Source organism: Aristolochia californica, unplaced genomic scaffold (assembly GCF_029961685.1).
Source record: "Aristolochia californica isolate CCGP_79_NKW_82.1479 unplaced genomic scaffold, dmAriCali1.0.hap1 SCAF_6, whole genome shotgun sequence".
NCBI lineage: Eukaryota > Viridiplantae > Streptophyta > Magnoliopsida > Piperales > Aristolochiaceae > Aristolochia > Aristolochia californica.
The window spans coordinates 39,877,488-39,944,316 of NW_027182257.1; the positions used below are offsets into that span (position 1 = coordinate 39,877,488).

General features: G+C 38.2%; 8 protein-coding genes across 13 annotated transcripts in view; 5 read left to right on the forward strand and 3 right to left on the reverse strand.

Annotated features, from left to right (window-relative positions):
* LOC137934583 (1-aminocyclopropane-1-carboxylate synthase-like) overlaps positions 1–1,794 on the forward strand; it is a 2,256-nt gene extending 462 nt beyond the window's left edge. The window contains exons 3-4 of the mRNA XM_068779011.1: positions 265–425; positions 528–1,794. Of these exons, the coding sequence (XP_068635112.1) occupies positions 265–425; positions 528–1,512 (1,146 nt within the window). The 3' untranslated portion in view covers positions 1,513–1,794. The remainder of the gene's footprint in view (positions 1–264; positions 426–527) is intronic.
* Positions 1,795–6,399: 4,605 nt separating this feature from the next.
* Positions 6,400–12,901, reverse strand: LOC137935065 (GTPase LSG1-2). Its single transcript, XM_068779705.1, has 7 exons — positions 12,601–12,901; positions 12,383–12,484; positions 12,155–12,241; positions 11,780–11,873; positions 8,059–8,115; positions 7,879–7,958; positions 6,400–7,768 (listed from the first exon to the last, which is right to left on the reverse strand). The coding sequence occupies exons 1-7, from the start codon at positions 12,822–12,824 to the stop codon at positions 6,634–6,636; spliced, it is 1,779 nt and encodes a 592-aa protein (XP_068635806.1). The 5' UTR covers positions 12,825–12,901; the 3' UTR covers positions 6,400–6,633.
* Positions 12,902–14,928: 2,027 nt separating this feature from the next.
* On the forward strand, positions 14,929–30,086 carry LOC137934392 (tryptophan synthase alpha chain-like). 2 transcript variants are annotated; one of them, XM_068778681.1, is made up of 9 exons: positions 14,929–15,367; positions 16,533–16,679; positions 17,281–17,346; positions 17,680–17,788; positions 18,552–18,628; positions 28,531–28,608; positions 29,082–29,159; positions 29,592–29,651; positions 29,746–30,086. In XM_068778681.1, exons 1-9 carry the CDS (start codon positions 15,185–15,187, stop codon positions 29,878–29,880), a joined length of 933 nt encoding a protein of 310 aa, XP_068634782.1. In that variant the 5' UTR covers positions 14,929–15,184; the 3' UTR covers positions 29,881–30,086. The 2 variants fall into 2 exon arrangements, with proteins under 2 accessions (XP_068634782.1, XP_068634783.1); XM_068778682.1 differs by lacking the exon at positions 17,680–17,788 and having other exon boundaries at positions 18,536–18,628.
* A 1,351-nt stretch (positions 30,087–31,437) lies between these two features.
* Positions 31,438–34,457, reverse strand: LOC137935398 (DUF21 domain-containing protein At2g14520-like). Its single transcript, XM_068780053.1, has 13 exons — positions 34,277–34,457; positions 34,129–34,205; positions 33,941–34,024; positions 33,712–33,825; positions 33,490–33,576; positions 33,212–33,351; positions 33,042–33,129; positions 32,855–32,928; positions 32,519–32,703; positions 32,141–32,391; positions 31,958–32,004; positions 31,601–31,850; positions 31,438–31,485 (listed from the first exon to the last, which is right to left on the reverse strand). The coding sequence occupies exons 1-13, from the start codon at positions 34,455–34,457 to the stop codon at positions 31,438–31,440; spliced, it is 1,626 nt and encodes a 541-aa protein (XP_068636154.1).
* Positions 34,458–35,241: 784 nt separating this feature from the next.
* On the forward strand, positions 35,242–43,913 carry LOC137934515 (uncharacterized). Of its 5 annotated transcripts, none has more exons than XM_068778902.1 (15): positions 35,242–35,437; positions 36,229–36,398; positions 36,992–37,048; positions 37,956–38,125; positions 38,229–38,375; positions 38,504–38,561; positions 38,755–38,929; positions 39,066–39,148; positions 39,596–39,808; positions 39,901–40,017; positions 40,312–40,468; positions 40,899–41,006; positions 41,994–42,059; positions 42,144–42,388; positions 43,828–43,913. In XM_068778902.1, the coding sequence occupies exons 1-15, from the start codon at positions 35,368–35,370 to the stop codon at positions 43,900–43,902; spliced, it is 1,911 nt and encodes a 636-aa protein (XP_068635003.1). In that variant the 5' UTR covers positions 35,242–35,367; the 3' UTR covers positions 43,903–43,913. The 5 variants fall into 5 exon arrangements, with proteins under 5 accessions (XP_068635003.1, XP_068635004.1, XP_068635005.1 ...); XM_068778903.1 differs by having other exon boundaries at positions 38,510–38,561; XM_068778904.1 differs by lacking the exon at positions 43,828–43,913 and adding an exon at positions 42,519–42,579.
* A 15-nt stretch (positions 43,914–43,928) lies between these two features.
* Positions 43,929–45,599, forward strand: LOC137934516 (uncharacterized). Its single transcript, XM_068778908.1, has 2 exons — positions 43,929–44,913; positions 45,275–45,599. The coding sequence occupies exons 1-2, from the start codon at positions 44,240–44,242 to the stop codon at positions 45,351–45,353; spliced, it is 753 nt and encodes a 250-aa protein (XP_068635009.1). The 5' UTR covers positions 43,929–44,239; the 3' UTR covers positions 45,354–45,599.
* A 563-nt stretch (positions 45,600–46,162) lies between these two features.
* LOC137933999 (2-C-methyl-D-erythritol 2,4-cyclodiphosphate synthase, chloroplastic) lies at positions 46,163–48,495 on the forward strand. Its single transcript, XM_068778170.1, has 3 exons — positions 46,163–46,567; positions 46,635–46,765; positions 48,068–48,495. The coding sequence occupies exons 1-3, from the start codon at positions 46,231–46,233 to the stop codon at positions 48,299–48,301; spliced, it is 702 nt and encodes a 233-aa protein (XP_068634271.1). The 5' UTR covers positions 46,163–46,230; the 3' UTR covers positions 48,302–48,495.
* Positions 48,496–48,532: 37 nt separating this feature from the next.
* LOC137933998 (glutaminyl-peptide cyclotransferase-like) lies at positions 48,533–60,580 on the reverse strand. Its single transcript, XM_068778169.1, has 11 exons — positions 60,076–60,580; positions 59,811–59,867; positions 57,426–57,461; positions 57,225–57,289; positions 56,834–56,897; positions 56,563–56,680; positions 56,380–56,477; positions 55,645–55,715; positions 55,498–55,525; positions 50,237–50,291; positions 48,533–48,908 (listed from the first exon to the last, which is right to left on the reverse strand). The coding sequence occupies exons 1-11, from the start codon at positions 60,340–60,342 to the stop codon at positions 48,802–48,804; spliced, it is 966 nt and encodes a 321-aa protein (XP_068634270.1). The 5' UTR covers positions 60,343–60,580; the 3' UTR covers positions 48,533–48,801.
* Positions 60,581–66,829: the final 6,249 nt, after the last annotated feature.

Sequence of the window (66,829 nt, forward strand, 5' to 3'; positions counted from 1 at the left end):
CTGTTTCTATTTTTCTGGCGACAACTAGTGCCTGACAGATCACTAAACAATAGAAAAAATTCAATTTTGGGAAAACAGTTGAGGGTTAGTGCACCACACAGTGGCTGCTCATCTGCTAGCATTTATTAATTTTTCTCCAGACGAGGCTTGACGACGATGCTTGCTCCAAATTGAATATTTGTCATTAGCTTATTATAATACTTTTTATCTCTGTGATATTTATATGAGATGGCTCACCATTAATAATGGCATGTTGATGAACAGGCTGTAGCCAAATTTATGGAGAGAGTCAGGGGAGATAAAGTCAAGTTCGATCCTGACCGGATTGTTATGAGCGGTGGAGCCACAGGGGCCCATGAGATGGTTGCCTTCTGTTTGGCAGACCCTGGAGATGCTTTCCTCGTCCCTTCCCCTTATTACCCAGGGTACATTCTCTTCTCTTGTTTAAGCACCAATACGTATAGGCCGATCCTTGCAATTCTCCCAGCCACAACTTAATAAAATAGGCTTTTATCTTTCATTTTCAGGTTTGATCGAGACCTGAGGTGGCGAACCGGAGTGCAGCTACTTCCAATTGTTTGCGAGAGCTCTAACAATTTCAAGATCACCATAGATGCCCTGGAAGCTGCTTATGAGAAGGCCCAAGAGGAGAACATAAGAGTGAAAGGGGTTCTGATAACAAACCCATCAAACCCACTCGGAACTCTTCTCGACAGACAAACATTAAGGAGCATCGTCACCTTCATCAATGAGAAGAACATCCACCTGGTGTGCGACGAAATCTATGCCGCCACCGTCTTCAGCCAGCCTGACTTTATCAGCATCTCCGAGATAATAGAGGAAGGGATCGAGTGCAACAGAGATCTCATCCATATTGTGTATAGTCTGTCCAAGGATCTGGGTTTTCCGGGCTTCAGGGTGGGTATTGTCTACTCTTACAACGACATTGTGGTGAATTGTGGTCGTAAAATGTCTAGCTTCGGACTGGTGTCCACGCAAACCCAGCATCTGATAGCCGCCATGCTTTCGGACGACGAATTCGTGGACAAGTTCTTGGCAGAGAGTGCAAGAAAACTGGGGATGAGATACAAGCAATTCACACGGGGGCTCTCCCCGGTGGGGATAAGTTGTTTGAAAAGCAACGCCGGGCTCTTCTGCTGGATGGACTTGAGAAAACTCCTTAAAGAACCGACAGTGGAGGCTGAGATGGCTCTGTGGCGAACCATAATACACAACGTGAAGCTCAACGTATCTCCCGGTTCGTCTTTCCACTGCACAGAGCCCGGATGGTTCAGGGTTTGCTTCGCCAACATGGACGATGACACCATGAAAATCTCGCTTCTTAGGATCAGGAAATTCATGTTCCAAGCTCGTGACGTGCCAGTTCCGGCGAAGAACAAAAGGTTTGAGGCCAATCTCCGCCTCAGCTTCTCCTCCCTGCGAAGATTCGACGACGTGATGTCCCCACATGCAATGTCTCCTCACTCGCCGCTCGTCCGTGCCACCACCTGAGACCCCCAAGCATCGGGCAGCTCAAATGAAGAGAATTCAAATGCTGAAATCAGAAGTACATTAGGGATTTGTTTGCATGCATCAGCTTGCTACGTAATAGTTTTAACAGCATGGTTTGCAGTATCAGTGTCGGATAAAGCATCAGATGCCATGAAATGGCCACTGATGCATATCTGCGACACCATGCTAGCTTACAGAGCCGTATTTTCAGTCCGGCGTCCAATTTCAATAATATGAGTGGAGAGAATTCCCTCGTTTTTATTTTTATTTTTTTTGAATCTGTTGTTGCCTTTTCTGAAGGGTGTAAGCTCATTTTTTAAGGCAATGAAAGTATCTGTGTGACAAAGCCCTCTGATCTCTGATCTCTGCTCCTCACTGTGTCCGATTCCCTCACCAGCGTACACAGACAGACCGCACGAACAGGACGATAAGCCGTCTCCGGGAGGCGGCGCATACATAACCATGGACCAGGTTAAATGCATTTCTGCATCAATAGTGAAAAGAGTGGAGATGTGGTCCAAGCCATTCAGTATTATTGGTCACTTGCAGTCTTGAACTAGACGGGGCAGTTGGGATTATTGAATACATGGATGGAAATGACTGGGTCCGAATTTCTGGTGTTAAACCTAATGGATCCCCACTATAATGATGCCCTTAATGTTATGCTCTTTATTAGTATTTTTATATTAATATCTTTATTAAATAATTCAATGTGAAATAATTTTTTGTAAGTTACCTAAATAACGATTCAAGTTACATAAATATATTAATTAATTAAGCCAAATACTTTATTTCATATTAAATAAATGTATATATTATAGGAAATAAAATTAGGTTTAACGTTGCATGCAGGGGATACATGTGTGTAGGCCTACACATGTGTCTGGGCACATGAACCTATATGTGTCAGTGGTCTCAGATATTTTTGTTTGAGTTTGAAGTTGGTTGCAGATGAAACCTTCCCCCCAATGGTAAAGGTAAATTTGTTACTCATTCTTATTTATCTTGCTTCTAATTTCAAGCGATCATTTCATCAATTGGATTGAAGAATGATTTTCTTAAATGTGATTTTATTGAAGAAGTATATATGGACCAATCTCCTGGTTTTGTGGTTGAGGGGGAGTAGGTATGAAAGCATAAAGAATTTGTATGGTTGAAACAATCACAACCTTGAGCCTAGTTTGAAAATTTTTAAATAGTTTTTATTTTATTTGGTTTTTAATGTTGTGTGGTTGACTATTTTGTATTTGTGAAATAACTAATGGGGGTATAATTATTATGACAGTCTATGTGGCTGATATTATCTTAACAGAAAGTGATTTAAATGGCATTCAACGAGTGAAGAAGAGATTATGCAAAGAATTCCAAACCATGGATCTTGAGCTGCAGAAATTTTTTTCTTGGGATTAAGGTTCTACAAATCTAGGTATGACATTGTTTTGTCACAATTAAAGTATGTGATAGACTTATTAAAAGAGATATGTATACTTAGGTGTTGATTAGTGGATTCCACTATGAATCCTAATGTAAAATTGTGTGTTACCTTAGGTCAATGATGTAGAAGTTGGTAAGTTCCAAAAGATGGTGTGCAAGTTAATATATCCTGTTAGGAGTAGACCAAACATTTCTTTTGTTGTAATTGTCATCAACCATTATATGCATAGGTAAGGGCGGCAGCAAGCCAAGCCTGCTTGCATGTAGCTTGGACTCAACGCTATATTTGCTCAATTCGGCTTGTTTTTTATCAAACTCAAGCTCAAGATAAGCTTGAGCGAAGAGTGAGGCTCATTATTTTCAATGAACCAAGCTCGAGTTTTACCGAGTTCAGCTCATTGACTCGCAAGCTGGCTTAGTTTATTTTTTACTTATTAATTTGGCCTTTGTGTAAATCGATGAAGAGTGGTTTAAATATTTTTTATTGTTGCATAATGTTAGGATAGATGTTCTCATTCTTTGTGTTGAACACTACAACAATACTCTTTTTCCTCTCCCTTCTTTTCTATTATTCTCCTTTATCCTCAATTTCTCTTTTCTTCTCTCCTTCTCATTGCTCTTCCTTCCTTTCTACCTTTTTGACTCTTTCCATTCTCTCCTAATTCCTCTCTTTGTTCCTCTTCATCATTTTTCTTCTTTCTTCATCATCTTTTCTCCTTCTCATACTTGTTGAAGCCCTAATTTCTACCTCCTCTCCTAGTCATTCAACTCTAGCAATAGAATGGTTTCAAATTTCCAAGGTTGTGTATTCCTCATCTCCTTTCACCTTTGTGCATCAACATCACCGCACTATTGCCCCTAAGAAACATTCTAAAAAATTGTCAATCTATCAATCACCTAACCCTTTCTTTATTTTTCTTTCCTTTTTGTTTTCTTCTTTCATGATAAGCCAGAAAGGAAGGAGAAACTCTTTCATGAGTAGCCAGAAGTTGTAGAAGAAACTCTAATTAGAAGCCTCTGTGTGGATTCAATGAAGCAGTTTGCTTTTTTTTTTTTATTTGCATCTTTACTGTTTGGTTATCTGATAGGCTTCTTCTTCATTGTTGAGCCAAGCTGAAGTGCAAAAAAAAAAATTTAAACCAAGCCCGAGCTTGTACTTAGGCTCAAGCCCGAGCTTGAGCTTTGTAGTCATTGTTCGATCAAGGCCCGAGCATACCAATGTTCAAGCTTGGCACATCTCAACTCATCTCAGCTCTTTACCACCTCTTTGCATAAGCCCTAGACTTCTCATTGGCAAGCTTTGGACAAAATTCTTCACTATTTTAAAAGATCATTGGGTTAAAGATTCTTTATAAATATCATGGTCATGTTATAATTGAGGATTTTACATATGCAAACTAGGTTTGATCACCAAATGATAGGAAACCTACATCATGCAATTGTACCCTAATTTGTGGAAATCATGTCTCTTAGAGGAGCAAGATGCAAAATTGTTGCTTGATTGAGTGTAGAGGTTGAAAATTGAACAATGACATATGAAATGAGTGAGTTTTTGTGAGTGAGATCCTTATTATCTAAGATGGGGTTTCCTATGACTAGCCCTATGTAATTACATTGTGATAATCAAGTAGTTGTTCATGTTGTTTCAAATACAATTTTTCATGAAAAGATTAAAAACAAATTGAAATTGATTCTTGTTGTGTCCATGAGAAGTTACAAGTAGGAATTATACCCATGGAATATGTCTCATCTTAAAATCAAGTTGTTGACATCTTAAGGAAGGTGGTTTCTATGGGTCCTCTTAAAGTCACTTGTTCCAAGTTAGGTATTTATGATGTTTATGCACTACCTTGAAGAGGAGTCCAAGTTCAAAAAATATATATACATAATTTTTTTACTGTCATGAGACTCTAGAATTTAACAACCATGAAATATAATATTAATAGATCAATAAATAGATATAAAGCACGATTAATTGTGAAGAGATATATAGAGACATATGGTGTAGATTACGTGGAGACTTTTTCCTAATGGCTTGCCTTGATTTGATGGGAATTCTAATTTTAGTGGTCGTTTCAAAGTTCGTCTTTGTTCCAATTGGATATCAAAAATTGTTTCCTTTATAGTGATCTTCTTAAGGAAGCTTACATTGAGCAACTACTTGGCTATGTTGCTCAGGCAAAGATAAGTAAGATATTTAGATTTCTAAAAGTTATTTGTGACCTCAAGTTGCTCTCAAAAGCTTCATTTTAGAAGTTCAATATAATTGTTATACATTTTAGCTTTCTAGAAGTCATTGCAATTGTTCATTTTTTTCTTCTAAAAATGAAAAGAGGTATTGTTGTTTTAATTGTATAGGGGATGATATTATATTGACATGGAGTGTTGCGCAAAGTATAGGAGAAGTGAATTGATAATTGTAATCTCGTTTTTAGATAAAGATTTTTGGAGCTTTGAAGTACTTTCTTGGAATTCAGGTTGCCCTAAGTTAGTAAAGAATATCTTTGTCCTAACAAAAAAATTATGTTACTGAGCTCTTACAGGAAACTAAGTTGTTAGGTATTAAACTTGTGGAGACTACAACTAAAGGTGGACTTGACTTATATGACGAGACTAGTCCAGTAGTGGCAGAAAAGACTCTTAAGCACAAATTGATAGGTAAAGAGTTGTACATTAGAATAACAAAGTATAATATCTCATTTACAATGTGTGATAAGTCATTTTTATGAAGTCACCGTAAGTTGATTATCGTGATATATAAGATTTTGAGATACAATCTAAAAAATAGTATTATTATATATGTCTCATGGGAGTATTGAAATTAAAAGGTTTTTATATGCAAATCATATTGGAGTCTAAGGTAGGTAAGTCTATTAGTGGATTTTGTACATTTATGGGAGGAAATCTGATAACTTGGCATACTAGGAAACAAATTGTGGTGGTTATATCCAGCATAGAAGTTGAGAATAGGGCAATAGCCCACACAACATGCAACTTGTATGGTGAAGTAATTGATGGAAATTTTTATTTGGTTTTCTGATTAAAGTTTAATTGAGAGGGGTTGTGACAATCAAATCACATTTTTTAAATCAAACAATCCAATAAATTTTGAAAGAATAAAACACATTAAAGTTAATTATGATGTTATTAGAGAAATTTCTACTCTATGTGTAAATTTATCTGCTTGACCTTGTAACATTTTACCTCTTTATGTAACAAATTGGGACTCTTAACATGTAACGTCCAACTTGAGGCAGAATCTTGACATAAGTGGTCTAAAGGTATTAAAGTCATTATACTGTGTTGAGCATATTTGCAACTTTCGTGTGTTTGTGTAGCCCAGTGATAAATAAAAAGGGAAATTGACCCCTTTAACTGCACGTCCAGCCATCTTTCCCCTAGGTTTTCAGATGATCGTTGTCAGCTTAATTATCTTTAAGTTGTACATGTCTATCAATGACAAGCAGTGCTTTTGGATTCTTTTCTCGTTCTACCGGAAATTTCGATTCACCTATATATACAGAACTTAAAATACAGAAGAGTGAGCATAATCTGTAAATAATAGACAAAGTCCATTGGATGCTGCTGTAGGTAAACATTGGAGCCTCCCGTGAAGTCACTACTAAACCCAGTTGCAACACGACGGTGTCCTAAAGTGTCAACCATGTCCTCATGCTTAAGTTGTTTTTAAGAGGCCGTTTTTAGAGCTTCTAAATTGACTGGTGGCTTCTGAAACACCCTCACAACAGGCATCCCATCCCCATTATCATTTTGAACCCTCCAGGAACGGTCTTTCTTTCTCTGCGGCTTCTTGTGATGCTTATGTGAAGTGGTATTGTTGGTTGAACCCTTCTTCTTAGCGGCAGAGGATGAATCCGCATTGACACTGTCGAATGACTCCAGGTCATTTAACATAGCATCGGGTTCAATACTAGGATCACCTGCAGTGCACATTAAAGGGTCATCAACATCAACCTCAGAATGATCCGATTGATCTCCATCAAGATCTCCTTGATCAGCAATGCCTCCATTACCATCTGGAGACAATCCTGGAGGCATTTCGTAGTGAGGCAACTTTCCATCAATATAGTCTTTCAAAATCTGCCGAGCTGCCCTGGTTTCATCAGGAAGTCCACTCGAACCAACATACCCACGTGATGAGCAGTAAGCTCTCAAGACTTCTGAAGCCAGAGGAGGTCTTGTCTGAGGTTCGTAGGGTTTAGGCTTTGGCAAGGTGATGTTGTAGATGCTCTCAAGGACATCACGGGGCAGCCGGTTGGCCACAACCTGTACTGCCTCTCTATGTTCAGTTATCCGATCAATCGGTAATACTCCACAAGCAATCATTTCATACCTAGAGCTGGAAAAGGAAGGGAAAACTAAACCAGGGCAATCGCAGAGAACCAGCTCGTCAGATATGCTTAATGTCTGGAAGTGCTTAGTCTTCCCAGGAGTTGAAGTGACTCCAGTCCGCTTCTTGCCAACGAGTGCATTAATTGTTGAACTTTTTCCAACATTAGGGTAGCCAACAAATCCCACTGTGGCATGCTTAGATGGGAGAATGCCTGCACCAGAGTGAGGTAATCTACTGCTACCATCTGAGCCTAATTGTTTCCTGTGTGAGGCAATAGCTTCTGCTTCAGTTTGCAGGCGAGCCAAAAGTTCATCTCTACCATAAATTTTAGTGTCTGCATCCACATAGTTTTCCTCCCCCACTGGATTCAGGGGATTTTTCTTGCTTTCAAGACTGGCAGAAGCAACTTTGGCAGACCAAAATACAAAAAGGATGCTATGCAGGCTGAAATACTCAGCCCATTTTTGTCTGCAAAATGCCCAGGTTGGAAAATTATCAGCCTTTTTTTTCTTTTAAATGTAAAATTATCAGCCTTCAAAATAGAAGTATTTTTGGCGAATGAGAAATCAAGTTCTCACCTGACAGTAACAGGTAAAAGGTCAGCTTTGTTCACAAGCAGCAGCATCCTTTTGTGCTCATCAATCTCCCGAGCATATGCCTAACATTTTAAAGGAAAACTCTCAACAATGGCATCAAGTGAACAGTTCCAGGATCTATGTTTGCAAGGAGGAAAAAGTCTTTATATTACTACTGTATACCTCAAGATCAGGGCATCGGTAGAACAATGGATCCCGTGCATCAACAACCATTACAACCTACAACAAACACAGCATCATTTTCATCAACGTAACCATGAGGTTCAATTTGTACTCAGAAAATATAAGTTGTGAAAGGAAAATTCCAACAATATCCAGAGAACCCAAACCAACAAAAAAAAAAAAAAAAACTAAGCTCAAGAACGTCATGTTGTAATAACTGCAGGCCTCTTGCATGTGAAATTTAACTGCAGCACTAAGTTTGAGGGCAACCCAATCCTTCCATTGGCAAATTTCAACATTAAGAAACATTTGCAATGACTGAAGTTTATCCCAGTTAGTCAACCTAATGTGACCCTCTTTCTTCAGACAGGCAGATTGTAGGATAAACTCCACACTAGTCAAATTTATTTTGTTAGAAAGCGTTGGAGGATCCAATTAACTCGTAGTTCTTTAACCTCTAGAAGAAGAAGAAAGTATTGATAAATGCTTATGTGGTAAAGGAAGCTAGCCATATACAGAAAATTTATACAGTAATTATTCCCAAATGAGGACTCTCTTGAAGGTGACATACAAATAGCTCTTAAGGGCTCACTTCAAGATCTTAAATTTGAAAACAATGATGATAGTATTAATATAAGTAAAATCTTTTGTTTAGTTCGACCGCAACTCGCTATCGGCAGCTCATTCCATTATGACTCTTTTCTGTTCTCTGTTGTTCTGTTCCGTGTTAGCCTTGGTCTTTATGTGTCATCTCTTGTACCTTTGCTCTTTTGAGCCCCCTTAATGAATTTTTTTTAATTGATCTCAAAGAAAAAAAAAATTGCTTAGTTGATTAGGAGTTTTATTCTGAGTACAAGCATGACATAGAATACATGTCACTCAAGTTCACGGTTTCCTCCAACCCCTAACTGCCATGGTTGCACAAAAACGTTCTTCATTAGGGCAATCATCATAAAAAAAAACCATAATTTGTAGCTCATCCTTTAGGGTGTTTAGTTGGCAGTTGTTCAGCAGACTTTTCAATGCCTTCTTTAGTTGCTGGATTAGTCCCAATCCTCTTTAACCGCTTTGATCACTCTACTTATAGTGAGGTCCTAGAGTAACTTTTTTCTTTACAAAAATTTTGACATGATTACAAATGCTATGGAAAAAGAGCTTTAAACCAATCCACCATGGAATGATAATTAACCGTAGTTTCCAAGTTTTTAAATAGTTCTAAAGCTTTTGTCAGACACTCATTTTGGAAGGCAATTCAAGAATGGTTGAGTTCTCCTGGATCATCTCCCCAGCAGCATTGTTGATAATTTGGGGAAGTCATAGGCATTAGCAACTTCCATCTATTTGCTGGATGTATGTTTCATGTTTAGTCAACTACAGCATAGACTTTAGTCATAGATGAAACATTCTAGGTTACTTTCCCTCTCATTTCCTGCCCGCATTGGATCCACCGAGTCTTACTGACGCTCTTGCATATTTTTTACTTTAACAATATTTCAGCATTCTTTTTCTAAACAACGAACAACTCTCTAAATGAAGGAGAAGATACACACTACTACTATCTACACAAGAAGTGTCAGTGGCGGATGGATACATCAAGAACTAGGAAAGGAGGGACAAACCACAGCAAAGCATTGGTAGCCAGTTACTTCCTCTTGATATGGCATTTGAATATGATTGTAAGAAGACAAAATATACCGCCAAGTAATGGATATAGAGGTGATATCATGGACATCTTCGTAGAAATGTTACATATGTCACTGAGGTCAATCATAACATAAACTAGGCAGTAATATCATAAAATCCCCTTCAACTTCTAAAGACAAGAACCACATCAGCCAAAAGAATTTTTTACCATTACAGAAGTGCCAATTGGCACAGGTTTTATGGAGCTAGATATGTCCAAGGAAATGAGCAGGTTATGAAAACTTGTCTTCCTTGTCCCCAAATGCTCCTCCACAATCATTAGGGCTTGGGTTACTCGTAATGCTGTTATTGAAACTGAGTTCTAATTGCCCTCCAGAGGAGGAAGCTGAAGAGATGGATCAATGAGCAACTAGCTTGAAATTTCACCAGATTCTTGCAGTAACAATATTACCAATGTTCTCAACTCTGAACGTTATAGCATGATGAATCAGTTTCTCATTCATTAGGACTTGGGTCAGTTGTAGAGCTCATATCAAACTTGAGTCTAATTGTCCTCCAGACGAGGAAGCCAAAGACATGGGCTAAAGTCCCTCAAAGCAGATGAATGAGCAAGTAGCTTCAAATTTCACCAGATCCTAGCAATAAATAATCACCAAAGTTCTCAACTCCACACACTATAGTATGATAACTGATTTTCTCAGTGACTTCCCAGATAGAGTTAGATTTATGAGATAATAGGAGATCTGTTATTTCCAGAAGCACCTAGGACGACTACAAGGGCAATTTTCCATAATGGTTCTACCAATATTGGGAAAGGGATGCACTGCCTTAGAGGTCCTTATTCGTGACAAGAAAACAAATAACCATTCCAAACTTCCCAAAAAGACTTCCCCAATTCACAGAAGTGAAAGGACAATGGAGAGACGTATGGTCAACCATCTCATCTGTTATACTAAGAATTGCCAAAGTAGCTAGCATTATGCACTCTGCCTTCTCAACCAATCAGCTATTAGAATTTATGTTTTGCTATCATCAATTAAAGAATAGAACTTTATAAACCTAAAAATTTCATGTAATGAATGTGTATGCATTAAAATTTCTTTTTAAACAAATTTGAGATCTCCTCATTCTTAATTTTCTTTTCTTGGTTACTGTATAGTGTACCTTCTTGTGTTAGAAATTGTCCCATTTATTTTATTCAACAAGGGGAGTGTTTTAACTAGTAGAGAGAAGGTCGTTGGTACAGAAAGGTATAGAAGGGCCAGATGAACTACTGTGGGCATCACCAGGAAGTTGTAGAAACCACCCCATTACATGCTCTGACATTCATCCTTTAACGAGAATCTTGGCTGATCTCTTGCAATGGATGGTACCCACCACCAATGCCTTGTTGTGATTCATCCTTTACCATTGTAACTTATCATGGACATTTTACCTATTTTCTGGTTCTATATTTCGCTGTCATTGCTCTTCACAGGTAGATGGTCCCCTCTAGCTCTACTATCTTTAGTTAAATATTAATCATTCAATAAAAAGTAATGGGGACACTAACGCATAATATAATGAAGAAAAGATGGGAAGATTGGCAGCTTACTAGATATTCTTCAGCTGGTATCTAACAAAGACTTATGTATTTGTCAAAATTTGTGTCAAGAGCAAAGTAATAAACTAGCAAAAAAATTGTTGTTAAGTTTTTTCCCTTTTGGGATTACATTAGACTGTTACCTAATGTCACAGTTCCTCGTGGAGGAAATCTCCAACAATAAGATGCACAGAAAAGGAAGTGAAAATGCTCCTAAAATTCTGGATAAACAACTCCTGAAAGTTCAGTTTCACAAAACTATAGAGTAAGGTCAATGACACCACAGATTCAGTTATAGCTCGCCCACCCATGTTTAGAACAACTTCCTATCTACACCAGGAACAGCATAAAAATATCCAGAACTTGTACATAAAGATGTTCCAAATGTAAATACTTTAGACAAGTATTATATGTCACCGACCAAAAAAGTGGTTGCTGCAATAACAAATGGAATTGATTACTGAGAAAAGTAAAAAACAAAATTTACAAAAATACCAGGTCACTGCGTTCAAGCACCCGCCACAGCTGCCTCCATATATCAAGATTCTTCTCGAACGGAGTAAGAACAAGCTTCTCGTTTTCCTCAAGTCTGAAGTAAAATTGACATTATTTTTTTGAAAGACTAAATTTGACATCAATAAAATGCACCGCAAGCAACAAATGATAAACAGGAATATGTCACATATAGAGGAGCTCAGACCAAATAGTATGATCTGAACCATTCATCAGAGAAAAAAACATACGCCAAATCAGGAAAGCTTAAGAGGTCATGATGTCCCTCTTGCATATTTTTTTCTCATCAAAATATAATTCTACCATTCGAAAAGAAAAGAAAAGAAAAGAAAACTTTCATGATCTTCAAAATCTGACCTAGCAAGATTTCTACGCCAAATGAGGAAAGCTTGTCTTTCATTAGAATCAAGTTCTTCCGCAGACATATTTGAACTCCAAGGAGGCCTGAAAGCATCGCGTTGGTCAAATGTTAACCATAAGAAAAAAAAACAACAGAATGAAATAACCAGTTTCAGGAGGAGCCCGTAAAAGGGCAAAACATCTAGAAGTACGAAAGTGAAATCCCTAACAGATAAGATTGCATACCTGCGTGGAACTCGAAGACTGCTCGTATGCAAAGACTCCTCCTCTTTCTGTAGTTTTCTTCTTTCCTCTGGCGGAACTACACTCATTTGAGAGTTTCTATCTCTATGAAATAAAGAAAGATCAAGGCATCAGAATAGGGCATTAACATGACAGAAATAAAACCAGAAAAATGAATTCTAAGGTACAAGTATGTGAAGCCAGAATCCACTAGCACTCACGTGTCGATGAGGAGATTTGGAATGGGATTGTCGAGGGAGTAAACGCGTTCTGCCTCCTCCGCCTGCTCAATGACAGCTTCGATGTCTCCTATGTCGGTAATGGATTCAAGCACTCCGCGCTGGCTTCGACTGATTGCACGGCCTTTCTCTTTAGATTGCTGGATCAACTGGTTGTGATGCTTCACCAGAGCCCGGCCTAAACTAGTTTTCTCGTTCTTCCCCATGTCGACTCCGAGACCAAAAACCCTAGGAACGCAATAACCCTCAGACGGCTTCTCTTTTGTATCTCGCCTTGACGGTGGCTTCTACCTCAACAAATATCGCAGAGCTGAGACTTTTTGTGGTGAAATAAAAACAATTTGTGCGAGAAAATTATCTTAATAAAGTAATTTTACCTATTTATTGTCTATTCTTTATGAAATAGAACATATCCCGTTACTGATTGTTATTGAACTCTAACAGTATAAAAATTATGTTTATAATATAAAATCATAACTTAGAAGATCTTATTATATTTTTTAAAAAAAATTAAGATACTTCTTATAAATTTTTAAAGACGATGTAATTTTTAGATATTACTAATTGGGAAATTTCATTATAGAAATATCACCAAATATACTGGGTAAATTTCACAAGGGAAGTGCCCTATAAAATTTGAATTTTCTAAAACTCACAACAAAATTACAATAATGAATAAGAAATATTCAATTCACCCAGTAAAGTTACTTTTAAGTGTTAGAGATAGGTGGTTTTAGTCCACCTGGGTTAGGTGTAGAAAACACAGCAATATTTTCTCAGGAACATCTAAACAACAATCAAGAAGAAAGCCAACACTGATCTTATTGAAATACAATATGGTTTCGTCCCACCACACGCTCTTAGAAGAGCTTCGATGGCTTTTGGATTGAACAAAAATACAAGAAGAAACTATAAACAGAATAGCAAGGAACAGCTATAATTTTGGGGATTGCCCGATGCTGCTGAAGAACACCTCTATTATAAGTGTGTTGCAGCATGCAATGGCAGTTGGCAGACAACTACCAAATCATGTTGGTAGGCTACAAAAATGACCTTCATGAAGCTTCCTTCGTTCACACTTGGGTGATGCAATCGTGACAAGGGCATACCGTCGGCCCGAGTCCTACCAGCAGTCCCCGGGCCTCCATCGGGGCTGACGGCTCGAACCCCCGTCTTCCTTATTCATTTTATAGTTTCTTCACAAATAACCATTGCGGTCACAATTTGACCTCATCAGCGTCTAAGTCGGTACCGCTAACTAATTTACTCACTATCGATATTGGCGTTCCTCATAATTGGGGACCAGTAAATATATTACATTAACGGTAACTTGTGAGAGGTGGGCATTGACACACTAACATTAGGTTCCGTCTGCCCCTGGTCCACATGGGTTAGGTACTTGGCTTTCCGCACCTAATAGACTGGTTTGTTGAGTTGTATTAGCTAGGCAAAAAGAGTTCCAACCTACATTCCGCAACTAACTCCATTAGCCAAAAAGCCCTCAGAGGAAAAAGGTACCTACAAGTATCTCGCATTCCCTAGTTTTCTCTAGGCCTCAAAGACAATTATTCTACCATCGTCATTGGAGTAACTTCATTAGCAGTTGAAATAAAACTCTTAACCTACTCCAAGCACATAGAAACTTTCTTTCTCATACTACAATATGTATGACTGCACTCTAAAATTCATCAACCATAAAATAATGCACCAAATTATTGGTACCAACAATAAATGATTCAATTTCACAAGGAGCAAAAACAATATATCCAACTTCAACTAATTGTTTATACCAAAATGGTTGCAACCAATAATGTCGTTGATTGTTAAAGTGGCCCCCAAAACCCATTAGTGCATATTGTAAGCGGCGAGAGAAACTGAATTACCTAGGTATTTCACTTTTGCTTGTTTAAGTGAAAAATAATTTTGCTATTGGAGGGAAACTACCTTAAATGTAACTTTATTTTATTTTAGTTTAAATTATTTCATTCATTCTTTTTTATTTTATCTATACCTTATAATTGTTTTTTGCTCAATCTATTTCCTTTTTATTTTTTTTATTTTAAATTTTCTTTATCTAATTACTTGATTTATTTATTATTAATTATTAATTTTATGTTTTATTTTTAAATCATTGTTTTCGTTAATTTCTTGTTGGGCTTCAGGTTTGGGAGTCAAAAAATGGATATTTGAAAACTTACTTCAAACAAGGCAAGAACATAGTTGAGAGAAAGGGAATTTCTAACTTTGATGTTTTTCGGGGTTGATGTAGACATCAGGTTTGGAGTCTGGTTCGGGGTTTTGATTGAGAGTAGGGTGTAGGAAAAGGAAAATAAGGCGGGTAGGGGTTAATTGAAACGGCATTGATTTGTGAACGATTTGATTGTTTCCCGACAGATAACGAAAATTACCAAAAACAAAACCAAAGGAAGGGAAGTGGACCGACCAGTCATATGGGACCATTTTCACGAACCAGTGTATCGGATAGTTGGAATCTTTTAAGCCGGGGACGTTTGTAGTGAAGCGAACGGGAAATCTGCATCTTTTCGCCGTTATTTTCTCTCCACTCATGGCTGTTTCTGTCAGAAGTGGCTGCTTTGTATTCTCTGGACACTCTCATATACGTGTACTTCCTCGTCGTTCTCCCACATTAATAGTCTGTTCTAAGTCTTTCAATGCGATGGCTTCCGTTAGCGTTGTTCAGAATGCTGGAATCTCAGAAACCTTTTTCAAGTTGAAACAAAAAGGCAAAGTGAGTTTGTTATTTTTAATTTTTCAAAGTTTATTTCCGTTATTATTTATGCATTTGGTTCCATTTCAAGTTGGGTATTGTGTTTTTCGCCACTGAAGTTTTTTGGTTGCCCTCTTTTTGCTGTTTTGAAACTTTAAAGGATCCTCTTGAAACTTCCGAATCTGTTGTTGAACTTTTGCAATGTGTATTATTGTTAGCTTTTCTAATGTGCATTTCACTTCGAGTCTCTTAGGTTAAGGTAAGCTGTGTTTATTTAATCTGTTGATGACTGTGGAGCGGAAACGCAACATCATTCTGAGAGTTAAACAACTAAGCCATGTGATCTCATTCAAAAATTCGATGTTATTTGGGAAACCTGGCAACTCTTTAGAATGACCTATTAACTCGCATGTATTTAATTATTTCATAGTTTTGCTCATGCATCTTGGGTGAAATGGTACCTGCTGAAGTGGCCCTAGCTGTAAACGGGAGAAATATATTCATGTTACTTCATATCCAATAAAACTTGAATATGCAGAAGATTGGTATTGGCAGCAGTGGTGGTGGGAGAAGCTAGAATCAGGTCCAGGGCTGCTCTGAAGAATGAACTTATCTTTGGTAATGTACAAGGCCAGGGTTGTTTTGGTGTTTTAAATCTTATAAATGATGGTCCTTTATACTTGATACTTTCTTTTTTCTGAAAATTTACTTGATACTTTCTTTAATAATAATTTCGTGGGACTCCTTGTTTTGAGAGTTTCAATGCTTCCCTTATCATAGAGGGAGATTCTGTTGTGGATATTGTGGGCCTCAGAGAGTAAGCCCCCTCCAGGGCGCTTCTTGGAGGCATTAGATCCAGGCGCATTCGCTAGCAGCATGTCCTTAGGGTTGCCAATGGAGTGGTAGACTACTTGGCCAGTGAGGGGGTTCAGCAACATGCTTTCAGCACTTCCCTTGCTTAATGATTTACTGATTTTCTTTTGTATCTTCTGATGTGTTAGTGGCTTTGTGTTTTTTGCTTTTTGTAATCTCCTCATCTTGTATATTTTTTGCGCTTTTGGGCGTGCATTATGAATTCTCCCTTCTCACTGTTCTGAAAAAAAAAAAAAGGTTCTTCTCACTAGCATTTCTTCTTTTTCTTCCTCTATTTATCAGTTCTTTTAACAACAGTATCTGGATTATGTAGGTAGCATTTATACCTTATATTACAGCCGGTGATCCTGATCTGGCGACAACTGCTGAAGCTTTAAAAATACTTGATAGTGGCGGTGCAGACATAATTGAACTTGGTATACCTTACTCTGATCCTCTGGCAGATGGTCCAGTAATTCAGGTTTGTGCATGCATTGTGGTAGGGACGCCAGTATGCCCGTTGAGCCCCAGTGGATCTACCATTTATGGTTAACATTATTTTTATTTTATCTTTCCTGATTTTACTGGATTTGATCAAATAGTGATCTTATCTATTTTGAATTTTAAATTTCAATTCGAATTTTAGTTTATCTTTTCTGATTTTACTGGATTTGTCAGATAGAGATCTTATCTATTTCAAATTTTAAACTTTAGTTTTAGTTATTTAAAGGCCGTAGCAGGATGTTGAATTCACTTTTGATAATGAATTTTTGAAATCTCCCTGTTTTCGGTCTCTCCCTCTCTCCCTCCCATTTTTTCTTCTTTTTCCCCTTCTTTTTCTCCCTTCTCTATTCTTCTTCTTCTAAATTATTCTTCTCTATTCTCCTATTTCTCATTCCCAATTACCAATATCTGATACATCAATTAAAATTCGCGTCACGTCACATATTCGTCCCGCATTAGAATTAAAATTCACATTTTGTCACGTATTCGTCCCACATCTCATTGAATGTTTTGATTTTTTTTCCTTAAATGTTGGTCTAATTTAGTTTGTTCTTAAACTACTGTTCTGTCTTTTCCAGGCTGCTGCTACACGTGCACTAGCTAGAGGAACCAACTTTGATGCCATTATATCCATGTTAAAGCAGGTGGTATCCTTCTGCATAACCTGATTATGTTTTTAAGGCTGTTAATGTGTGTGTTTGCAAACACACCTTTAATTTTACATAAATAGTGAACAGTCGAAGTATCCACTTGGACTTGAAACTTAAGGCTGGAATGGAGGTCACTAGCATGAATCGGCGGTTTATCTATTGGTCTACAAATTAAGCTGCCCATATGTGTAACTTTTTTTTTTTAAATAAGTGTTAATTTCTTTTGAATTGCAGGCATGATTTTCTGTCACTATTTTCAAACTAGGTGCATTGAGTTGAATTGCTTCTTTCAAAGATTTATGTGCAATTTCAACATTACCTTAATAGGTGGTCCCGCAAGTATCATGTCCAATCGCATTGTTTTCGTACTACAATCCAATCCTTAAGCGGGGGATCGAAAAGTTTATGCATACCATAAATGATGTTGGTATACACGGTAATATCCATTTTAATTGAGATATAGACATTGATGTGATTGTCTCTTTTTTTTTTTTTTTTAAGCTATCGGAATGGCTGTCTTATAAGATCTGTCTATGTATTCTATTACGTCAAATATGATAAGAATAAATTATTATATAGCCATTTTGCTGGTAACTATTGAAATGGTTGTCTTATATGGATTGGCTATGTATTCTATGAAGCCACAAATATGATGAATAATCAATTATTATATCATTTTTCTGACACATGCTTTATTTTCGACATTATTTTTCTAAAATCAACCTGTATTTTTTATGTGAGATGACCCATTATCTAATGTTAATGGATGATTTTAATATTTTAATACTTACCATAGATTGCATGTAGAATTCTTTGAAATCTAATGATTTGAAAGTGTTGCTTATGGGTTGAGACTTTCTTACCACGTTCTTGTTTTCCTGAGTTTGTCTCATTTTAGTATATGATAGCTGCGTTAATGAGGTTGTGGCTGTTAATTTCCCTAATTGGACTCGATCAGAATCCCAAAGTTGATGCATATGTTGTGGCAACTCTTTTCAATTGTATTGAAATGACATACTGGCTGAAATTTCCTCTCTTGTGATCTTCCTCTGTTTCTACTAAAATCTTGTTATGTGATAAACAAAAGCTTATTTTTTTTCTATTCCGTGAAGTTCCTGTAAGGTTTGATGATTCATATCTTCTGAAATTGGCCAAATGGATTCAAATGAGTTTGAAACTACAGTGTCAACATGTTGCAGGACTTGTGGTGCCAGATGTTCCACTGGAGGAAACTGAAATATTGCGGCAAGAAGCTGCTAAAAATAATATTGAACTAGTATGTTTTCTCTTTCTCTTGTTATCTTGGTATACTTTTGACTTGCAATGAAGATAATGGACTCAAACTAGGGAGGCTGTGATTTAATCTACAAATAGAACTTCAATCTGATAATCAACAGATTTAGTTGTGGTGAATAAAAGGTTAACGTAAGCAGCTCAAGTAGTGCTTGTGAGAGATCAAACAGAAAATAACTATAGATGCTAACTGTAAGTGCAAAATCTTAATACTGAAAGTCAACAGAAAATCTTGTGAAATGACATCCTTAATATGTTTATTGAGTATCAATTAATGTCTCAAATGCTTGGTGTGTGGGTGCCCCTTTTATAACCTTATTTCCAAAAAAAAGAGGGGGCTTAAACATCATTTGATTATAGACCCATTAGCTTTGTATCCAATTCATACAAATTCATAGCTGAAGTGCGACCGACAAGGCTAAAGAGAGCATTACGATTTCTTATCAGCAAGCACCAATTTGCCTTCCATGCCTGTCTTAGTGGAAGGCAAATTATAGATTCAGCTCTCATTGCTCTGTAAATGATTGACTGGTTTAATTGAAATAAGAGACGAGAGGGTCGCATTGAAACTTGATACAGAGAAGGCATTTGATCTGGTCAACTGGGACTTCCTCTTATTTGTTATGAACAAAATGAGGTTTGGTAGTAGATGAATGAGATGGATTCCCAACTGCATTTCTCTGGCTTCTTACCTGATTCTTATAAATGTCAAAGCAAAAGGATACTTCACATGTTTTAGAGGCTGAAGACAGGGACCAACTCTCCCCCCTCTTATTTCTTATAGTAGGAGAAGCACTTTGCTCAATGTTTCTTGCAAGCCAGCAATATAGTTGTATCTTGGGCTATTTATCTTCGCCATCTCCAACACGATTGTTGCTCTCCTTGAACTTCCTTTTCTGCGAAGGAAATTGAAAAAGCCACGCTCGGTTTGCCTACTAATTGTGCTCTGGGACCCAGTGGCTTCAATGGTGACTTCTTTAAACCCTGCTGGCCCACCCTCAAAGGAGACATCGCCAACGTGGTTTACTCCTATCATCAAGGGATCATCTTCAAAAGCTTAGGCGCCACCTTCATCACTCTCATTCCCCAGAAGGCCACTGCTGAACACCCCCGAAATTATCGCCCCATCAACCTAGTTACCAACAACTACAAGATTATTGCCTGCATTCTCTCTTATTGCCTTAAAGCTGCTCTCCCTTCGGTCCTCAACCCGGGCCTATGTGCATTTATTAGAGGTCACTCGATCCTTGATGCGGCAATGGCATCTCATAAGCTTCTCCATCATTTCAAAACTGATCGCTAACCCTGATTCACTCTCAAAATTGATTTGGAGAAGGCTTTTGATTGTGTGAATTGGCTTTTTCTTGACGATCTTCTCCACCAAACGGGTTTCGGTAAAAGATGGCGTTTCTGGATCAGAAGTTACATCACCTCCCCCTCTTTCTCCTTGAATTTCGATGGCACAACTTGTGGATACTTCAAAAGCTCCCGTGGGCTAAGACAAGGAGACCCCCTCTCCTCTCTACCCTTCAACATTATGACAGAATTCCTCTTGGCTATGGTTCACTATGTGTGGCAAGTTGGATGGCTCCAACCCGTATCCCATCTACAAGCATTCAACATTCTTCTCCTTCAATTCATTGATGACACTATTTTATTTGGTGTGGGAATGTTGGAGGAAGTCAATAACCTCAAGGGTCTCATTGGCCTGTTTAAAATTACCACTGGACAAAAGGTTAATTGACACAAATCTACTCTCATTGGATATCACATTGCTCCGCATACTCTCCAATCCATGGCGGATTCTTTGGGCTATGAAATCACTACCTTGCCGGCCTCGTACCTGGGTCTACCGCTATTTGATAGTCGGCCCCACAAGAGCCTTTGGACACTCCTCAATTCTTGCCTCTCCAGTATACTGAATTATTTCCTCTCCTTCCTTCACTGCCCAATGGCGATTTGCAAGAAGATTGATGCCCTTAAATGCCGCTTCCTTTGGAGAGGAGCCTCTGATGGTTTCAAATACCATCTTGTTAAATGGAGCGACCTTTGCATGCCAAAGCCCATGGGTGGTCTCGGTATCCGACTAACCAAAGACATGAATCATGTCTCCGCTCTCAAATGGTTTTGGAAGTTTAATGCTGAGCCAAAATCCATTTGGCGTCCAATGCTTGTTGCTAACCTTCATTGGTACTTCCCTTGGTGGACTTCTGGTGACCGGCGTCACAAGCGTTCTCCCCTATGGCGTGCCTTCTTTCCCCTCCTCACTACTTTCAGGAAAGGAGTCTGATTTATTGCTTGCAACGGATACACTTTGATGTTTTGGTTGGACTAGTGGTGCGGCCGAGAACAGTTTGATTTTGCCTATCCTACTCTCATTGCTGTATGCACTCGGTCTCTTGCCTCTGTTGCTGATCTTTGGTCCCCTCCAGATGGCTAGAATTTTCACTTCCGCAGAGGCCTCAATGACATGGAAGCAACTTTGCTCTCTTCTTTGCATGCCAACCTCCAACAAGTTCAAATCAGGCCTCACCTTAAGGATAAGGTCATCTTGCATTTCGAAGACAATGGCATATTCTCTGTTTCTTCAGCATACGTGCTCATCAGAGGGTGGTCCTCATCCTCCCCTCATGATCTCTCTTCCCTCTAGTAATTGGCCGCCCCTCTCAAGGTTCATTTCTTTCTCTGGTGTGCTGCCCAAGACAAGATTCTCACTGCTACTAACCTTCATAAGCGTGGCAACACTTCACCTGACACCCATTGCCTTTTTTTGCAACATTGCCGAGGAAACTACCTGCCATCTTCTATTACATTGCCGCTTCGCATGGTTAGTTTGGACCAGCGTCCTCCACCGTCTCGGACTTCAAATTTGCCTGCCCAGAAAAGAATTCACTCCCATCGGCTCCCTCCTTAGCATCAAATGGAGAGAGATCGCCAGCCTTCACCTTTGCAGACGTCCCCACATATTGTGACCTAGTCCCCTCCTCCTTTGGTCACTCTCAAGTTGAATTTTGATGGGAGTGTTTGTGGATGTCCTGGAATCACTGCTTATGGGTGAGTATTCCGGAATGCTGAAAGCCACATCCTCATCACTTACTCTGGCCCTTTGGGCATTGCTAATTCCATAGAAGCCGAGCTCTCCTCATCATCATTGAGGGCGATTTTCAAGTGATTATCTCATGGTGCTCCTCCGCCTCCTCCCCTCCTTGGAGGCACTGGAATGTAATAAATAAAATATTTGATATATTGCCTCTTTTGGAATGTTTATGGATTCATGTTCCGAGATCGGTCAATTCCTTGGCTGACTCGCTAGCTAAAGATGGAGCTTCCTTCCAATCTTTTGTTGTAAAGGGAGCGCTCCTTAACTAGGTTTGTTGTTCTTTCCCCTCTGAATAAATGTGCATTTCACTAAAAAAAATTAAGATCTGAGGTCGTGGGCATAATAGTAGAGGTTGTGGTAGGGACTCCTGTACTCGAGGCCGTGGACGTAGTGATAGAGGGGAATCTGTTGTAACTTGAAATCAACTTTGAAAATAAATAGAAATTATCTTTTCATTGCTGGAGCACCATTCTTTTTCTTTATTTTTTTCTGAAAATAATTTCTTAGTGGAATTTTCTCTTGTGCTAACTACTGGTAGTTACAAAACAAAACCTATAAATTCAAATTGTTGCTTGGAACTTGAAACTGGGAATTTCCTAGAGTTGAGAAGATAGAGGTTGGGCTACTCATATTCCAGCCTTGTCAATAAACTTTATTTTTGTAATCTGTGGCATTAATTAGTCAGGTGGGAGCAAGTTTGCAAAAGAAAAACTGATGGAGTATTGAGCATAATGCGAATCAAGGCCATAAACTCGGCCTTATTGGCCAAATGGCATTAGTGGTATGCTGTAGGGAAGGATATGTTGTGGAGGAAAGTTGTGTCTAGCAAATACAATATGGAACACAGCAGCTGGATCTTTCCTTGATGAGCACCTAGTAAAGAATTAACGATATAGAAAGCCATTTTGAAAGAGAAGTGGAACTTTGTCCAGAACATAAGATATCATAATTGTAGATTCTATCCTCTTGGCTTAGGAGCTTGCCCATTGTTTTACGAAAAGGCAGGAGCCTAAGGTGATCCTCAAACTTGACTTAGAAAAGCCTTGGGCCTTTCTTGATTAGGTGACTCAAAGCATGGGGTTCGGGCAAAAATGGCGAACTTGGATCAATAGTTGCATCTCTTCAGCGAAGTTCTCGGTTTTGGTGAACGGAGCTGCCAAGAGGTTCTTTGGTGCTACTCAAGGCATCCATCATGGAAACCCCATTTCCTCCCTATTACTTAGCATGGTAGCTGAAGTCCTCAACTGATGTTCGTTCATGCTTCTCAGAAAGGATGGTTTTCTGAATCGGTGACCAGTACTCCTCTTGACACGCCCTTGCTTCAATACTCAGATGATGCCATATGTTTTTGCAATGACAATCTTGATAAGCTCCTTGTGCAGGCTTTTCTTACTCTCTACAAGCGTCAGTTTGGGCTGCAGGTTAATTGGGAGAAATCCTCTCTGATCAACATAAATATCCTGGTTGAAATAACCAGAAATATGGCTAAGGTTATGGGTTGCAAGGTTGATAGATTCCCTATCTCCTATTTGGGTTTCTCACTTTGTGGGGGAAGGATATCTCCATCCCACTGGAATCCGGTTGTCACGCGGTTAGATTTAGGCTAAGTCCGTCTAGCCTTGCGGAATATCTACCCCGTGCGGCCTAGTCCTTCCAAAGAACTAGTCAGCCTCCTTGAGCCTTGGATCCTCCAACCAATACTTCACACAAGAAGTTGCAAGCCAAATGGGACAATGAAAAGACCAAGATATAGCAGAGAAAAGCCTACTTTGTATTAAGAATACAAGATTACAAAGGATGGCCAAACACTCTTGAAGGCCAAGGCTAAAAACTCTCTCTATACACTTGAAAAGTAAAGAATACTAAGGATTTTCGACCCCTTTACAATGGGAGAGGCCCCTCTATTTATAACCTCTTCTTTGGCTTTAGAAATCTCTAAAAACGCCAAGAAATCCGCCAGAATCCAAAAAATCCGAATTCTGGCATCAGGGGCGCCCTGGGCGCCCAGGCGTCTGGAGTCCTGCTGGCGTTGGAGTCCTGGAAACCCCATTTCGCCTCGCCAGGACTCTGTTGGCGCGCGCCTGGCGCCTGGCGCCTAGAGTCCTGCTAGCGCCGGACTCCTGGAAACCCCATTTCGCCCCGCCAGAACTCTGTTGGCGCCAGCAACCCCATTTCGCCCCGCCAGGACTCTGTTGGCGCGCGCCTGGCGCCTGGAGTCCTGCTGGCGCCGGACTCCTGGAAACCCCATTTCGCCCCGCCAGGACTCTGTTGGCGCCAGCAACCCCATTTCGCCCCGCCAGGACTGTCTGTTGGCGTGCTGCCTTGTGTCTGGACTGGCTGCTGGGGTTGTTGTGCACCTTGTTGCTTGGCCATCCGTTTGGCAAGCTCAAGTGTGTCTTCCTTTGCTGCAGCTGATGCCGGGCCAGCCATATGTGTGTGCCCCTCTGGGCCGTGCCTTTGCACTTGGCCTTGGCCGTTGCTGCCATTGCTGTGCACTGGACTTGCACAGTCATTTGCCTTGGTGTCTGGCCACACCATGGCTTCATCCTCCGTCTCACCGGTGCTCAAACAATTCAAGAGTAGGTTCACCTCTTGGAAAGGGAAATACTGTACCTTGGCTTACCACTCTTATAAAATCTTCTTTAGTTGGGATTCCTAACTTCTTTCTTTCTGTTTTGCGTGTCCGGCTAGTGTCATCTAGAAAATTGAGGCAACCTAAAGCAACTTCCCGTGGAAAGGAATGTTGGACCAATTCAAGAATCGTCTTGTCAATTGGAGCGAGGTTTGTATGGCAAAGTGGACTGTGGTCTTGGCCTTCAGAGAATCAAAGCCATGAATAAGACCTTCTCAAATAAATGGTCTGATGCTTAGTTCTGAGAGTTCAAGCACTTGGAAGCAGATAATTTGTGATAAGTATCAACTTTCAATTGACACTCTTCTTCCTGCCGACTCAAGAGGTCAAGATCTCTCCTCCCTTTGGAAAGGCATTTCTTTTACCACCAGAAGCTTTTCCAGCCTTTCTCATTTGGTGTCAAGTCAAGCAAGCACATCAGGTTCTAGATTGATACTTGCTTCGGCAATCAATCCCTTGCATCTTATTTTCCTGCTATATATAAACTGGTGTTTAACCCATCGGGGTTGGTCCACCAGGCATAAAGCCCTCTACGTAATGGGAGCTGGAATCTCAACCTTCGAAGACCCCTATTCGGTCATGAGATGGAAGAGATGGACTGCTTGATCTCCAATTTGGACAATGTGTATATCCGACACAGGAATAGGAACAAAATTATTTGGACGGCTGACTCCCCCGGTAATTTCTTGATCTCTTCTTGCTACTGGGCAATTTCTGTTGAGCCCTTGGGGATCTCTTCCAGCCCCTCTCTGGCATGGAAGGTGATTGCTCCAACAGTGAATGTTTTCCTTTAGTGCCTCTTGAAGAAAAGAATCTTAACTTGTGATCCGCTCCAAAGACGTGGTATGAGCTTTCCCATCCCAAGCTGCAAGTTTTGTTTGAGTGAACCAGAAGCTATCAACCATTCTCTCTCCCACTATAATTTTTCTCTTAAGGTCGGGAGTTCCTTTCTTAGAAGATTTGGACTCTCATTTCGTCTGCCAGAGATCCAATAGCTTCCGCATTCATCTTCCAAAGCTCGGAACCCTCCTCTGGCACATAACATTAGCAGCTGTAACTTGGACCCTCTCGTTGGAGTGGAATGAGCTTACCTTTGCTGTAAAGTCTTGTTCAGTGGGTGGGTGGTGTTACTGAAAAGGTCATTCACTCAATTCTGTACTGGACTAAGCTGGTTCAAGAATTCAATGATTGCTGACTGCTGTGATTTGTGAAAACTAGAGATGTATTGCATCCGCACCCCTTCAAAACTGAAGGCTATGGTGTCTTAGATTTCTCCTTTGGAAGGTTTCCTCAAGATGAATTCTGATGGAAGCTCGCTGGGGAACCCTGGCCCTCAGGATTGGGTGGTTTAATTCGTAATATTTGGACATGTGCTTTTGCCCTTCTATGGACCATTGGGAATATCTGTTTCTATTACTGTTGAAGTGTCTGGACTTCCTCGTGGGCTAGAGATTTACAGCATTACTTCTTGTGCTCGGTCATTGTAGAAGGTGACTCCAAGATTGTAATCTCGTGGGCCAGTAGAAGCTGCCAATTCGCTTGGCGATTTAATAAGCATTTTACACAAATTGAGGACTTATCATGATTGGTGCATATTGAGTGGTCCCATATGCTATGTGAAGCTAATTCAGATGCTGATTGTTTTATGAAGTTGCGGGTATTCTCAAGAGGTGATTGTAATTAATTTTTATTAATTTGTGTGCTCTGATTGGGGGGTTTCTTTGTAGTTTTGGGGGTGTTCCTCCCTGTTTTCCTTAATAAAATTTCTGCTTTGTCAAAATGAAAAAAGAGTGATGTGTGGCTAGGGAACGTCTCGTATTGGTATTCTCATCTTTGCTTTGGCTGGTATGGAATCGTGAGATTTCAGAGAGGGAATCTCAAACTGCTACAGATTTCAGTGCTAGTTGGAGATTTAATTTTCAAAAACAAAAGGAAAAAACGAACAACCCCAAAATAACAAAGGAGAATCCCCCTTCCTCCCATCCAATCCAATCCAATCCAATCCAATCCAACCCATAAGCAGGGGAAGCTCAAATTAAGAAAAAATAATTACAAGTGCTTCTTGGAATTCTCTAATTTAGCGAATGGTCAGTCTCCAAATTTGCTTCATGAGGCATGTATGTCCACTATATCTCAATCTATGTAAAATGCAAATCAAATAGGTAGGTGAATTGGCTGCTCCCGCTGGTCCTAGAAATGACAGTCTTGGAATCATCTTCCACTATGACCGGGCCCAAGAGCTGCTGTTAGAAAATTTTTAATCCATGTAGAAGGGTAGACACTTCAACAGTAGTGGGATTTGATATATCCAATGGGCCATAGTAGGATAGCAGAGCAAGCTAGCACGGTAACAAATTAAACCACCAAAGCTTGAGGGACCTGGGTTTCCCTGCCAGCTCCCATAAAAAATTTAATTGGAGAAGACTTTCCAATAGAGGAATCAAGTTACCATAGACATCGGTTTGATGGGGGTGCCAGAGGCTATAGTTCTCCAATTTTCAAGAATTACAGCAGCCAGCAAATCATCAAATTCATGGATCAGCTTAGTCCATTGCAGAATTGAGTGAATGACCTTTTCGATAACCCCACCAACTGAACAAGATTTAGTAGCAAAGGTGAACTCTTTCTGCTCCAGTCAGAGGGTCCAAGGCCCAGCTGATGTCTAATCTTTGTTGGGAATTTATTGGATAAGGAGGCCACTGAAGTATTTAAGCGTCTCTTGCTGCTGGAAAAAGTAAAGTCAGGGCTGTAATTCTATAGTTTGGAGTTCAACTACTTTAGGCTCATTCGCTGTAGCATCCTATTATTCTCTAATAACAGCAAGGTTCCCCCAACTAATAGCAGCAGAAAAACTTAAAATCTCTAACTAATAAACTCCTTTCCACATGTTCTGATACCATGTTATTTTTGGGTCCAGGGAATATATCTCAAAATGACTAGCCATGTGAGGAAATCATTTCTCAAGTAAAAACTTAAGATCTTTCTACTCATCTATCTATGTAAGACTATTATTTTACAGAAGTCATCGCTGCTTGGAGGTTGCTCAGACCTCAAGGTGCTGCACTTTTTCTGGGCAGCAGCTCATGGTAAGGAATTCACACGTGAGGAGCTGAGCAAAAGGGGTCAATCATTTGTGAACAATTTATGTAAGCTTTGTGGTGAGACAAGGAGACTATAAACACGATGTTCTTCTTCGTTGCTCCTTTGGTGATCAGTTTGAGGGGCAATCTTCGGAAAATTCATCATCTCCATATAAGCCAATGCAACTGTTGGCTTCTCTGAAGCTTGGAAAAGTCTTATAGAAGACAGCAGTGGCTGCTGTACCTTAGAACTCGTGCCTAGAGGAAACAAGAGTAAATTTCAGCATTCCTCCAGCTCTTTAGGCCATATAATTGAGCATCCACTCTGTACTCCTTTGGGCATACTCTCTTCAAGAAATCCCCCTTTTCCTCAATCATAAGTAGAAGGCTATTGAACTTTCAGGACCACTCACCACCGATCCTTTTGAAATGGCAAGCCTCCTTCCCCTTTCCTTTTCCTCCTGGTTTATTGAATCTAAACTTTGACGTCTCCTCTGTTAGGAGTCCTGAGCTTGCAGGCTGTGGGGGGATGTGTGAAGTATAATGAAGTGTTTTTCTACTTCTCTATCCAAAGCCTCTTGGTGTGTCTGACTCTACAGAATCCTGGCGCCTGCAGGTATTGGTGGAGTATTTTGCAATCATGAAGGTGCCATTCTCTTTGCATTCTCTGGTCTGATAGGGATCAGTGGTTCAGTTCTAGCTGAACTTGAAGCATTGCTGCAAGGAGTAAACCTATTTCCTTAGCATTTCATAAGTCTGCTGATTGTTGAAGGGAACTCCGCTATAGTTATCTCCTGGTTGTCTAAGGAGGATTGCTCCCTTGGAGGTTTTCGCATGTATATGTTAATTTGGAAATTTGTTAATTCCCTAATGGAAAAGCTTCCATCTTTTAAAAATATCAGAAAATTTTAATATACTGTTAACTTGTAGCATTTCATAGGGGTGAGTAGGATATTGAGTTTCATGTACAAGTTTGAAGACAGATTGTTAAAAGCTAGTCTTTTTTTTTTTTTTTTTTTGTCTTATGATGCTCTTGGTTGAACTAACGTTTTTTCTTTGATTTTATCAATAAGGTGCTGCTTACAACACCAACCACACCATCAAATCGAATGAAATCCATTGTTGAAGCTTCTGAAGGGTTTGTTTACCTTGTAAGTTCATCTTCTTTCAGATTTAATTTTCAAGTACTCTTACCTCTTCCATCCTCAGAGTATCAGATTCTGTAAATTGGTGTCCTCCTAGGGAAATATTTTTGCAATGTTGCTCCAATGTCCTCTTATGTTCAGTGATGATGCATGTGCACTTGACCTTCCAATTTTACCATGCCATTGTTTTAAAATCCGGAAACCATCTTTCTCTTAAGTTATTAAGCATGCAGTTTCATGTTATTGTATTTGAGCACCACTTCCTCTCTTGAGTATTCGCTCCTTTCCCTCAGAAACCATATGGAGTATTCACCAGGTTGACTGATATGATAGCAGGGAAAGTTCAGTATGTTGGAGAGCTTTCTTTACAAGCTTTACTATCAGTTTGTATTTTTAGGCTTATACCTTGGGAAAGGAAGACCTAAAAGTGGAGGTTTTGGTCAACCTTTTGTTTCACTAACTGCCAAATCATCTTACAGGTAAGTTCAACCGGAGTTACTGGAACCCGCGCATCTGTAAATCTGAGAGTACAACAACTTCTCCTAGAAATTAAAGAGGTTACTTTCACTTCTGACTCAAGTCTTTCCTGAAGACCCTGCTGTACTTTTGTGTAATGGTTACATGTGTTAATATATTGACTCTTTAAGACTTGGTCTTTCCCTCTTTATTACATGTCTTAGGATATTGAGTCTTTGTTACTATCCAAAAATTTCCCACCGAATTGCTATTCTTGCTCAATGCTATTTGATGTTTTATTTGTTATTATCCACATGCATTAGTGACAAGGTATTTCCAGTTTTTATTTTATTTTATTTTCAACTGCAAGTAACTTTTATGAAGATCTTTAACAATATTGGTTCCAAAGAATTCTCTATGAAGATTCCCCTGTTGTCTGTAACAGCAAACTTTTGTTGTCTGCCAGTATGCTATATTTTAAGATCTTCGCTGCAGAAAATTGAAAGACATATGCTTCCCTCATACATTTGCAGGCAACACAAAAACCAGTGGCTGTCGGCTTTGGCATATCAACTCCTGAACAGGTGAAACTGGTAAGAGTACTGAAAAGGAAACCAAATTCATCAGATCCCAGAACGTTGTCAACCATTGTTTCTCAAACCTTATTATCTGCTTTGTGTATGGCAGGTAGCAAGCTGGGGAGCAGATGGTGTTATTGTAGGTAGTGCTATGGTGAAGCTGTTGGGCGAAGCAAACTCATCAGAAGAAGGATTGAAGAGCCTGAAATCCTTCACTAAGTCTCTCAAGGCTGGACTCCCTTAAGAACATTTTAACGACTGATAAACTTCTCCTAAACAAATTTTGTTTCTCTGTGTGTGTATACGATTATTTGTGTGATGCTACAGTTTAGAACCTGAACCCTTTTTGGCTTAAATTTGGCTACTTCTCTACTTGCTAGTTTTCAAAAATTTTAAAATTTTATCGTTTGTGTATGTTCATCAGTTAAACTAGAAATGTAAATGTTTGGGATCATTTCATCGTGAAATTATCTGTCTCTTCTGCTTAATTCCTGCCTCTACGTATCATCGAGAAGAACTCCCTTCAAAACGCCCCAAGGTTTCATTTGCTGCATTCATGTTCATTCGGTTCGGGCTTTTCATCTCTTATAAGATCGATAGGCACTTGCTTTCACAGTGGAAGGGATCAAGCTCCCTAAACGTAATATTGCTGGCAACTGCAAATTGAAGTTGGGCGAGTGTCTTTTCCAGGGAAATAAGGTTGTGTTTGGAAATCAGAAAGTGGAGAGAAAAGAAGAGAAAGAGAAAAAAAAGAAAAAAAGAAGAAAAGAGGTTTCTTTTATCTTGGTTGGATGCTCATGGAAAATGAGTGAGAAAATGGAAGAGAAATGTAGTTTCTCTTGTTTGGATACACGTGGAAAATAAAAAAAGAAAAGAAAATTAGTAATATTTTAAAATTTTGATGATTGAGATTTTCTCTTAAGTTTATATTTCTTTTCTTTTCTCCCTAAATTCTATCATTTTGTGAGATAATTTATTAACTAAGAGAGAAAATGATTTTTTCTCTTAGTTTATTTTCTGTCGATTCTCTACTGCCAAACAATAGAAAATATTTTTTTTTCTTTTCTATGGGTTCAAACAGGCCCTACATAAAAATTAATAATCAAACTCATACATTACTATACCTATTCGATAAATTTTTAGTAAAACAAAATGTCAAATACAAAATTACCATGAAAATTTGCCTTGTGCTGATAATATTATAATATCAATTATCAAATACTTATTCATTTTTTTTTTCATACAACTTTTTCGCCCCATCTTGGCTGAAAAATCTTACGTAAAAGATTATATGATTTTCCTAGTAAATAATTGCAACTAGAAAAATGTTTTCCGGAAACATGAGGCACTAATGGTCCATGAAAATATATTTCTACTAGACATGCCATTTCAGTGTTTCTTGAAAAATGCACTAACAGGGCCTAAGTGAAATTTTAGCATATTTAAATTAGTTAAATTAATCTACTAATTTTAAATAATTCTAATTTATTTCGATTAGCATGGTTTAACAATAAGATCATATTTATTTAGTGGACATTATATTTGGAAGTACAACATCTCAATAATTACATATAAAAATGAAGATTATAAAAGGATCATAATTATAAATTAGTATTTATTTGTTGAATTATCCAACTTCCATCAATAGAAATGGGAGGCACCTAGCTGTTAGGACATTGGAGTTATAATTTCCCTACTTTAACAGGAAAAACAAAAATTTTCATTGAAGGGCCGGAACCAGGCTTGTTATTGTTCAATCCTTATTCAGAGCTACATAACAGTGGCGACGTAGCTGTAAATCCTATACGTCCTCAAGCTTTTGGAGCTTCTCGTATGGTTTTCTCGATCCCTGCCATGCAAAATTGGCATTCTTTGAGTTTGCTGCAAGTGCTCTAGCTTTCAGACAAATTTAACACACAAGTTTCTAAAAACTTAATTCTCAAGTGGAGGTCAGTTTTCTGTACCCGATGTGAGGCTGAAGAGCTGCGACCTGGATCATCGACCTTTGCTGGGGAGCTCGGTAAAGATTTTGTAGGGGAGACTGATAAAGTTGGTGCCGGCATTGGACCCAATGTGACCGGGGAAACCGGCGAGCGCAGTATTGGGCTATGATGATAAGACGCAAGTGGGGATGGCAATGGAGTTCTCTTCTGCAGATAAGAAATTCCGGGCGAGGGGGATGATTTTTTCTGTGGTGCCATGTTTATTTTAATTCTGACGGAAAAAGGAGAAGGAAGAGTTAAGTTCCTGAAACAGTTGAGATTTCAGCAAACAATTGAGAAGCAGAAACTGTAAAGAGAGAGTAACTGCGACGTACGTACTTGTTGTGAACATCTACATACTCGTCAGTCTCGTCCAGTATTTCTTCCTGTTCCAAACGCAGAGTTCTCGTTAGAGATATCAGAAAGAAAGAAAGAAAGAAAGAAAGAGCAGACGGAGCTGATTTTGATGAATATGATGAATGCAAGTAACGAAAATGAAAGATAGTTCGAGATTACGATTACCTGCAGGAGCTCCTCCATGACATCTTCCATTGTGATGATTCCGATCACTTCCTCGTCCTGTGGGTAGCTCGGAAGCGGAGTAAGCTTAAAATCTAGGATGTTGCCGGAGCCTCCTCGATCCCATTTCCTGAGTTGTGAAGGTGTGCCTCCGAGTCGTTCTGGCCTTGGACTCTGATTATCAGTAAACACAAGATCCATCGGGGATCTCACCATGGTCATTATCTGTCGCTCCTGCAAACGAGAATGGATTCCTGCCATGCAGATAAGTTATCCTCCCGAGAATAGAATTACGGGAATCGGATAATGCATTTACAAACTGGTAAAAAATGTTTCGAGTAAGACATAATAACAAGGGACTTCATTTCTCACGGGAAATACCTTTAAGCTCTGGTTGAGTTGACGCCCTCTTGAGAACCCTTCTCTTCTCCAACACGCCTGACTTGCCATTTCCATTTTCCACGGCTGCTCCTGCGTCCCCTGTACATTTCACAACGACAGCCATGTGGCTGTGGCCCGTCTGGAATTCGTTTAGCATATCATACAGTGGCTTACTGTCAGGGACCCTGTTGCAGAGCAATACGGATAATTCCATTACCTTGGGGTGGCAGAGAAAAAAAAAAAAGAGTCATAGAATTGCGGGACCATCAACCCTCGAGCGGTAAAGAGAAACGGGTCTTTGGAAATTTCTGAAAATAATTCAGGAATGCTCATTACCTTGGAATTTTTCTGATAGTCGCGCATCTGATTGGGGTCTCATCTTCTGGGCGACAGGTGATTAAATTTTTAACCTGAAACCAATAGATACAGTGATTTCCAGAAGAAAAACCCAAGTGACACGGGTTAACATTAACAATTCAAAATCAAATGGAGAGTTACAAAGAAAACTAAACGAAGTGCTTACGAGAATGAGGCCAACTATATTTTTTGGGTTTTCAGAGTAGACAGGCACACGGCTGTGCCCCTTGGCTATTATCAACTCTAATGTGTTCCTGGTGAGAATCAAAGGTAAACAGCATTAATGGAGGTGACTGAGGTTGATATAACAGAAGAAGTTAATATCTGGCCGTGTACATGTCAAGTTTAGAGTTTATGTTCAGTGCGAAGGTTTCTGAGATTGGTGTCATTGCATCTCTCACGGTCTTTTGGGTCAAGTCCAGAGCTCCAGAGATGATTGTAGTCTCATCATGGGTTAATTCGCCTCCTTTTCCAGCCTATGAATTCACATGAAAAGGAAAAGACTGAAGCTTTAGCCTTGTCAATTGCCTCATTTTTCTCCATTACATACCTAGATAAAGAAGAACGGGAGCAAAAAACAGTGATAATAACAGTAAACGAACTGAATCATTAACCTCATTTCCATGCATATCTACCAAGGTTTTCAATTCTGCCCTTCTCAGAAGTGCAAAATGTCCTTTCCCCAGTAGCCAATCAAGTAACTGTCGAAAATAACTAAACACAATAAGATCGAAAAGGAAGAAGAAGATCCCAAGATCCCAAACACAGATCAGTTGTTTTAGTCACTAAAATCCTGCGTACATGGCTTTCTCAAGTTACATGCAGCAAATGAGTACCTTACTAATGGGATATGCTATTGGGAAAAAGAGTACGAGAATCAAACGAACAAAGACAACCAGTTTCGCTCCAACTTTCAGCCCGTATCGAGAGCACACGGCTTGAGGAATGATCTGAAACAAGAATGGTAAAGCTTGCATGAGATCCTTCTTCATGGCAAAGAATTTAAGAGATGAAAACCGGAAAATCATGAACCTGTTACTGAGCATTTCGGTCTAATATTTTTACCTCACCAAACGTAAGGATCAGAGTGACTGATATCAGTATTGCTCCCCATGCCGGAAGAAGAGCATCAAGAAAAATAGGCAGTGCCTTGTTGGACCCAGAAAGAGTGTATCAGTCTGATTGATGAAATGACCACCGAACACAAAAAATACCCAAGAGGTGGATTAAACAATTCAGCTTAATTGCCTTACCTCCATCGCTAGAGAATTTCCGATCAGCAAGGTACAGAGTAACAGATGCTGCTTCTTCACCACAGGCAAAATCTTAGCTGTAAAAAGAAAGCAGTAAGTGTGAGCAACAGATAAGGCTACAAAAGACGAAGACTGTACCATGTCTGACCTGCGTTTTTCCGGTCCAGGGGCCGGCCAGCCTTGGCGAGGACTTCCAAGTCGACACGGCTGAGAGACATGAGGCCTAGAGTGAGACCCGACATGAGGCCTGCAAGGGAGACTAAAGCTAAACAGATTAGTAGGTAAATCCAGAACATGGCCTTGCAGCAGGGCTCATCATTTGCAGCCATTAGAGCAACTAGCTTGCCAGCGAGTGCTCTGAAATTTTTACGAAAGAGTGCTGAAAGAGAGAATTTGGAAATGGGTGAAGAGAACAAATCCTCAAAACTATATTGCCCTTCGTGACTTCTTTTATCATCAAGGATTCTCTGTTGATTCTTTAAGCGACTGTGGCCAAGGGCAGACAGACAAGGAGTGACGGGGAGGATGTAAACCGTCCTGTAACCGATAATGGAAAATTTAAAACTGAGATCTGAGTAATGAGACAGTTTAATTACTCCCGCCTCACCCATCACAGATGACAATTTACTTTAACTCATCCATTGACCCACTGACCGAACCAATTAGAAATTGTGGTTAAACGGAAGGACCCCACTAATCAGTAGGTCATGGCCACCTTGTAGCCCACTTAGAGGGTGCGTTCAAACGACATAGACGAGACAAACCACTCTCCCCAAGTATGAGACATGTCAGTGAAAGTTAACAGGGAATTACACAAATGCCCTTGATTTTCTTTTAAATATGAGACTCCAATTTCCGCCGGAATTTTTATATGCAAAAGGTGGGAAGGGAGCAGTTGAACTTAAAAACGTAGCACACCCAAAATGGGAAAATTTTAAGTAGATAGATAGAGGGAGTGGTTACATGGTTAGGTCAGCCAACGTTTAAGAATCAATTGCTTCTCAAATAGTTAATTTGTACAAATGTGTCAGCCACTTGACTGGAAACTGATTTCCAGTGATTTTATTTTCCATCGCGGCGGCCTATCGCCCTCCAATGTTTTCTCCGAATTCTGGAAACACCCCAGGAGGGTTTAAAATTTGAGCTGCAAAAGAGGGGGCATCATGTCAACAATGATTCCCGCCCGTTGCCTATTTTGAGTGGCGGAGAAAACTGGAATTGGGAGAGCTATTCGACTAGATGGCTTCGGATCCCAGGGACGACGTCGATCGCCTATTCGACTGTTTCAAATGCGGAATTTCCACACCCCGTAAGATCTCGCCTTCCCAATCTTTACGTGATAAGTGCGGTGAGAGTGTATCAGTTTAGGGCTTTCCTTTTGCAATAGGCCATTATTTATCTCGGTGAAAGCTCCAAGTCCTGTTGCTTTTGGTTCATTGATTCATTGTTAGTACTGGTGGGCTTCTCTTGCTTAAAAGAAAATTCTGTACATGAAAATTATGTTCCAACTATCGTAAGATGACAACACTGATCTGATAGATCATTAAGAATTGATTTATTACAAGATTGGTGCATGTACGTAATATGATGATATTTTGGAAGCTGATCTGATTGAAGCCTACGTAACGATGTTTTAATCATCTTTTTGGAACGAAAGAGAAGTCTCAATATGGAACATCCTGTGGCCCAATACACTCTTATAGTTTTAAATAATGAGCTTGTTGCTCCGTGGCTGCTTTGGCCGGTTTCTAGTGGGAGGTCTTGATTTAAAGCCTCACTGTCGGGGTATCTCGAGTGTTGAGAGTGTCACTAATGCCCTGAAAAAAAAAAAACAAGCTGCTTTAAAAAAATTTATTATACCTGTTATGATTCGCATACGTACTGATAAACGTACTCATTTATTGGTGTTTAAATGATTCTTTTTTTACTGAGAACCTAGTATCGTTAATCACCAGACAGCCAACCATGACTCTCAAGCAATGGCGAATAAGTTTAATGAAGTGACAAATCACATACAACACTTGTTTCTGGTATCTATTGATGTTTTTTTGCATGCCTGTTCCGTTTTTAAAAAGTTCAAATTGTTTTTTCACACTACAGAATCCGCAGCAACTTCCTCAAGAAAGAAAAGAAGGAAACATGCAGATCTTTCAACAAAAGAAAGAAGTAGTAGCTATCGAGACGTTTTTGAAGGGACAATAACTGAAGAAGGCACAGGAATTACTGATTATCCATGGCCTGCTTCAACCAAAAAGGATAAACACAAATCTGTAAGTATGCATCCTTGCCCAGACAAGGTGTGTAAGGATACTTATTTTGGTTATTTTTCTTTTCTTGTTTTGTGTTAATTACTGGTTTTATTAGTATATGCTGGGAACTGATTGTATTAGAGAAAGCTTGGGTTATCCCTTATGTCATAAGAGAAGCATGTATCCAAAATTTGAATTTTTAGTAAATATTCTCTGTATATTTTCCGTATCTCGCTCTTTGAAATGCATTGATCTTTTTATTCTTGGTTTATGAGCGCAACTAGATTGATCTTTGTAATAAAAAGGGGAGTGAAAAGAAAAGAAAAAAGATAGAAAAAGATTTCTGCATCATTTAAACAGAATGTATTGAGCTAAAAGAAACATACTGAAAGTTAGATTATCAAATATGTGATGGACACAACCCTTACATGGGCCAAAGCATACATAACTCTGGCCCCCATTCCCGTCTCTCTGATCCTAAAGCATTGAAACCCTAATATTTTCTTCCTAATCCCATGCCCGAGCTTATTATCCTCCTTGTCAACTGTCATTCTATAGTTTAACACATTTTAGTTATGAAATTAATTTATTTTATTTTTATATGAAGTTTAAAGAGGGAAAGCAGTGTCATCCCATGTCAATCATATCAACCATGTCGGAGGAGGGGTGAGGTCCAGTCCTCTTTCCTTTGATTTCTCTATGTATTGAATATTTTCCTTAACATTACTTTGATGAATATTTTGATTTTTAATAGTTCTATGTATTCTTTACACATTTATTTACTTGCTCAATAACCCATGGGTACACGAGTAAACGAATGGGTAATGGAGTACCTTCTCCCTTTTTAGGTAAATGGAACTAGTAACGAAATACTTATTATCCATTCCGTTAGTTACCCGTTTACACCCTGACATGGATGCAATCTATTAAGAGATCTTAATATACCATCCCCTGGCAGAAGATGTACAAGAGATTGAAAGATAGCACGAGGAGCTAAGTGTAGTGCCTTACATGCCTAAGGATCAGAGTTCGAGGTTATTTAGGGCCCCAATGCTGGACAATAGTGATAACCCCTCATTTGAAGATGCACGTGCTTGCACCATGCGAGCTGAACTGACAGTAAATATTGGAGTAGAACCTGAGGTAGAGGACGTGGGGGAGGAAACAGGAGGTAGAGGAAGAGATTGGGGTGGACACGGTTGAGGTCATGGTGATCGTTGTTCTGTCCATTATAGATGCACAAATCATTATTCACATAGCTGTCAGGAAAAATCTCTGAAAACGGTATGGACTAACCAAAATACTTAAGAGGTAAAAAATTACAGTATTTCCCTTAGTGTATATTATTCAACTAAATCAAATACTTTACCTATGCTTACCTGAGTTTTCTTCCCTATTTTGGATTTCTTTGTAGTTTTGAAAAGGAACATTTTGTGTTGCAGATTGAGCTTGTCTCTCAGATTCAGAATTGAATTCTAGCTAGTATTTGATCATGTTTCTTATCAGGATTGGTTGACATGGTTATGCTTTTTGATTAACTAGTATAAACATATTCCTTATGAGATATTTTCCTTTCAGCTGGCAACACCGATTGCTTCTATGAAAAAATTCAATGGACGAAATCAAATATCTCCTGTTGTCTTCTATGGTTCCCCTCATGGTGTGCCAGCAAAGAGGCCATTGCAGTTATTGCGGTTACTATGTGAGATTCGTGTTGATCTTACAGAACAAAATGAGTTTAACCCAAGGTACTAACTCCTGTTAGGTCCTTGGTTTTTTAGCCTATACAAATGATATCGTTTGCTGTCCAGTTTGTGTTACTTTTGGTCAAGTGTCATTCCTTGTGTACAGGAAAGACATCTGGGCCACATTCCCTAAACAAGACCAGGCAATGAGCTTTGCTAAAAACCATACACAGGTTCAAATTTTCAGTTATCAAGATCATTTGAATGGACAAAGAAGATTCCTTGTCACAACATATAAGGAATTCTGGCGAAGGTTGTAACTGATTCTTCTTTTCATTGTTCATTATGTTAAAGTATTGTGAATTTAGAGTGGAAATATGCAAGAAATTAAAATAAAAGAAGAAGGTATTTACTCTATGCAAGCAATGCTGACAATTCCAGGTTCAGGTACAAGGTCATGGATTCCAAATTCCGCCACCACTATGAAGTTCTACAGGAGGTGATGACCATTTTCTCTTTCATCTCGTTTGAGTCAGACAAACAAGCTATTATTTTATGAAATCAGACAATATCTGCATCATTTCACTGAATAAATCGTTCCTTATTTGTTTCTTTCATTGGTTGTATTGTCATCTCAAGTGGCTTTGGCCTAATTCCTTTTCTCAGCAAAAGAATCTTTTTATGTATTCCAGGGTCGACCATGCCATTTGTACTTTGATTTGGAGTTTGATAGGAAAATTAATAAAGGGAAGAATGGAGATGAAATGGTAGACATTCTTATATCTGTAATGTTCTCTGCGTTGTATGAAAAATATTCCATTGTGGCAGAACACGAGTGGATTGTAGAGCTAGATTCTACCACTGAAGGTATGCTCTGAAGAGGAAGTGATTTTTTATTCAAACTCATGCAGTCAATTTTGTGATGTGTTATATATTTGACCACTAACTGCTGGAAGATCCCTTGCCTCTTGATTTGGGGATTTTATAATGGTGTGAATGACAGAAAAATTTTCACGTCATTTGCTGATTCGTATACCTGGTGCTGCCTTTAAGGATAACTCACATGTTGGTGCATTTGTTGCTGAGGTATAATTGTGGTGGATATTGGAATAGTCAAATGTTTCTTATTTTTAAATTTAATTATGGTTATAATACACTGTTTCTCCTAGCTGTTAATGTTCAAACCTCCTACATCTTCTTGGAAAATTTCTTATATTACCCAGGACAAGCCAATGAGAATAAGTGATAAGGACTATACACACTTAACAGATGCTGGAAATTGCAACATTTGTGCAGCTGAAGTGATTGAAACAGCACTATATGCATCCGTTGAGTTAGTCATGATAAAACTCCACAACAAATCATACTGTAGATGAGTATAAGAAGCTGTGAGCTATACTCTAATTTTGCACTAGCTGATAAAATTTGGTTCAGAGAGTATCTCTTGTATTTTTATAAGTTAAATATCATCTGAATACCAAACAGAAGGTGCTTCACATTGTTTTTTCAAGTATCTAATGCTATCTTTATCAGATATGCTCCCAAATTAGTGATGCACGAAGCTGCAAATCTAGCCTTGAAAAACTCTTCATTTCAAAAGACTCCAGTGGCCCTGAAAATCCGTGTCATCTTTTCCTTGACTCTGCTGTTTATTCTCGGAATCGTTGTTTCCGGCTGGCCCTTTCTTCAAAAGCAGGGAAGAAGTCTGTCCTTCTACCCTCTGGACGTTTCAAATGTAAGAACATGGTAAGCAGTTATTTTTCATTTTCAATTCAGGGCTCTTATGTGCTTTTCATTTTCTTATGATGTGAAATTCATGAAATGATGCAATTGGTCAGAATGAAGAGCAGATGTTTATGGATTCTTTAATTTGCCGAATGGATGTTGACTGCAAGAAACTTTTAATATGCAAAATGGATTTGGAGTGTATGAAGACTTTGCACTTTGATGCTGAGGTGGGACAATCACATAAATCTTGTCTCAACATGCCATAGTTTATGTCATCCTCATCTTGCTTTATATTCCTCATACATTTTTTTTTATTCAGTGTTTATTCGTGATTTAGATCTCATCAACTCTCCTTATTTCTCTTGTTTATGATATGATACTTTTATTTTATTACTCATAAAGAATCTGTTCCATTTGAAGTCAAATGATCAAGAGTCTAAGCTTGTATCTAGTGGTGCAAACTCTAGATTTCTTTTTTCAGTTGAAAATTTCTTGTTCATTAGTTGTTTCTGTCAAATCAGATCAGTGGAGGTGATAAACAGAATCTAGAAGGCAGAAAAGACATTGTACTGCGCTCCTGCACAAGTGATCTTCCAGGAACATACTTGACAGGAACGTCACCATTTCCTGCTCTGGACAGATTTGTGGGGTCAATTGCCTCTACTGGAAATGTATCAGGTAGTAGCTTTTGTTTGTCTAAAGTAGATAGATGGAAGAGAAAGGAGAGGAAATAAGAAGAAGCGAGGAGCAAATAGGTCTGCAAGGTGCAGCCAACTCGATGGGGAGGAAAAGTTCACTCCCATATTCTTTTATTTGTGAAAAAATGCTCTTCATAAGAGAACTTATACATCAATGAGTAAAAAGACTTAAGGAGTGTAGAATTTACAAGTTCAACCACACCAACTTTAAACTACTAATCTGGGCCACCTTGACTGCAATATTACAGAACTAATCACACATGGAATTGCTGAAATACCCCTGACTTCTAGTTGTATTTCAAATTTTTATTAAAACTGACGGTGGACTTCACTCTACTTCTGAATTTTGTGGTTTATGATCGTGCGATCTGCATTCTCATTTGTCGTGAACTTATTTTGTTGTCATCTAGGACAAATACGATGCTGGTATTGGTTCTCAGAGTTTGGCTTGATGGTGTATAGCATGTTAAGAAATAGATACTGTGAGCGCATTGGTAGAGAGCATAAAAGCAATCATGGTAAGTCTTGATCTTCAGTCTCATTGATCCATTTTAGCCATAGAACCTGTTTTAAAACTTAATATTGTTCAACTTAATTTTGGTACCTCAAGTATACTTTTCTGTGCATCAATTTCTTTAATGGTTAATTTTTTATTGAATGTGTTCTTTTTAGTGTGTCTGTAGCATGCACATACACTTACTATCAAATTTTCAAGAAAACGTGAGATATTTATACAAATGTGAATTCTACCGGTCTTTCAAGAAAATGCAACTTTTACCTGTTTCTTTTCTCTCATACGTTATTCCCTTTCAGGCCTGGGGCTTGTTGTGCTCAGAATTAGAAGTGGTGTGATGTCTTTAGGTTGCAGATTGACCTAGAACATAAATATACACACGGAAAAATGAAATAAATAACATAAAGATTTGGTTTTCTTGGTTACGCTGATGTTTATTTATCATGTATTTGAAACGAATCAATTTAGATAGCCCTTTGTGGCTCCAGTGGCGACTAGATCAACGTGTCATTGCCTCAAGAGAACTTCATATAGAAGTTCAATACGAATCCTCTGGAAATCATTAGGTATATTCTGACAAACAGATTGCTATCAGTATTTCTTTTTATCAAGGAGGTTTTTCTTATGGAAAAATTTAGAAAATAAAGCTGTCATACAAAGTTTCTGTTGGGAATCTCTACAATCTCATGGTGCATCAAGAGCCACAGGTACATCGTCTCACGTATGCTGTCTAAAGTGTCAATTTTATGAGCGAGTGGTGATATGGTCTGCTTTTTAAAGGTCTGAAATTTTGCAGATAACTTCATGCAACTGCAGGAAGCCAATTTAAATGAAAGTGCTCAGTTTTTCGTTTGTGTTGATATTGGATGACCACATTTATCTGAATTTGCAGTCTGATCATGTGACATTTTTTCTATTTTCATATTTCATTTGATGCTAAGTGAAAGAAGTAGAAATGGCCTAATACATGGTTTTACTTATGTTGGCTCAGTAATGTATGTTGTTGACTTCAGAACTGCTGGCTACTATCAAAAGTGTTATGATCCTGATTGCAAAGGTGTGACAATCTCTAACCTCCTAGTCTTAAATTTCAAAGTTACTTCAACAATTATGGGCCCTCATCATTGAAAATTTTCATCAGGTTACAGGTCTCCCTTGAGGCCGATACCCTTGGATATAGTCCCTGATGATGCAACTATTTATAATTTGGGAAAGACAGAGAACTATAAGGAACAGATGAGTCTCAGTAATACAGCACATGGCTCTGACATTCATGATGAAAATGTTACTGATAGCTGCAAAAAGAATGGTGCTTGGTGGCGTGAAGTAATAGAACTTGCAGAAGATATTGAAAAACCGAGAAAACCATCTGATTTTGGTGAACAGGTATGGAGCTCATTCTGTCACAACAATAATAAAAAACATAACAGTTCTTAGCCTCCTATCCTTTTATTTGATTGGGCAGTTGCCTTGATGGTCTCTACCTTTACCATGGTTTTCTGACTTGTTCACCCAGAAATTCGAGTTGGGGGAGAGTTAAGTTGACTTGGCAGCCTACAAAGGCTAGTCGACTCAGGCAGCAAATTATGCTTTGACCCCTCCCGTAAGAATGCTGCTGTGGACCACATCTCTAGGGAATGCCTAGTACAGTATTTTTAATAGCAGAAAAACAAAGTAGCTATAACTGCAACATGGATGCTGCTATCTTGGGAATATTTTTCCCATATGCATATATATGTATATAATATATATAGAGGGCTAATCCAATATGAAAAGCCATTTCGTGTGAAACATGTGAAACACTATCTCTGTCGTCCGATCAACGGCTATCGCAACCGTTTGATCATGATCGACGGCTGAGATAACCGTTTTGCCAAATGATTTTTTGTATTGGTTCAACCCTCATATATATATATATAATCCTACTCTTAGAACTTCCCTTTAGTTTATTAATCACAAAATTTTTTTTTTTTTTTTGTTTGGCTTTTCCTATTTCATTCTTGTTTTTGGTATTATTACAAATTTGCTGATTAGGAAAGTGTCTTAGGAAATCTTTATCGGTATAGTCCTTTTGGATTTTAGATTTTTCTATTTTCTTCTAGTGTCTTTTAACTAAAGGACTTTCTTTTTTTCGATTAAAGGGTAATTCACTGTGTAGTCGTCTTAGATGTCATATTTCTCTGTATGACCATGTAAACGCATATTTCCTCATACAACTTAATGGTTAAATTTTGTGTGTGCAAATCCTATCTTGCCATTAGTGAGAGTTACTGAAGTTGTTAGCTATTAGGTAAAATAGCAAGACCACCCTCTGTGCTGCCCATATATTATATTTTAATAAAAAATCTATTAAAATTTATTAACATTGTAAAACATACTTGGGGTGGGAAGCTCCATCCCCTCATATTTTGATGATGGGCTCCTGTCGTTGAAATAAAAGAGGGGATAGGGTTTCTATAATACGCCCTCATGCCGCTGTTTGTGTTGGTGTAGATAGGGTAGAATTTGAAATTTAGTTATATTTAAAAATATTGAATTTAATGCCCTTACTTCGAAACTATCCTAGATTACATAGTACATAAAAAGGAGTTTTGAGTTATTTTTATTCATTATTAAGCCCTCTGAGCCCGTTTTGATTAAGTAGGAGTTCTTAAATTTAAATTGCTAGTAGTCTTTCATGATCATAAAGTACTTTCTGAAGCCAAGTTATGACAAATTTATGATTTGTCTTTCAATAGTTCTGAAGTGCAAACTTGAGCCTTATTTTTGTGCACACGATAGAAATCTTCATTTCTCAGCGTATGTTTATCCCTTGTATGAAGCAGGAGTTGGGATTTTGTGATGATCAAGAGTGGTGGATGGATGCTGAAAGGTTTGCCTCTTTGTTGGAACAGCAGTGATGCTTCCAAATGTGGGATTCACAAGGAGTTCCTAATGTCCTGCTGCCCTCTACTGTTCCTCGTGGTCTTGTCATAACGCTGTTTCAAAACTGAGATTCATCAAGTTAAGCCAGAAAAAAAAATAAAAAATTAAAATTTTAAATGAAAAATGTAAAGCCAGATTTTCGATTCACCCCCATATCCTCTTGGAGTGGCAAACTGGTAAATGTAGGGGTGATCAAGGGTATTTCAGGCACTCAGTAAAGACGGTAAATAGGGGTTTTTAATGGTTCTTTGAGGAAGTAGAGGATGGAGGAACTAGAATTAGTACTCCACTGATTTGCGGGAGGAGGCGGATATGAGCAGAGGGTGGGGCAACCACAGAGGACGAGACGTCACTGCCGATGAGGTGGACGCGTTGGTCGAGGCGGCGGAGGAACTGGTGCTCCTCAACCTCAAGACGGATTCTCACATCGCTCGCCGCCGCGATAGCAGCTCGATTGATCCGGACCTTACCCGCCGTTTCGACTCCCTGAAAGTGTGCCCATCTGCTGCCCCTGCCAAGGTGCCATCCCCGCGCGTCTTGAAGAAAGATGAGGCGGCTGTGACTAGTAAACAGAACGAAGCGCCACCCATGCCCGTTTTGAAGAAAGATGAGAGCAGTAAAGAAGACGAAGAGATGAACAGAATTTTGGGTGATGATCTGGCGGCTAGGTTCGCCGCTCTTAAAGGTTCTTCGTCATCGTCGGCGTCGCTAAATTTAGGAAAGTTTACTGATTCGATGATGCAACGAAAGTACGGATTCGATGGTGACGATTCCGATGATGAGGATGACGATGTTGACGAAGAGGGGATATCCAAGAAGGAGGTAGAGAAGATGATGCAATGGGCTGCGGACGCGGCAAGGCTTGATCCTTCACCGAGCAGCGATGAAGAAATTGACGCTGCACATGAACTTAGCGATGATGACTTGGATGACGAGAATGGCCTGGATCCAAAAAGCAAGCAAATTAGGGCAGTGAAGAACAAAAAGTGAGTTTTTCTTGATTACATATTGTTATTATTTATTGTGAAATAATAGGGTGGTTACGATGTGCGTTATTTCCAGAGTTTCATATGAACTTCCAGATGCTGATATATAACTGCTGATGAAGATTTATGTCATACTTGCATACTACTGAATTTAGTCATATATCACATGAAATTATAAAAGACGCTGCAACTCAACTATAGCTACTTTCTAGAGTTCTCAAACATTTCATTGGCTCATGAAATTGGCCAAAAGCTCAATGTTATCAAACTCCGTAGTAGTCTTGCAGTATACTTCAGGAGTAAGCAAGTTCAATTATGTATGGAAAATTAGACCTGGTCTGAGTTACTGCACTCTGCGCAGGGGAAGCATCCGAACAGGGCGGACCATATTGAAGTGGTTCACATTTTCCAGGCAAACTCGAGAGTCACCTCCGAGCTAGTTCTCTTTATTCGGCCTTGCCTTCTTGAAAATCTGATGCAGTGGATCGTGAAGGACGAAGTGGGGATTGAAGAGGCATCTCTTTATCTGCTACAAAAGTTACAGTTTATGTAGAACTTGGGTTATGTTCTTACGTTTCGTTGATTAGATGGAAATTTTCCCTGCTGCCATCGAGGAAACTGCAAGATGGAAAATAAGGAAATTGTATTAGTCTTATGAAAGGAAATGTTAGCTCTTTTTGTATGAATTGTGTACCACGGGCTTTGGATTTTCCTAATTCATCTACCCATTTACATAAGATATATGATAATTTTTTTTATAAAATTAATAATATTTTTTTTAATAAATATTTATTATCTTCATTTTGTAAGCTTACCATAAGAGTATTTTATGAAGGGAAAGGAGGTTAGGCTCGAGTTGCATCTAATAAAAATAAAAATAAAAATCTCAAATAAAATTATCCATATAAAATAATTTTAAAGTCATTTAAATTAAAATATATAATTAAACTAAAAATTAAGTAATACCTAATTCCTTGTGTTTTTTAGAAACAAATGCATTTGGTACCAAATGCAGCCCTCAAAACCACGTTTGATAGAGAATCGATTAGCGAGGATCACGTGAGTCGCGAGGTTGCCGTTTCCAAGTCAAAAAGTTGAGAATCACGTGTGCCTCGCGAGATGACTCACCGTTTCTGCTATCCAAACTCACTTCCAACTCACTCTACACTAGCCCAACCTCGTACCTATCCGTCCCGAATCTCCCGAGTCCCGATGCCTATTCCCCCCACTGCTGCGTCCGTTTATCGTTTCCTCTTGAGTCTTGTTCGTTGATTAATAACTTCCACACACCCAAACTCTCCTCCCTACTCTAGTCTAATGGCTCTTACTGCTCCTCCCTTCGTTTCCCAATTTCCAGCTAAATTTGCGACCAAATCCTCCTCTTTTCCCCTCGTTCACTCCCCTTCTCTCCGTCTATCCAACCCATCTCTCTCTTCCCAACTTTTCCGATCACTCAGGCGCTCCATCGTCTCGGCTTCCACCGCTCCATCTGCCGTCAGCGTTGAAAAGGAATTCGCCACGAAGAAACCCCCGCCGTCTCTTCCGTTTCGCATTGGTCACGGTTTTGACCTCCACCGTCTGGAGCCTGGGCTTCCTCTTATTATTGGCGGCGTCAACGTGCCACATGATAGAGGCTGCGAGGCTCACTCTGACGGTATGTGGGTTTATCTGTTATGGTGGGTTTTGGTAGGGAGGACTGATTCGAAAATTGGTGGTTGCAGGTGATGTTTTGCTTCACTGTGTAGTGGATGCGATTTTGGGTGCTTTGGGGCTTCCGGATATTGGGCAGATCTTTCCGGATAGTGATCCCAAGTGGCGAGGCGCCGCTTCCTCTGTTTTTATGAAAGAAGCGGTATGTTTCATTTTTCAGTTCTCTTTTCCTGTTTGTGGTTCAAACAACTTCGAGTGTGCACGTGATGTTCTTACTGATAGTTTGGATTGTTTGAGGAAATTTTAGGTTTTTGGATGCGATGGGCTATTTTGAATTCTCAGTTTGTTCCCTACATCTCCTTTGAATAATTTTTACTTTTGTTTCTGAACATGAAGAAGGCATTTGTGCTGGCGTTCAATTGCTGCCAGAGGATTGATCGCCGTTTCTTTTGTTCATCTTTATCTGTTTCTTATGAGAAGTCAGTTATTTGTACTCTTCAATCTCAAAGTTTGCCAGAAAGTATGATGGGGAGTGAGTGAGTCATTTTGTTGATGAGAAACCAAAATTAGTGTTTACAACTGCTTGTATTTTTAATTCTTCTTTTCTGTTTTTTTATTTCTTTAGGTGAATCTCAAATAACATATCTGTGTTGTCCTATGGAGCGAAATACTCCTTTGGTTGGCATAGGAACTGGTTATTCATTATTATTTGCGCGTCTTTCGTTTGAAAAGTATAGCTACCATGTTTTGACTAGTTTAATGAATTTATGTTTAACTTCAATCTTGTTTGCTTTAGTTAATTGATCTGCAATTTAAGCCAAAAAAAAAAAAAGTAATTGACATCCCATTTTCATGAGGGTTGCAGATCCTTAGTGATTTGATCGTGAAACGAAACCCTGATATTTTGTGGTTAAGATTTTAGATTATTTATAAACATCATTCTCCCAGTGACTTGAGAGAATTGAGAGTAGTTATTTGCTGCAATCAAAGATGGAAGTGGCCTTTATCTGCCGTCTTCCAGTTCCTTGTCAGACAACACATATATGCTTACTACCTTGCCTTAGTTGCCATATTGCTCTTGTTTTGATCATTTTTATTGAAATGATGAGGACAGCTGCTATAAGACATTACAGATGTTTAATCAATGTGAATTCCAGATTGTTGGAGCCTCATTTGCCAGAGGGATATACTTGACTTTGTGTTAGTGAAAGAAATAAAAACACTGCATTTGCATAATTTAGATAAAAAGGATTTCTGCTTTTTACTATTTATGTTGCATAATACGATCACTCTGTATGTGATTTTTTATCTGTTCTAAATATGCATCTAAATATTTCTCTTCATGGCGTTTCTCACTGTTATTGTGTATGGTTGGTCACTAGAACATAAATCAATTGCTTTGTGTGGTCTTTTCTGGTGCTTTTATGCTTTCATTACTAGCAGAGAGGAGATTATTTAAGTTCTAATTCTGTTATTCATCCCCAACTATCTCCTTTTTGTTCAGGTAAGACTCATGCATGAAGCTGGTTATGAACTTGGGAACTTGGATGCCACCTTGATTTTGCAAAGACCAAAACTAAGCCCACACAAGGAAGCCATTAGGGCTAACCTTTGCGAACTTCTTGGAGCAGACCCATCTGTGGTTAATCTCAAGGCCAAAACACATGAGAAGGTTGACAGCCTTGGGGAGAATCGAAGTATTGCTGCCCATACAGTGGTTCTCTTAATGAGAAAGTGATTGCCCTTGTAGAATATCCAAGAGGTATTCTGGACTTCCATATGATTATCGTTCAATGTTGTCCGTGACCTTTGTATTAGATCCAAAGCTCTATGTATACCCATTATATAAGAAATGTCTTTGCCATTGAAAATTTTGTTGAGTAATCAGTTGAAAGTTCCAAGTCAGTTCAGTTCAGTTCAGAGAGAGAGAGAGAGACCACAGGAATATAATCCTGCACATGGCTACTACTCAAGAAAAAAAAAGGTACTGATACACAATCCTTTCAAAATCTTTCTAGTTCCTACATCTGAGTGATGATAACAAAGAAAAAGCTTTTATGTTCCCCGACATTAGACAGTGTACAAGTTGCATAGTTTTTGTTCTCAGAGATATACATAGTACTAATAAACCAATTGGCTATGACTCTATTCCAATTCAATCAATTAAGGCTGCCAGATGCCGCCTGCGCATTCCTGGAGCCTTAATCAACTTTGATCAAGTTGGCCTTCCCAGTCACGTCAAGACCAGTATCTTGACAAGCAAAGGTCTTCTACAGATCCTTGCAAATGCGTCTTAACAGGTTGCACCTCAATTTCATATAACTTTGGCCAGAGTTTCCCCGTTACTGCAAACAAAATGAAATTAAGTTAATGAAGCAAAAGCAAAGCAGGCCAGCTAGGTCCAGTTTCTCTGAGCCTGCACCTGCACCTGCACTAAATTATAGGCATCCAACCAATTACCTGACCAGAATTCAACTATAATTACAGTGGTAATATCTTACATTGCCCATTCATCATGATTTTCAAGCATGTAAAGTCATGGTAGAGCCCTCAACTGGTGGCCGCAAAAGCAAGATTTTCACGAAGAATGGTTATGCCATATGTTGTTTGGAAACTTCTAAAAAATAAAAATGTCTTGATGGAATGAATATAAAGTTATACTTTAATATGTATAATAGTGTTCTCAAAAACCAACCAAAATATGTTCTCAAATCTCACTAACCTTGGGAAGAGGAAGCTTAAAACTGCCCAATCTGTCTGGTTTGAACAGGCTAATCACTGAACTGTTAAACTAGACCAGTCAGTTGAACCAGTGCTTCCCCAGCATCATGTACGAGAGAACTCTTTGGTCCAAGCAGAAACAAGGGGAAGGAGAGGGGTGGCTCCTCCCTGTCTGTTAAGTGGGGTACTAACCATCTCTTCCCTCTTCTCTCTGCACAGGCAGGGAGATACCTCCAGCCTCTTCATTGCCATCTATGGTTGTACAACAGCAGGGAGGGAAAGGTCCCTCCCCCATGCTAGTATTTTTTTCTTTAATATAATATATAATGAAAAAAATGGGTCTGGTTGTATGACCAAGACCTACACCTGAATTAGAACTGGTATGAACAGTAAAATGACATTTGTATAAATGTGAAGAATATGCCTCAAAATACAAGCATGCACTAAATTTGATGTCATGAGTTCAACCAGCTGATAAATCCAGTAAAATTGAACCAGACAACTTTTTGGTCTGGTTTATTATTATATCATTATTTTTACCAGTACAATAATATATTTTATTACTTAACCATGTTAAACCCTGTAATACCATTTTTTTACAATTTCTAGTGCATTACAGTACAACAGAATCTGATACCTGCAAAATTTAGTATCTGAGGTACCAAGACTTACTCTGGAAATCTAGATTCTAGAAACAGAAATTCTTGCCAGTTAAATATTTATGACAAAGTTTTCTCCATAAAATGCATTTCCATTTTGAGTCGCCTGCCAACCTAAGAGTAGGTGATTCCCAAAAGATTCAATTTCAAATGAAAGTACTGACATAAGGTCTCTCCTTTTATTCGATAGTCCCTAAGAGTTTTTTTCTTAAGCATGATGCACCATTATGAGAACGTGTAGAAGTTTTCCAATGAAAGTAGGGTCAGAGCTGCATGCATAATGTTGAACTTACCAAATAGGCGCTTCTTTTCTTCATCCCAAGCAATTCCATTTAAACAATCAATATCCTGGAAAGTGCAGAAATCCTCAGATATTACAATAGCAAACTCAAGCAAAGTTTTGTTTAGGCTTTTAAATTTTACTTTTGTTCCAATATATACAGAAACAACTACCTATCCAGCTAAAAAATGTTGATTGTCGAGATTTGATCATTAAAAAGAAAATCATAACATTTTTTGAAAACACATCCCGTGAGAAAATCAGCTCAAGGTATTTTGGTCGTTTTACATGATTAGTTATTTTATATTGCTGCACTATCTTATTCTGCATGTTTGTTTTAGTTTATATACAAATTATTATATTCATAGGAAGTGTAGAATGGGAGATATAAGGGAATAAGTGATTTTATGTAAAGAGAGGCATTTGTGTAAATTGTCCAACTAAACTTCATAAATAGCATTGGGGTCTCCTCTCATTCATATTTTACATGATATCAGAGCAGTAAATCGTTGCTGGGAGTGGGTCTTGAAATCTCCTCGGTGAGTGGTTGGTAAAAATTTGATTTTTCCTTCTTTTCTTCTGCCACAACCCTAGGGTTACTGGTTCATCACCTTTTGAAGGATTCCAAAAGGTTTTTTGGATTGATATTAGGATGTGCGTCATTTATGCTAGACCTATTACCTGTATCATCAAATCCCTATGCTGTCATCAACCCAAATTGAGGGTCTCTTGTGCAGTATTTTCTATATAATTGCAGTTTTTACACTGATCTAAAAGTACTTTACCTGTGCACATCTCATTCTTGCCCTAACCCTAATTTTTGCAAAGTGGAGCCCACATCATAGGGATTCGTGAAAGTGTTTGGGTATTTGAAATTGAAGTATTTTGTGACTCTATTCTTATTTTATGGTTGACCTAGGTGAAGTTTATGTACCATTTAGGGAGATGTTTGGATTTGATGGTAAGGATGTAGTTTTTATGACATTTGAAAAGTTGACAGGACTGAACTATCTCAATTGGGCCAGATCTGTTACAATGTTTTTGAAGTGCAGAAAGAGGATAAAATACGTCCGAGATGATCCTCTAATTCCTACAACTGATGATTGGGAAGCAAAAGATAGTTAAGTTATGACTTGGATTGTCAACATTATCCACTATACAATAAACCAAGGGAAGCATTGTGAAACTGCAAAAACTATGTGGGTTTCTTTACAGTATTTGTATGCTCAAGCGAGCAATTTATCTCGAGTTTATGAATTGTATACTGATTTCTTTGGTCTCAAAAGAGGTAATAAAACAGTTACACAATACTATAGTACCTTTTTGGGACTCTGGCAAGAAATTAATGTGTATCATCTGTTTACTAGGGATTAACAAAATTGAGGAAACAACAGATCAGTTACTTGTGGCAAAGTTTCTTGATGGTCTAGGTACTGAATTTGATGGGATTAAAGCACAAAGTCTGGCCTTAGAAAAGGTGCCCCTTTACCCACTGCATTTAATAGGATGGTGAGGGCTGAGACAACCTTGGTATCTAAGGGAGAAAAAGGGGAAAAGCTGACTGATGCTACTGCACTTAATACTTCAGGTCCTAGTACTAGCCTAGCAGATTCATCTCGAGGCTGGACAGGCTTTGGGAGGTAGAGGTAGAGATAGTTCAAGCAGAGGTCGAGGTGATGGTAGATCCAAGAGGAAGTGTGTTCACTGTGGACGGACTAACCATTACTTAGATAGATATTGAATCAAATTTTGAAATCGGCTTGGGCAAACTCTACCACTCATGAAAACACTGGAACAATATCAGAGGTTGTGACTCCTATTACTTCGGGGGGGGGGGGGAGCGATAAAGTGCAACAATTCTTTTAGCAACAACAACAGATTATGCAGCGCCTAGCTCAACTTTCAGTTGGTTCATCTTTGGCACCTGTGGTTCATACTTCTACTCCCACAACTACTCTAGCCACTTCAAGTATGTCTACTTTTCATGTGTCTCCCTCTCCTACCTGGGTTATTGATTCTGGAGCATTTGCTCACATGTTAGGTATGTCATCCTTGTTTTCTAACATGAAAGAGTCATTAAATATAAAACAGGTAAACTTAGCTGATGGGTATGCCCCCTCGGTTTAGAGAGTTGGTACTATCACCCCTACATCTTTTTTATCTCCTCAGTTTGCTTTACTTGTTCCTAAATTTCCATTGAACTTATTATCGGTTAGGCAATTAACTAAGTCTATGAATTATTCTTTGACTTTTTATCCTACCCACTGTCTCTTTCAGGACCTAGTGACGAAGAAGACGATTAGTTTTGTGCGTGAGAGAGGTGGGAGCCACCTACTAGACAATACACTACATACGCTTCACACATCTATTACCCCCTTATAGTGGCATTTGCGATTAAATCATCCTTCGCCAACGAAACTGATTCAAATCTTTCTAGAATTACCTTCTAGTCTTACTTTTCAGTGCGAGTCATGTCAACTAGGCAAACATCACCGAAGCTCCTTTCCAGCATCACATCATAAGACAAAGTCAGCTATTTGAGGTCATTCATTCAGATTTTTGGGGTCCTTGCCCCGTAACTAGTTTGTTTGGTTATAGGTGCACTACGGTTTATCTCCTTCGGGAGAAATTTGAGGCCTTTGATTTATTTAAACTTTTTTATAATGAAATAAAGAATCAATTTTCAGACTTCATTAATATTTTGCATATTGACAATGGTCTTAAAATTTATGAATCATTAGTTTGATATCTTTTGTCAAGATCAAGGGATCATTCATCAGACCTCATGTGTAGTAGAACAAAAAAATTGTCATTTACAAGAAGTTGCTCGTACTATTATGTTGCATATGAAGGTCCCTAATGTGATGCTTACTGTGTGTTTCTTGATCAATAGGATGCATTCGTCAGTTCTTGAAGGTAAAATTCATATTCAGATTTTGTTGCCTTATCCTCCACTGTTTTCTGTTTCTTCTCGTGTCTTAGATGTTTTTTTGTTTCACTCATGTCCTGGGATCATCCATAGATTAGTTGTTTCCTTGAGCGGTTGTGTTTTCCTTGGGTATTCTCGCACACAAAAGGGGTACAAATGTTTTTGTCTGTCCACTAGAAAAACGCTTGTATATGCAGATGCCACATTTTTTTAGGATACTCCCTTCTTTGAGTCTACTACTTCGGTTGATGTACCATCTCCTTCCCCGGTCCTTGAGTCAATTATTCCTTTCCTTTTGAGATAGTATTGAATCTACACCAAGTGCTACTATTGAAAAGCCATTGTAGGTGCATCAACGTCGACAAGTGCCTTCCCCTCAGCCTATGGCAAAGGTGTCCAAAAAGGTACTCGTCATTTGTTATCTCACTTTGTTTCATATGACTGTCTATCTGATAACTAAAGAAAGTTTGCATTGTCTATTTCTGCTTGCACTATTTCTTCTTCAATGCAGGATACTATGTTCTCCCCACAATGGGAGTAAGCTATGAATGTCGAGATGGAACCATTATTAGACCAAGGAACCTGGTAGTTACGTGATGAACCTTCAAGTGCAGTAGATGGATGTATACAATCAAATACAAAGTTGATGGCTTGGTCAAGAGATATAAAGCTCGTCTGGTGGCAAAAAGATACAAACAAACTTATGGAGTTGATGTTTTTAAAATCTTTTCCCTAGATGATTGCTTGTCCTTATTACGTATTCTGATATATATTATTGTTAATCAGGAATGGTCCTTATGCCAGTTAGACATCAAGAATGCCTTCTTGTATGGTGACCTTGAAGAGGAAGTATTCATTGAGCAACCTCCAAGATATGTTGCTCAGAGGGAGATGTCCAAGGTATGTAAACTCAAAAAAGTAATCTATGGCCTGAAACGAAACCCTTATGCCTGGTATGAAAAATCTAGCCAAGTAGTGATGTCTATGGGCTTTTCTAGAAGCCACTGCAATGATTCATTATTTGTAATGAAGAGGTCCTCTGGGATTATAGTCATACTTGTATATGCAGATGATATTATATTGCCTAGCAGCGATACCTTTGGAATTGATGAGGTTAAAAACCTACTTGCTACTCACTTCCAAACTAAAGACTTGGGGGCGTTGAAATATTTCTTGGGAATTTAAGTTGCAAGAAGTGAAGGACTGGTGTTATCTCAAAGGAAATATATAACAGATATGTTGCATGAGTACAACTTATTAGGTGCAAAACCAGTAGATACACCAATGGAAGTTGGACATAACCTACATGATGACCAGACTACAAAATTGAATGATAAAATATTGTACATGAGGCTAGTTGGGAAGCTTATATATGCAACAGTCACATGCCCTGATATATCATTTGCGATGAGTGTAGTAAGTTCAATTTATTGAACACCCACAAAAGGTCCACATAGAAGCAACAAAGAATTTTGAGATATTTGAAAGGAGTACCAAGGAAACGTCTCTTCTTTAAAAATAATGGTCACTTGAAAATTGAAGCATTCTCTGATGCAGATTATGCCGGCTCAAAGTTAGATAGAAAATCAACTACAGGTTACTGTGTCTTTTTGGGTGGCAATTTAATTAGCTGGAAGAACAAGAAGAAGAATGGGGTAACTAGATCCAGCACAAAAACGGAATACAAAACTATGACACATACTGTTACTGAGCTAATGTGGGTGAGATTGGTATCTCAAGAATTGGGATTTCATCAGAAGGAAGCCATGACTACATTTTGTGACAACCAAGTCGCCGTACTTATTGCCAGCAATCTAGTTCTTCATGAGAGGACAAAACACATAGAGGTGGATTGTTATTTTATCCGAGATGTTATGATGAAAGAGAAGTAATTACCACCAAGGCATTGGGAAAGCTTGAATTCATGATTTTTTGTGATAAGCTCGGTCTCATGGATATATATGCTCCAGCTTCAAGGGGAGAGTGAGAAAATCAGTGCAAGGATATTTTGGTCATTTTACATGATTAGTTATTTTATATTGCTGCACTATCTTATTCTGCATGTTTGGTTTAGTCTATGTACAAATTTTATATTCATAGGAAGTGTAGTATGGGATATGTAAGGGAATAAGTGATTTTATGTAAAGAGGGGTATTTTTGTAAACTATCCAATTAAACTTAATAAATGCACGACCCCCAACGCAGCTCATTCAAGAGCTTCTCTCAAACTCTCTCGTCCACCGCTCATTCTCTCTCTCTGTCTTTACCTTCAAGTTTTTCATATTTTGCACATCCTAAAGCAGAAATTTGCGCAATTATTAGAGTTCCATAAAGATGTGACTCACAGTTGGAACAGATGAAAGCAGTCCTTGCCTGAAAAGTATGAAATTCACTGTTAGATGTCTGAAAAATTATACTGATTGCCTCAAAGAAAATCAGGACTTGTGTGCACAATAGAGAAAACAAGAATCAAGAATGCAGAAAATGCATGCCTCAAATTCTGAAGGAGGATCCATCCACGCACTATTCCATCCCTTGGTGAGATTCTAGCAATGCAGTCACTCTGTCACAAGTACATAGTTTGAGAAGCTAATGCCAGATAATGAAAATTTCCTATAATCACAAAACTCCACCCAGATAGTGTAATTACTTTGCATGTTTAACAAGAGTTAAACTTTTGATGAAGGAATTTGAGAGTTAGATAATCTACAAGAATAACCAAGGGAACATAATTATCCAAAAATGGAGAGGTAGGAAACTTTATTTCCAGGCAAGAAATGAACTGTGGAAATAATCTTTGGATCCTCCAATAGTATAAATCCAGGCAAGCAATGCAGAAATAAATTTCCTAAAATAAAGTTCTTGAAGATATCTGTTTCCAGGCAAGAACAAAGAGCTCATAGGCCTAAAGCTGTTATACTTGCTCCTAGACATCAAAACTTCTCTTTTCCATGGATTATTGAGATTTGTCAGGTAGAATCTAACAAGACCTATTCTTATAGGGAACTACTGATAAAGGACCTGAAAATTCATTTCATGACAATTGATATAAAATTCATTGTTGAAAAGTGAGACAATAAACTAGTCTCACTTCCTAAAGAAACAACAAGATTCAGATTAATTTGTCCAGTCATATGTTCATGGAGATGGCGAGGCAATTATGTCCTGACATCTTTTGTCATTATCATGCCAAATACTCAATAGAAAACAAGGTGATCATTTAATACCATCCAAACATTCGCCCACACTTCTCCATTTATATACTCAAGCTCATTAAGACGAGAAACTTGATATCCATTCGATGTGACAGTTGCTTTACCTAAAACTGTTCCAGATACAAAATAAGCAGCTAAATACAGGAGGATATTTATAAAACCTAATAAAGGACAACAAAAAATGTTTAGGGGCACCTTTCATTGTTTTTGAGTTTATAGTATACAATGTTGAAGTCCCATCACTCCCAAATATAACTTTTCCGTCAGTTGCTAGTCCCCATCCATCCTTCATGTCATGAGTAAACATCCCTAGCTGCACAGGTCATATAATGAATAAAGATTTTCACATGCATGTGTTTCTGCATTAAAAAAAATTAAAATTCTCTTGAAAATGACAGATAAGATTATTCAGAAGTGAACCAATAGGAAAGAGACAATATAAAGCAAAAGAAGATTGAGGACAAACTTTGGTTAGATTGCTACGGTTGTATACAAAGCCTGTATTCGTCATCCACATCACCTGAAACAACCTACAATGAAAGAGTATCATCATCAAAATTTATAAAGAACTTTTTGAAAAGGAGCAGGGGCAAAATAAAGGACAAATCAAACTGAAAAATTAGTTTGCATTCACTCTACTCAAACAGTTTAAGAAATCCAAAAGCTGTAAATTAGAAAGAAAGACAGCTAGAATTATGGAAAAGCCTGATGTATCTGTGGTGATAAAGGGAACAAAGATGAAAAGCAAACATAAGACCTTCCTTTCCTGTAGATACTTTTTTTTTTTAAAAGACTTTCCCATTTTCTATTGTTGCATCTGACTGGGAATTAAACCGCAAATAACAGATCTAACAAACCTTTCACCAAGAAGAGTAAGACCTTCACCAAAGTATGACCTATTCATTTCATGAAGAGCCTGAATCTGAAAGCAAAAGAAGCAAAACCAGTTGAGGACATAAATGAGAATAGATCTTGGATTGTGTACAAGTCTGGATAGTTCTCAAAACAAGGAAAACACTTAAAATATATGATCGAATACACAAATGAAAATCCCATACCTGCCCAGTCTGCAGATGAACCTGACGCACTGATGACTGGGATTAACAGAAGAAAGGAATAGCCACCAAACAAAAATCAGAAGAAGATCTATGAATTTAGAAGAAGTAAGAGCATATGGATGGTACCATATAACCTTTTCTTAGTCAGTGATATATCATTAGTATATCCACTCTAACCTTGACCTCAACTATAGTAGGCAAATAAAGAGAACATCCAATTTAACTATAGTAGAGCTCATCCATGTGTTTGTTAATTCTTTTTAACCAAGAATTGGCTACATTTTAACACAAATACACAAATGAGCACCTAAGAAGCAAATTTTTTGATAAACAAGCATCTTGAATAGCAAGATATAACAAGAGTGCGGTTATTAAAAAAAAAAAAATAATATATATATATATATACACCAATTTAGTTTCTGTCTTGAGAAATGGCAATATGCATAACTTATCAAACAATTATTTACTCCAAACAAAATTATCATTCTAGATGCCCAGCATAGAATGAAAATTTTAAGGGTCCCTCACTAGATGATAAACCATGGTCATCCTCAAAGCTAACTGTGAAACAACTCATATTGGCAGCTGGCATGCTTTCATAATTCACATGCCCTCAACTTTCCAGTATAATTTTTCTGATTATTTTTCCAACTCAGCACCCCAAAACTAAATAAATAAATGAATTTTTCATTTAGTTACATGAGTGAGTTAAAGTTTTGTCTGGTCCCATTATTATAGTCTCTAGATAACTATAGACAAGGATTTTGTGTTTAATATCCATCACGCCAATATTATTTTAGCCTTTTTAGATAGAGATGTAATTATTGCTCTTATGGCCTGGTAGCATAACCAGACTCTGTTACTGCTTTTTTACATTCGGCCTTTTTCTCCAATTTATGGGACTGCTATATGCTGTCATATACAGCTGTTATGTTATAGAATCTACAAGATTACTGTTCATTCATTGCCATTATATTCATTTCTGCATTAAAAAATGGAAAAGAATTTTAAAAGTTCTGAAACAAACATTAAACATGAAAAAACGATATGGTGGGGGGAGGAGGAATAGACTTAGCAGAAATTAAATTTAAATGTAATGGCCAAATAGCTTACATGAATTTGAATCATTTCTCTTATAGCCTCTGTCATTGATAAGATGCATAAGTCTTATTTTCTCTTTGGTCTCATTGGCCCCTAAGCATCTAAGTCTAGATAAAAGTCTCCTACATAAATAATTCCAAATCTTCAATGCTACAGGGAACTTGTGTTGAAGCCGAACGGACCAGCACCGCATTTACATTTTTTTTTTTTTTTTTTTGGTTTGGGAGAGACCACATTTACTTTTTCACCTTTCTAAATGTTTACTTACTTTAAATGGCTGAAGTAAATATTGTCATATGTCTGTGAAAATTCCCAACTGGTTTAATATTTTCTGGGATTAACAGTTGGACTTGTATGATTAGGTGCCCAGCCTCATTGGAACACCAATCTCAATGGCTTTTAGCAAGTAATAAACCTTTTATAGTAGTTGCTCAGCAAGTCAGCAGAAGTATTTGACACAAACATTGTTTCATTATTTATTTTATAATAGATGTTAAATTTATGGAAAAGAGAAATATTTCACTGACTTGATGTAGTTTGAGTACAACGAACCTCTATTTATAATAGAGGAAACAAATAGAATCCAATTACAATTAAACTACCCTTGCCCCAGTTACACCCAAAGTCTAACACTTAAAGATAAGTCATAACGTAATTAAACAACTAAACATACATAGAAGGCTAAAATAACTAAAACACCTTTTAATTGAAACACTTATGTGAAACATCCTCCCATGAGACTCATGTAAGATTCCGTTATATTAATTATTGCTCTGTGAGAGTCATATAAGACTCTCAATACCTGCTCTTCAACAATAGATGTTATTTCCTTTTAAAGCATTTAACTTGTAATGCAAAATTATATTTACTGGATTTATTTGTAATTATTGTCCAAAGTACACCAAGTACAATTCTGACATTCATTTTTTTTCATAGTAAACATATCTGAGTTGCTAAATTTTTTTACCAACTCAATGCTTTGTTCTTTCTTTTATGGGATCGTGTCACTTCCTTTTAGTATATGCACCATGATCCCCCTAGTAATGTAATTGTTTCGCCAACCATGCAAATCATAATATGCATGAGGGAAATTAGGTATTGCTTCCATACAAATAGTTATTTTCAGTATAAAAAGGTTAAACATACAATAACAGAACCATTCAAGCAGCCCCTGGAATTTTTAACTTCTCGTTCTATCAAAACAGAGTAATCAGATTTGTCAGTGATGATCATGACTTGTAATTATTCATAAAACAAAAAGGGCTCGACATCAATAGAACTCACCTGCCCATAAAGGCCGGTTGACTCAAACAATGTATCGTTTCCTCCATATACAAGCCCCTAAAAGGTGACATCAAAACAAAAACGCTTCTTCAGTCAGCTATTTGTATTCCACAGTTTGTTTTAGCTTTGAATAATTCAAAAAAGGGCCACAAAATTGTCTGTTTTTTCAGCAGCGATTCACTCGGTTTTCTAAAACTCCATCAAAATAAGTCAATTAGTCATATACTTCCTCTGTAGGGAAAAATTTTGGAAATTGAAAATGTACCTGCGTAAAAGCCCCGGGATCATGGGGGAATTCGTTAACCACTACAAATGAGTACAACTGCTGGGAGGAGACTCTAAAAGCTGTCTTTGATGTCACATGAAACAGAGCAAGCACAGAGAGAAGGCCAAGGACCAAAGGGAGGACTCTTCTTTCGCACTTGGAGCGATAGGAGGGCAAAAGGGTATTCGTCATGGGGTGAGGCGCCATGGAAGGGGCGGGACGAGTGGTGGACCGAATTATCCTCTTCTTCCGTGATCCGCCCGCCATACCTTAAGGTACAGCTCTGTTAGGTGGCCCGTTTGAATGCTGGGGCCCGTGGAGCTCTGAAGAATCCAAGGGCAAACACATTTTAGCGGGTCGTCTGCGCCGCAAGAAGATGAATGACTGCTCAATGAGCGACTGGGTTTACTTCCATGAAGGGTTAAAGAATCGTAGGCAGATGCCACGACGGAGTTCCACAAAACGAGCCGGTCGTGATTGGTTGAATTGTTCTCAGAGAAGGCGAGGCCGTTAGTTGGTTTTTGTACATTAGGATCTTACAATTCGCTGTGAAAAAATGTCGGAAAGATTAAAGATCCCATCAACGGAGCGACCCGTTGAATGTTGACAAGTCCTGATATTATCACTTCCAGAAAAATGACTTGTAGTACAGGAAAAATCAGGGCTCCAGATTATTTACCAGAGCTCCATCGATGGGTTTTAATATTTTAGGAATTCTTTTAGTATGAGAAATGACATTATTTGAGGATTTTTTTTAAGATTTGAAGTTAATATTTTATCGTTATTCAAATTCATTTCATTCGCCTGCATGAACTTCATGAACTGAGTGTTAGGGAGTCAGTCCACAATGAAGTGGAATGAATTCCCCCCGTATTATTTAGTTCATAAAAAAATGGCATTAGTGTAGAAAAAATTGAATTGAAGTGAGATTATACCATTTCAGGCAAAAACGGGGGAAAATTGATTCCTACCTATTTTGCGAATCATCAACTTTCCTCTCAGCCTCCCAACTTCTCTTCTCTCTTGGCCTCCCTCTCGACCTCCGTCGTAGAGCACGGGAGGCCGGCCTCTGTCACAAAGTTTCTCGACCTTCGGGCTTATATTTAATCTTTATTCCATAAGTGTTTTGTACAAGCAATGTGTAATTTAAAAATTAGTTTTTGATAGAAAAACTATGAAAATCTACTCTATCGTATAAATGAACTAATGATTTATAATGGTTTACAACTCAAACTCACGATCATCAATTCACTCTCAAAATGTCTCTACACTTTTGTGTTTAATCCACTTATTTAAATTACCAAAAATGCATCAAGTTACCCAACTAGGTTATACAGAGTCTACCAAATAACAAATGTATATTACCTAGTGAGTACACAACTTGTTACACTTTCAACAATACAATCTCAATCAAAAAGGTTTACCAATCGATATTAGTTGGGGTCTTAGACTTGTGTACTCAAGGATTGTTCAATTATTATTACAAGAGTTACTTATTTCACAGTTTCTACACACTCAATACCTTAAATTGGGCAAGTACAACAAAAAAGTTAAAAAACAACTATACCCAATCCTAATTGTGCCTTTCAAAGTGAGGAATAGGTCAATTCTGTGGGCTAAAACTTGATTTGAAAGTATGGAGTCCTTTACAAAAACTATCAAGGTTAGAAATTAAACCTTTTGTAAAAATGGCTCAATGGAGGGGTAGGTTTAAATCTAATTTCAAATGGTAGTTGAACACTTAAACCAAAATGATTTGTAACAAATATTGTATGAGTTAGGCAATGAAACACCAAGTACAATCAAAGATTTTTAAAAACATTTGTAATTACCTATTTGGAAAATCCTTCAAATCACAACCATGATTTGCACGAATGATTTTTTGGATTAACAATTGTTCTAACTTCAAATGTGGCAAAAAAACATTTAAACAAACACAACCAATGTTCTAATATAGAGACGTTGGCATACAAAGAGACCTTTGTCATTTTGTGATATCGGTTATGATATTGACGAAAAATCTCAAATAAATACTTAAAATGTGTGACTTAAGTTGTTGAACAGAATGATAGGTCTCTTACAAATTTAAAAACCTATCTTGACCTAATTAAAGATCAAAATCCTCTTCTACAACTTTTCAAGTTCAAATTGTTTGAATGGTTTAAAATTTATTCAAACAATTTTGCATTAAAAATAAAATTCAGTTCAACATTCTATTCAAACACTTCCAATTTAGTAACTTCTTGATATTGAACTTGTTTGAATAATTTTTGCTTTTAAATATGTTGTCCATTTTTGTACTAGACATTTTTACTCCAAAAACTCTCTATTGTTCAAACTTGTTTGAATATTTCTTTCTTTCAAATCTATGTCCAAATCTCCGTACTTAAACTATCCAAAGACTTTAAAACCCGTTCGAACACTTAGGTTTTTGTCTTTCATAGGAAACATATTTATAAAAAAAAATACTACCTCATTTGATTCTTAATAGTATTTGGAGAAATTTTAGATAAATTTTAATGCATAATTATTTTCTACATATCTTATGAAAATTGCATCAAAGGTTTTAGGGCTTGCTAGAGTTACTTTTAACTTCAATAAAGTAATCCTAGACTTTAAAATATTTTAGACTAAGCCTTCTATCCCATTGTAACTTATATGATATATTTTGGTTGTCTTTATAAGGTTATCGTTAAGTATTTCATATAATTAAGAAAATTTTGTGGTCACAAATTGTCGGACAACCCAAAATTAGATAGCATAAATTAATTATATGTAGAAAAGTTTTATTCTTCCTTTCAAAAACTTTATTGGACTGGGGGAAAACAACTAGTGTTCTCATGTATGATCTTACATTCGTGTTAGGAACTTAAGGGTATAATAGTCTTTATCATTGTAATTAAGGACAGTTGAGGAGATTTAATATATAAAAAATTAATAATTAGGAGAGAAAATAAGGGTTGACTTGGATGTGAGGATGTTCTAGTCTATGCAAGAGTCATACTATAGTCGAAGTTAGAGTTAGAATGGAAGTAGGAGTTAGAGTTTAAACAAGAATTAAAAGTTCAAAGTTCAATAGTAACTGCCAAAGGTAAAACAATTGGTTGAATAGTTTTTTTTTTTCAATAGAAGTTGCAAGAAGTCAAAAACTATTCAAAAGTTTTTTTTTTCAATTTAAACACATTTTTTTTGGTGCACATAGAAGTCGATTTTGAGCCTTGATTTAGTCGAGTTAAGTTTCCAAATTGCCATAATTTTCTTATTAAAACAAAGATTTCATGCATAAGCATGACAATGAAGTGGGTTCAACAATGACCCACCTTGATCCAATACACTTGAGGCAGGGGACAGGTTTCTTACCTACAAGAGCTGCAGTTGAAGTAATTGAGAGGAATGGCTAATACCCTGACCATGTAACCTTGGAATTATAATGCTATCATTTTATTCCAAAGTGCCTCCATGCCAGCTTCAGGTTTATGGTATAAAAAGGTCATGAAAAATCTCTCAACTCCTATGACCTTCTAAGTTTTAATTGTCTTTTAGAATAGTATTTTTTAAAAGCTTCTATATGATTAAGGTACAATTTTATATTTTCATTATTATATGTTTTTTAAATAGTTTTTCTATTTTATCTTATGTACCCTCCTGGGTAGAAATAAATGCAACGAGTTAAGAAAAATAAAAATCGAAAGAAACCTTCTTCAGATTGTCTCTTTCTACAGCTGAAATAGACTAAACCGGGACAGCTTTGGACGTTTTCAGCAGGAGATAGCCCGAGGGTCCATCAGAGTTTCAAAACTGGAAAAACATGGCAGGCGTAGTTACAGAGTGTGGTTGTTTCAGAGAAAGAGGAGAATGGATTCCCATGGAGATGCCGAATTCTTTCCTTTTAGAAGGCACACATCAGCCAACAATTGAATGTGGTGCTTCTTACCCTTTTTCCAGTGGGGGATTTTGTCACCTTTTGATTTGGTTAAGAATGTAAGGTTGGCCTTTTTTCTTTCTTTCTTCTTTTTTTTCTCCTGAGAGATGGACATGTACTTGCTTTCTCTCTCCTCGGTTTGGTGCAGGAGACTTTACAAGTTATATAAACATGGGATCAGCCTCATTTTAAGAGCTGGTCGAACCTATAAATTCTTGACAAATTTCTAACTAAGCAGACATGAAACTTTCAAGAATCCGTGGAAAACTTGTTGTAAATATCTAGATATATATAGAGAAGAATTTTTTTGTGAATCAGCCGGTCTTCAGACACATTGTCTTGTAAGGCAGCAACCCAGCATGCCAGCTTGGTGCTGCAACCCCTTTTCCAGTAAGTTTTCACGTTTAAGGACTAAGCAGCTCCAAGCATGCACATGCTGTATGTTTTCTCTTGGAAGGGCATTTAAGGTCCCTACATACTTATCACCTCTTAACTTTAGTGTGCAGATAACTGTTTGTAAACATGGAAACGTGATTATAATTACTACTCTGATAAACCATCCTTTCTCCTCATCCTAAACCACCAGCATGGCATGTGATGAGCAAGCTAGATTTAGATTCTTGAATGAATCAAGTTGAGTACATTTTTTAAGCTAGACCAGATAAATTGACATGGGGTTGAGAGTAGGAGTTATTTCAATGGAACTGGTGATAGAGATAAGGATACGGGTTTATCGAGTTCGAGACAGACTCCAACTCAAAATGTAAATCTTGTATCCAACTAAGACACGTAGCTGAAGAGTTGTAATCTTTGTAATTGTTACATTCTCTGTTGTAAAGATAAATAATGTCTTCCTCATCAATGAAGATCACAACAAATTACCTCCTTCCCTTCTATACGGAATCAGAGCTCTCGATCAACCGGTATCCTTATCTCTATCAACCGGAAGGGATTGGAGTGTGATACTGTGAAGGTACATGGTGAGATGAGTGAGAGAGTTTTAACAGGTCTAGGTTTGTCACAGAACAGAAAAACATGAAGAAGAGACAACAGTTAGTTACAGCGTGTAGACAGCCATCAAAATGCATGGCTAACAGATAACTTGGCATTATTTGCGGTACAGGGAAAAGGCCAGTCATTGTGACACCAGCACAGTGCTCAAGAGAAAACGCCTACTTATGGAGGGATCCACATGCTTTTCATTAAGTTGCAACACAACAAGGGAAGATGTAAAAGGTTTTTGTGTTCATGCAAGTGAGCCTAGAAGACAAAACTCAAGTAAAATCCAAACAAAACACTGCTCTTCTGATTGACAATATGATTGCAGGGATACCCTAAACCTATGAAACAGCGTGCAGTGCTGCACTGTTTTCTATTTGTCCACTAGGAAGAGAACTAAATTGAAGCGATTATTTATGTTATACTTGGATGGATGAAAGAACCACTGACATGCAGCTTCTACACATGAAGGTAGTGAAGATTTGCTCTAACCGAGTAACCTGCATTTGTTTAACAATTCTACACCGTACACCATCGTTAACGACGACAGGAAATCATTATAAAGAAACAAAATGATCAAGTGAGAGAGAGATTGAGTGTCGGGTTCATGGAGGGGTTTGGGTAAGGTGGCATGTGTTTAAGCAGTAGTTTAGCGAGGAGGAGTTGATAAACAAATAGGTGGATACTCCTGAACAGCAGAAGAAACAAAAGGGAGGGTTTCATCCTCACTGCTTCCCCATGTTCCAGGACAATGTGATTATTGGGATTGGTAGCATTGCAGGATAAGATGAAGGAGAGGACCACCACTACACTAAATTATTGCCCAAGTACACATGCTGAAGAAACTCGCAGTGGGACCCCTCTATGGAAGTTGGCATCTGCCTTCTGGCTTGGTGTTGGTAGACCCATCCATGCTGAGGTGCAGGAAACAGAAAAGGACCGAACAGCGCAGACTCCCATGGGCTCGTCTTCCCTTGCCCTGCTAGAGGTCATGCTAGCTTAGTAGTTTTCCATCAGCAATGAGAAGGACCCTCACATATGAAAGAGAGAGAGAGAGACAGACAGTGGCTGGTCCCCTTTGCAATCTAGGGTGAGATTTGCTGTTTCTGTAGATATCTCATCCATGGTCATCTTGAGGGGGTGATCTTAGTGACAATTTGTGTGGGATATTAAAACCGGAAAATATCATGGTAATTCCCATAAAAAGAGCACTTGAAGTGGCAACCAAGACTAGAGAATGTCAAAGGAAACCACCAATTCTGGACCACACTTACCGTGAGATTATGTGAACCCTTGGGACTTTAGAGGACCGATGGTCGGACGGAGGGAGGGACGGACGCCAATTCGGCCATGAGTTGTCACGTATCACCGGTGTCACAAAATCTCAAACCTGATCGGTTACTTTCAACAACAAGGTTACATGAGAGGTTTAAGGTAGGAAGAATGTTGGTTGGATAAGATGTTCAATGTATGGCTGTAGTTGGATCGGATTAACAGACTAAAGGAAGGTTGTATATATCTTCGTACTTGATCAAGCTTCTTGTCTTTCCTATGTTAAGGTTTCAACAACTAGTTTTAAACTTGAACATCCTAAAACCTAGTAAACTTCTCAGGCATATTCATGGTCAGATCACTCCCAATTTGCAGAATGTCCAAGAGAGAGTGCTCATGAATATCCCTTCCGCTCAGTTCAATTTTTCCCGCGAAGGCCAACGGTAAAACCGAGCAACCATCTTCAAATTTGAAATTGTTAAAGTGAAGGATGAAAAACGGGAGGGAGAACAGCAACAAGATGGGCTGGCAGAAACCAACCTTATGTGCTTCGACGTGCAT

Coding starts and splice junctions, on each gene's coding strand:
- LOC137933999 (XM_068778170.1), top strand. CDS start 46,231: ATGGCTCTTACTGCTCCTCCCTTCGTTTCCCAATTTCCAGCTAAATTT. Junction 46,568..46,634: donor CTGCGAGGCTCACTCTGACG/GTATGTGGGTTT, acceptor TGGTGGTTGCAG/GTGATGTTTTGCTTCACTGT. Junction 46,766..48,067: donor CTGTTTTTATGAAAGAAGCG/GTATGTTTCATT, acceptor CTTTTTGTTCAG/GTAAGACTCATGCATGAAGC.
- LOC137933998 (XM_068778169.1), bottom strand. CDS start 60,342: ATGGCGGGCGGATCACGGAAGAAGAGGATAATTCGGTCCACCACTCGT. Junction 56,681..56,833: donor ACCGTAGCAATCTAACCAAA/GTTTGTCCTCAA, acceptor TGACCTGTGCAG/CTAGGGATGTTTACTCATGA. Junction 55,526..55,644: donor ATCCTCCTTCAGAATTTGAG/GCATGCATTTTC, acceptor CATACTTTTCAG/GCAAGGACTGCTTTCATCTG.
- LOC137934515 (XM_068778902.1), top strand. CDS start 35,368: ATGGCTTCGGATCCCAGGGACGACGTCGATCGCCTATTCGACTGTTTC. Junction 40,018..40,311: donor CTTTGCACTTTGATGCTGAG/GTGGGACAATCA, acceptor CTGTCAAATCAG/ATCAGTGGAGGTGATAAACA. Junction 41,007..41,993: donor AGAGCATAAAAGCAATCATG/GTAAGTCTTGAT, acceptor ATGTTGGCTCAG/TAATGTATGTTGTTGACTTC.
- LOC137934392 (XM_068778681.1), top strand. CDS start 15,185: ATGGCTGTTTCTGTCAGAAGTGGCTGCTTTGTATTCTCTGGACACTCT. Junction 15,368..16,532: donor AGTTGAAACAAAAAGGCAAA/GTGAGTTTGTTA, acceptor TGGATTATGTAG/GTAGCATTTATACCTTATAT. Junction 16,680..17,280: donor CAGATGGTCCAGTAATTCAG/GTTTGTGCATGC, acceptor TGTCTTTTCCAG/GCTGCTGCTACACGTGCACT.
- LOC137934516 (XM_068778908.1), top strand. CDS start 44,240: ATGAGCAGAGGGTGGGGCAACCACAGAGGACGAGACGTCACTGCCGAT. Junction 44,914..45,274: donor AGGGCAGTGAAGAACAAAAA/GTGAGTTTTTCT, acceptor CACTCTGCGCAG/GGGAAGCATCCGAACAGGGC.
- LOC137935065 (XM_068779705.1), bottom strand. CDS start 12,824: ATGGGGAAGAACGAGAAAACTAGTTTAGGCCGGGCTCTGGTGAAGCAT. Junction 12,485..12,600: donor CCAAATCTCCTCATCGACAC/GTGAGTGCTAGT, acceptor TTTATTTCATAG/AGATAGAAACTCTCAAATGA. Junction 11,874..12,154: donor TGGCGTAGAAATCTTGCTAG/GTCAGATTTTGA, acceptor ATTTTACTTCAG/ACTTGAGGAAAACGAGAAGC.
- LOC137935398 (XM_068780053.1), bottom strand. CDS start 34,457: ATGGCTGCAAATGATGAGCCCTGCTGCAAGGCCATGTTCTGGATTTAC. Junction 33,577..33,711: donor TAGCATATCCCATTAGTAAG/GTACTCATTTGC, acceptor TATTTTCGACAG/TTACTTGATTGGCTACTGGG. Junction 32,005..32,140: donor TCATGGAGGAGCTCCTGCAG/GTAATCGTAATC, acceptor CGTTTGGAACAG/GAAGAAATACTGGACGAGAC.